A 72089-nucleotide genomic window follows, 5' to 3' on the forward strand; every position below is an offset into this window, starting at 1 on the left:
ATGTCATTATCATCACACCCGCAAACATAGCAATAGTGATGACATATCAATTATTATTATTGTTATCGATAAATTCGTACAATACGTCGACTAAAGTATCGACAGTGATTGTTAACTGACTTAACATGAATACAATTTGTAAGATAAAATAATGATTAAGCTTGCGAAACATTGCGTCACGAGCGGCCACGGAGCATGATTAAACTTGCAAAAGCAAAATACGAGTACAGCCGAGTAAAGGTTAGCTGGCAGTAGTGCGCGATTATTGTTTAGGTTTGTCGATGTTTTATAGAGTTATCGATAGAACGAGGACACTACAATGTTTTTTTTATAACGATGTTTTTGTAAAGTTGTTTTTTAAAGAAAGTACTTGAATATTTTTTTATCTTTTAATGGAGATCACTCGGTTTTGATAACTTTTTTTTATCAAATGACGTGTTGTTTTTTTTTTGTTAAAATTGTGCGTATTAAAACTTTTTATGTGAGGAAATGTATGACAACGGAAAAATATAATAGCTTACATATAAATTAAATAATACATACAACACAATCGTACTAATTATTTGCTATGTATTAAGATAATAAAATAAAACTTATGTTTTTAAAAATAGTGTATCGAAACTCGAAATAAATTTACTTTGCTTTCATAAATTTCATTAAAGACAAAAACAGATTAGGTTAAATCCTTCAGGCCTATAACATACTAATCTCAAAAACTTTAAGTATTTAGGCAAAACTAAGGAATTGTTTACAAAAATATGTGTTATTATTTAAATGTAGCTATTGCATTTTAATTCACAATTGAAATTTTAAAAATCTTAACAAACATTAATTGAGCTTGTGCCATATTATCGATTATTTTTGCCACATCCCATGCCTAACAGCGCTCGATCCTATCGCTGTCAATTGGTTCGTGACGAAAATGTACGTATCCGCTTATTATCTTAATAATTTTGTATACAATCTTGAGCGTCTGACTCATTTTTAGCACATCCAAGGTTCTCTGGCGAACGACATATTTACAAAACAAACAAAAAAAAGTGTTTTATTGATACTAATTTATTTCAAGTAACTTAATTAAGATTTGAATTTCTTGCCGATTTTCTAAAAAAAATTATAATTCGAATTACGACAATTACGGTTATCAACGCCTTTTAATGTAACTGTGTTTGCTAGCAAACGAAAAAAAAACGGATTCAATTACGTCGATTATTATACAACGTAACACAAAAAAAAATAGTTAAGTAAATAAGTATTATGAGAAATAACTCAAAAATTCGTAATCTCGTAAATCGTCTGATCTCAATCAAATTTTAATGAGAATACATGACAAGCACCAACTTTTGAATAAAAAAAGAATCATTGAAATCGAGCAATCCAGTAAATAATTCTCTCTCTCTTTCGTTACGCTCTTGTCAGAGCGGTCGTGGTCATCACTTCCCAATATACGCTTACGCACATACGCTTGACGATCTGTCTCCATTCTTCCCTGCCAGCGTCTTTTCAGGAACACTCATGCAATGGAACATCACTGATAGTTGACGAAAAAATTAGTAAATACGCATTACTAGAGATACTCAAAAAGTACTTGTCAGATCTCGATACAATTCAAATAGGATAATAACAAACACCACCAATCGATTTAAAAAAATTCCTAAATCGGTCCGCCCAGTTAAAAATTCTGAGGTACATGAAGAAAAAAAATATAATTGAATTGGGGATCTCCTCCATTTTTGGAAGTTGTTTGAAAAATCAAACCCTTTTGTTAACACATTGGCTCTATTCCTCATTTGAGTCAGTTTATTTCAACTACAACGACTCTGGTTTAGTGGTGCGTTGGCCATGTACACGCCTAACAGCCAGATGTTTGCGGTTTCGATTCCCGCTCGGGATGGATATTTGTATTTGTAACAGTAACAAATATTTCTTTCCGGTTTGGATGTCTGTTCTTATAAGTGTCCCCACCATGCCTCGGAGAGTACGTTAAGCTGTCATTCCCGGTTGGTATTATATACACCTAATAGCGATCGTTACTCATGGTAAATGGAAATATATGATGAATGGAATGTATTCACCAATCCGCAGTGGAGCAGCGTGGTGGATTAAGCTACAGTCCTTTTCCTACATGTGGAAAGAGGTCTGTGCCCACAATCGGAATGTTACAGGCTGAATTGTGTCGTGATTTCAAGTTATACACCTGCTTATCTCCTTGTTACACAAACGTCGTTCTATTTCCCTCACAACTCTCCTATCATATATGTATGTAGCATATTGCATATTGTATACCTTTTCAAATCAATTTCTTCGATATATTACTGGTCTTCCCTATATTCATTTTTTACAATACAATCACAATTAATGACGATGATCGATAATTCTTTATTGAACACTTGATTCAATCAATCATTACAGCCTATACAGTCCACTGCTGGACATAGGCCTCCACAAGTTTACGCCAAAAATAACGTGAACTCATGTGTTTTGCCCATAGTCACCACGCTGGGCAGGCGGGTTGGTGACCGCAGTACTGGCTTTGTCGCACCGAAGACGTGAACACTTGATTCTTAAAACTGAATTTTTGTAATCACGTGAACAATTTTTTTTTTAGATATTCAAAATTATTTACCTACCAAAACATTCGCTGAGTTACTTTGCCCCTACTTTTCTAACCCCGATGGAAAATAAATATGCTTTAATATTAAGGAACTATTATGAGAACGTTTTTATTTAGTAACCTATACTGTATAATATTTTATAACACATGGGTTCATTCCATTTTTGGCGTGAACTTGTGGAGGCCTATGTCCAGTAGTGGACTGCGATAGGCTGAAGTGATGATGATGATGACTGATATTATAAAGCTGAAGAGTTTGTTTGTTTAAGCGCGCTGATCTTAGGAACTACCGGTTCGAGTTAAGTCATATAGTCATTTGAGTCATATATTATTATTAATCATGATAGTGTAATTATTTCAATAATAAATATCTACAACACACACACGGTCGTCTGTTCCTAAAGTAAGCAACTTAATGCTTGTGTTATAGGTAACAGCCGACTGGTATAGCTACATCTTAATATATATAAATCTCGTGTCACAATGTTTGTCCTCAATGGACTCCTAAACTACTTAACCGATTTTAGTCAAATTTGCACACCGTGTGCAGTTTGATCCAACTTAAAAGATAGGCTATATTTTATTTTGATATATTATGTTATTATTATATTTCAGAAAAAAATAAGGTGATACGAAGTTCGCCAGGTCAGCTAGTATTATATATTTTTAAATAAAAATACTTATAAATAATACATATAATAAATATATAAATAAATTTTTACACCCAGACTCGGGGTGGTAATGGAACCCACAAACCTCGGAGCAGAAAGCAGGGTCACTACAAACTGCGCCAACGGGCTCATCAATATATTTTAATTTTCTTAATATTATTTTTCTTGTAAAGCGTATAAATCATTCGTCAGTTTTATTTAATTAACATTTTAATTAAAAAGTCCAGTCACTAATATATCATAACAAAATTTTCTTCAAAAATTGTAGATTTTTTTGTGACTATGGTCAAGCAATTAAAATGAATATTATCTTTTTTTGCTCATGTATATTTAAATTCATGTAAGGTACAGCGCGCATAAGATTATGACTAAACCAAACTTGCAAGGAGTCGGCGTTTGTATTTTGTTTGAATATAAAGCTACGCGTAGCCTGTAATATCCAACTGCTGGACACAGGCTTTATTCTCCGTGTAGGAGATGGACTGGAGCTTAATAATCTACCCTCCTCTACTGCGGGTATCTTTTTTTTTAATACAACGAGGTCTGCAAACAAGCGTATGGCTCACCTAATGGTAAGCGATTACCGTAGCTTATAAACAGACACCGTCCTGCAACACCAACAACAATCGCCTTTCCGACCTAACCCCAATCCCCCAGAAGCTCTGGTCACCCGACTTACCACAGGAACACAACACTGCTTGAAAGCAGTATTATTTAGCTGTGATCTTCAGTAAGGTCGAGGTACTTCCCCAGTCGGGCTGCTGCAGATTTTGAGCAGGATATGTTCTGCTGTGCCCTACCTCAGTTAAGGTACATCTAAATGTAATAATATATTAATAATTATTATTTAAAACAAGTTAATGAAAATCTAACAGCTTCGACGTACACCTACAAAATACACATTTTTCTATTTTAGTATAAATTTAAGTTTTACATCAACGTAATTATGTACGATAGTCCCTGTGTGGCTACGGTAGTAAAGAATATAGCCCTTCTCTTCCCATGGGTATCATAAGAGGCGACTAAGGGAGAACACAGTTCCACTACCACCTTGGAACTTATAAAGCCGACCGATGGCGGGATAACCGTTCAAATGCTGGCTTTGAAATACACAGGCCGAAGACAGGCAGCAGCGTCTTCGGTGCGATAAAGCCAGCCCTGCGGTCATTAATCCACCTGCCCAGCGTGGTGACTATGGGCAAAACACACGAGTTTGCGCTATTTTTGGCGTGAACTTGTGGAGGCATGTGTCCAGCAGTGGACTGTGATAGGCTAAAATGATGATGATGATGATGAATGATGAATTATTTGACACACAAACTGAAAGAAATTTTATGGCTATATTCTTTCTACTGTCACATACAATATTATATTATATAATATAAATATCCACATATTGTTTTATTATATATTCATTCATTTCAATATGTTCAATATTTGTTTTAAGCAGAAGCGGTGATTTTAAAAACTCCCCTAAATTTATTGACTCTAAATTCATTCCCTTCCCATATATCATTCCTATTTAGAATTCAGTAAAAACTTTATAATTATATAAAAATAAATATTAAGAATTATTTTTTTAACATAACAAATAAATAACGTAAAATAAGACCGCGTAAAAATTCAGGTTATATACATTTTCTTTTGATAAAGATCAAAATGAATATAAAAATACCTTAATTAGGGACCAACTACTGACAACTTAAAAAATTAATAATATAATTAATATTATAAACATTAAATAACCGTTAATTACATTAATATAATTAATTCGATAAAGAAAATCACACAACTATTACTCAGAAAGTAAACCACGCGTTTCTTGGATCGTACGATTGTTTTTTTTTTTTTGTACGCTTGACTTTAGCAAGTAAAGGATACGTTGAGAAAAACATATTCAACATTCATTGCTGATATTATGACACACACGATGGGACTTTTGCAAACAAAAATGGTAAAGTATGTAATGTAGTAGCGAAGGAACGATATAAATGATTTGACACGGTAAAAGTCAGTCTGATACCTGTCGCGACTTGCTAAAGCAAAGACCCTGACGCCGCGAATGATGACTAAGGCGACGCTTTAACTGCTGTTAAGCGTTATTTATTACACATTATATTTGAATTAATTTAACGATTAGATTTACAAAGATATGATAATTATTTTAGTTAACGTATCTTAAAAAATATTAAGAGAGCGGATAAAACGTAGAATAATAGTCTTAGTAAACACTTTGTCGTTACTCAAGATGACTCACGGTAATTACATAGGAAAATATGATTTTAGTTTAATTTTGGATTTACGAAATATTTCACAGGATCACGATATTTCGACCACCTGACCACAAAGTCACCCAAAAAGACAATCTTCAAACACAATACCACAAAACATCCTGAGTCAATGACCAAAACTGACTCACCGACGTCCGTTACCAATGAGTAAGAATTAATTAAACCCCGAGAAAACGATAAAATTAATCGATACAAACGCAATGAACGGTATGACGTTAATAAGAGAGTCGAAAATGATAAATCAGGTCTTACCGTTAAGGTTTGGGATGCTTCTGCGAAAAGCGACGTTTTAGGATTTGTTATAGTTGATAACTGTTATTTGAAATTATGGTGAGGACGGGTCCGTAAAGATGTTCGTGACACCACCCCGAGATTAAAGGTATGATATGTTATTTATAATGCATGTTCCGATATAATTGGACTCGGATATGCTTAAGTTTTCAATTTGTGCTGGAGATTTAATTTTCTTTTTGTTTGTATTTGTATTAGTAAAGTTATTTGGAATTTTAGTGGACTTTGAAAATTCTTGCATATATTCATTGATATATTATGACTAGCCTGTAAGCGTATTTTGCAGTGCCCCTGCTTTCTGCTCAGGTTCATAGGTATATTATTTAAGTTTATAAGAAAAAAATCTATATTAGCCAGCTGTTACCTACAGGTATTAGATTAAAATTTTTGGAACAGACGGCTGTGTTTATGTTAAGCGTATTAATTTATATGTATATAATATTAAATATTAGATATCTACACAATACGCAGACAGTCACTTGTTCCTAAAGTAAGCAACTTAATGCTTGTGTTATAGGTAACAGCCGACTATATATTTTTTTCAATATACATACTTATAAAAATTACATATATAAAAACAATATATATATATATATATATATATATATATATATATATATATATATATATATATATATATATATATATATATATATATATATATATATATATATATATATATATATTACACCCATACTCGAGGTGGGAATCGAAGCCACAACCCTCGGAGCAGAAAGCAGGGTCACTACAAACTGCGCCAACGGGCTCGTCATACATCATATGTATGTATGTGATATACATACATACATCCTGACACAAGTAAAACACTTACTTAAAGGATGTCCCAACAACGGTATCATGTTATGTAAACATTTTTCTTTCTAAATAAATAATTTTCATTTTTTATTTATTTATATATTATGAGAAATAATGAAAGAAGTCGGGAAATTATCTCGTCAATTTAATATACCATATCCAATAAGTGTTAGAGAAATTATAATACCGTGACTTTGCTTTTTGTTTGTCCATTCTTCTTGAAGTGCTGTAAGTTTTAGAAGCCCTATTTGTACTACAATTTGACGATGCGTCGGAGAAGCGATTATAGCCCTTGCTGTCACAGAACCACCTAGAATAGAATCCACTCACAGAAAATGTACTTGTGCCATTTTGATAATATCTTTTATAAGAGTGTAAAGTTTTTTTTTTGTGGACGAATTTTGGATCTGATTTGGTACCAAATTATTTGGATTTTCAATAATTTTGTATTTATTGAAACTATTTATGGTAATAAAATGCCTGTCATCGTGAGTATATTTAAAAAATGCAAATCATTTGTGCTTTCCTCAACTGTATTATAATAACATGATAGTAAGCAGTGAATTAATAAATTATAAACTATTTCAAATAGGAAAAAATTATAATGAAACTAGTATATCGTAGAAGAAGTTCTGGTTTAAGTCCATTCGCTTCACCCTGTAATATCCCACTACTGGGCATAAGCATTTTTCCCCACGTAGGAGAAAGATCAGAGCTTAATCCACCACGCTGCTCCAATGCGGGTTGGTGGATATTCCCTACTATGAGTAACGATCGTTATCAGGTGTACATGATAACAACAGGGACCGACAGCTTAACGTGCTCTCCGAGGCACGGTGGGAAGACCCACAAGGACTGCATAAACACCCAGACCACGGCAAATACCTGTATGGCCAATACAAATATTTGTCATGTGCGGGGATCGAACACGCAACCGCCAGCGCAACAGGTACAATCCATGGTTGTTACCGTTGCGCCAACGCGGCAAGTCCATTCGATAATCCACAATTCAAAGCAACAGTGGGTTTTAAATTAATCTCCAATACTTTTTTACGCAGTTTTGTGTTTCTGTGGGCGAGTAAGCGTTCCTGGGGGGAATCGGGGAAAGGGCCTTCAACGCGCTTGCGATGCTTCTTGTGTTGCAGACGTCTATAAGCTGCAGTAATCGCTTGACATCAGGTGAGCCGTATGCTTGTTTGCCGATCTTGTTATATAAAAAAACATGTTCTAATTTGGCTCCATCTATCAATCCGCGTTCCAATTCAATAACAGCATTGTACGTTAATCTCCAATATTCCTTTTAAACAAAAAAAAAAAAATCTTGCTCCATTTCACAGTACCCCAACACCATTTTCAATTTATTAGTTAATTCGTAAAATTCACTAACAGCTACCGTAGTAATTATATTAGATTTTAAAGAAACGTAACCACGCATGTCTGTTTTTAATACATCAGCAATAAACATAACCTTGTTGATAAGATAAATGCACTCGCGGAAATGATACACAATACCAACGCTGATAAAGAAATAAAAAAATACAGTCAATTGAATTACAGATATCTCGTGTTGTTTCATAATATTTAATCAATTAGCTAACGGGTAGGTTGTGTGTACAGAATATTTATGTCGACTGTGAAACAAGTTTATACATGTAGTTTTATGAAATTTATCGACTAATTAACAGGTTTGATATTAGTTTTGGTACAACACTAGAGATGGTGTTGGATTAGCTAAATCCTTCTCCTTTTAAAGATAACTTCTGCTCAGTTGTGTGATAACAATCTCGTACAAAAAACTAGGGTGAAAAGTCATATGATGTAAATTCGTCATTACTACCTGTACATTTGTCATACCAGTAGAGCTTTAGTTGTTGATGCAAAAATTTAACCAAATGTGAGCTAATGATGGAAACAGCGTAAAGGGGGTGCTACAAGCGACTTACTTGCCATACAAAACTTATTTAAATCTTGAATGAAAATTGGAAGTATCTATGATAATTGAAACTTTGGTAAATTTCATTTTATTTTACGACCCTGTAACTAATTAGTATGAAGACATAATATACTCTACTCTGCTCCACTGATGGTGAAGAGACACCCTCAATAAAACCCCTCAAATAACAAATGCCTCCTCGAGTATCTTTATTACCAATCAAATCAATAATTTATTTTAGAAATTACAAATTACTACTTAATACACAACAATCATAATACTACAATCACAGTACACTATTTGAGGTATACTTTCAAATCCTTTTTTTACGATATGTTAAGACGAGAAAACACACAAAAAGTAAGTTCACGTTAAAAAATGTCACGATAAATAAAGTGTAAAATTGATAAAGAACAGGAAAATTTCAAACTTAAATTTCACCTCTTTTTGTTGTAAAACCGCAAAACATATTTACTATGATTTCTAAGAAATTTTAAATAATTAGACTTCAATGTTATTTTTTTTATTCAATTAAAAATGTACTGTAACTGTTTTCTATCGTACTTAATTTATTAATACATTTTTTGTCTGTCAAAAATTCGAACTAACGATTCGAAATTTAAATTTTGCTGAACGTGTACAAATAATTAGTTTTACATTACATTATCTAATTGAATTTCGAACATTCATATTTCTCAAAGAATAATATTGATTACAAAACAATTTATTATTATGATAAAACATAAATAAATCCTACAATAAAAACTTGATGTCATAACATTGAGGGTAGTTACATAAAAAAAATCATAACGTCAACGGTTCCTTCAACTTATGTTATAAATAAATAAATAAAAATATCTTATAAAATACACACAAGATCGTCTGTTCCCACGGTAAGTAACTTAATGCTTGAGTTATAAGTAACATTCGACTGATATTGAAAAATACATAGAAATAATACACTTAAACTCGTCGAGAATCGAACCCACGACCCCCGGAGCAGAAAGAAAATAATTTTTGAAACACTAATTACACTTATCAAACGACGATTCAAGAGTACTTTAAAATTTATTTATTTGAGTCAGGTCTAAACACAGACTTATAAAGATTACAAAGAAACTTGTATCATAATTACATTCCGAAATGAAAATAAAATCGTTAGAATTTAATATGACTATACAATTTTACTTCATTTTCTTATCACCTAAAGCCAATTCACAACATCACTTTTGGCTGCGATGTTATCGATTTGACATTTCGATGGAACAAACCTGGGTACATGTTTATACATATGTAATTTCTTTGGTTCAAAATCGATGATTCGACCAAGTCCATTGACCACCGTTCCAGACGGGGCTAACGATTATTTGCTGTAAACACCTAGCGACGGTCTAAAAGTATATGTATATATTTCCATTTATATAATACTAGTATCCTGCTCCGACTTCGCACGGGTAATTAACAAAAAAATCAAAAAAAAATTTAAATAATTTATTTGAAATTATGATATATCACCCTATATCACCCGTGGACAGTGTAACTTCCCAACAGTGAAAGATTTTTCAAATCGGTTCAGTAGTTTCGGAGCCTATTCAATGCAGACAAACAATCAAATCTTTCCTCTTTATAATATTAGTATAGACTAGCAACGCGTCACGTTTTCCCCCGCGTAATTAGTAGCAAAATCGGTAACGAGTATATCTTAGTATTTATAATCACAAATGAACACAAAATGAGCTTAGTAGAAAAATCGTCGTTGATCACATATACGGCTTTGAATTTAAATAACCTATGAGCACATAAAGAGGTTTGTATTTGAATCGTCATTCTCACTCTCCATCATATGCTCATATCGGTAAGCAGTTTGATGCTTATATATGTTGATTTTCTCCTGTGTCGGGGGTCCGAAAACACATACAATACACAAGCACAACGCCCAGACCACGACTAACATCTATATGGGTATGGTGAGCGGGGATCGAACCCGCGACCGCCAGCGCAACAGCCAGTGCTATTATCGCTGCGCTAACGCGTCATGTAACAACCGGCTGATATAGCTATGTTTTTTTTGATAAATATACATACATATATAAATACATAACAGGGAGGAATTTTATTTGAGTCGTTTTCAAAATATAATATGGTATGGTATGTAGTGTTTATGGAAGTAGTATTGTCCAACTGATGGTATTATTAGAATAACACTTTATACAAAAAAAAAATGTAAAAAATAAAAACTTTATTATGTATTGCACTCAAAAAATACATGTAACAACAACATAATAATAAGGTTTATGGCAAAGGTGGACTTATCTCTAAAAGAGATTTCTTCCAATCAATCCATGGTCATATATATGTATATTAAATATTATATAGCTATAAATTTAATTTGTTTGTTGAGTAAGGTCTTTTTTTGCTCAAATTAATACGTGTGAAGCCGCGGGGCACAGCTAGTGGTATAAACTGCAAATAATATTGTTTAAAACGTAGCCGTATTTTATCTAGTATTTCGAAAGGACCGTTGCCATGTTATTAGCTGACATAAGACAGATCGCATCTGGCTCGCCCTTGGCATATAATTGTAGAATGTAAACTAGTGGAGGAAGAACTGTAAATTACATTAATTGGTATCTTTTATTACATTATTTATATAATTACATATAATACATTACTTATTAAAGGTGTTCAAAGCCTTTATTTTGTAACAATATAATCATGATGTCATACAAACTTTTTTTGATGTTAAAATTGAAAAAGCACAAATAAATATATGTATACTTCATCAGCTCAGCCTATTGAACCACTGCTGGACATAGGCCTCCCCAAGTTCGCGCTAGACATCCCGGTTTTCCGTAATCTTCATCCAGCCTACACCGGCAATCTTACGTAGATCGTCGGTCCAACGGGCCGGAGGACGTCCCACACTGCGTTTGCCAAGACGCGGTTTCCACTCGAGGACCCGTCTACTCCACGGCCACCTCAACTTGCTAATTCTGTCTATAACAAATATGTATACTTAGATGTATGAGAAGTTATTTCGCTTCAAATACTTTTTTTTTCCAAAAATATAACTTAATGTTTTGTATGTACATAGATAGGTATTTAAGTTACAGATAACAATTAGTTGTTTGTCACAGCACTGGATGTTGCGCTTATGGTCGCGGGCTCGATACCCGCTCATGACAAACATTTGTATATGTCATACAAATTGACACGTGTGTCACGATGATTTGTCGCGGTTTGGGAATTTGTGCTCGTGTATTGTGTGTGTTCCCGAACTACCGACACAGGAGAAAATACTAATGGGAGCCGTTAAGTGTGAAACATTTATTTTTTTAATATTTATTAGTTGTGGATTGCGCGTTTGAGATTTATGTTTCCAGACCCCTAACACAGGCTAAACTTACTAAGTACGAAGGATTTATTATTTATTTTTATATAATTTCTCTTAATCAGGCCATTTACTTTATAAATCTGCAGAACGCACACAATGTGTAAAACAGTATAATACACTTACCTCAACCGATTCCTAAGATCAAACAACAACAAAAAAAAAAACTTAAGCTATCGAATACAAAAGCAAACAAATTACCCCTAATTACGTATCAATATTTATCTTTAAGCATTATCGTAAACATAAGTTCAACGAGGCGTGGTCACATTATTATGATCGTCTAAGCAATAATATGGAACACAATAGCTATATAATTGCCTTGTAATTGTCTACAATAGATTGCTATGTGCATACAATACAGAGACCGTTAGATTTTATTGCAAACTAGTTGTTTTTACGATCGACGAATTATATAAATTATGTTTCATTTGGTTTTTCGATAAGTGTATTTTGTTCTCGATTATGTGAAGAAATAAGTATAATTGAATTCGAATGAATATACGATTTAGTTTATATTTTGATTTTATTCGTCAATTGTTTGCCGTACGGCTCACCAGATGGTAAGCGATTATCGTAGCTTATAGACATCTGCAACCACCTTCAAACTTCCCCAGGAAGTTTAGTCACCTTGGTCACCAGAGGAACACAACAATGCTTGGAAGCAGTATTATTTAGCTGTAATCTTTTGTAAGGTCGAAGGCCAGAATGGGTGTCCTCAGTTAAGCCTACAGATTTCTTTAATATCAAGAGCAACACAAGCGCTTTGCTGAAACTACAGCTTTTAAGGCAGTGCTTCTTGCGCTACGTCTTACTCACTAGAACCACACGACACTACTTAATGTATAATTTGGATGTATATTAATAGTATAATTTGGCTGTGATTTTTGGGTTGCTTTAGATTTTGACCAAGATATTGGCTGGCTGTATCCTACCTACATAGAAATAATTATATTTTTCAAGTAAGCCTTGATTAATTGTAAAAACCAAGCAAAGCGTTCTTAAGCATTACTTTAATTTAATTTAATTCATATAATGTAATTGTTACTAACCCTGTTTTTGTTTTGTTTTATTTTAAGTTTATTTGTTACTAACACATAATTTAGTTTAATTTTCATATTTTAATTTTATTTATTTTATTTTATTTATTTATTTTGAATATGGAATTATTTCTGAAATAAATGATTATTATTATTATTAAGCGAAAAATGAGTCTTTAAATTTTTTACTAACTTATTAAATTTTGATTGTATATCTATTTTATATTTCAAACAAAGAAATAATAAGTACATCGCAATAATTGCACTATTTTGCACTGAATTACACATATACATTGCACAATTCGAAGTCATTACAAAATTACCATCCTTATTGGATTCCTCATAATCGTGGAAAGATACGCGATAAAACTATTTCTTAAGAAATATTAGTCATAAATACGTCTGAGTACTTTAGAAAAGTCAACCAAAAATGTGTTTTTTTTTTTCAATAATAGAATTCCCTTTACATATAAAATTCTCTTCTCTATTCTAACTTCTATTTATTGAGTTTTTTAGTACCAAATTATTCTAGTAACTCATCTACGATTAATTCCTTCTAAGATCCTTTTGAGAAGATTAGGTGAAAAAATCAGCAGTTAGACATTTTCAAGAATCAATACAATAGTCATTACCATATCAGTTAAATTTATAATTAAGTTTCTTTATAAGTAAATATTGAACTAAAGCTCGTTAGTGCGTTTGTTTAACGCTAATCAGTAGTTGATTGTAAAAAACTCAAATTATCAATAACATGTTTAAGCAGCGTTATCTTAGTATGTGTATCGTGTATAATTTCTTCTAATTAATTTAAATTATTCAATATAAAATAACAAATAAATATTTAGTAAGCGGACTCCATCTCTAAAATCACCACAGCTAGGCAAATATACTTTGTACTTTTTAATATAGATATATCTCAACTGATTATGAGATTGACGAATATTTCATGACGAATTTTTTTTCCAAAGCACGCTTCGATCAAATTCGAATCAGCTGTGGCCACCCGGATTCGAACCTGTGACCTTCGGGTGTCAACTCACTTTACATATTCGCTGAGCTAATTCCTTACTAGTGCCAATCTGATAACAGAAATTCTTTTTTGACCGACTTCAAAAAAGGGGAGGTTCTCAATTCGACTATAAATATAGGCCTTATAACGTTGTGTTATAATTAGTATAAGATCACCAGTAAGTAATAAATACATTTAAAACTGTGTAAGTTTAAAATATATTAATAGAACATACGAAATCACTTGAAGTTCAGTTTCTATGTCAATCAGTTTTTCATAGTTTATTGACCGGTCATACACCGGGTGAAGGTTATATAGCCCACAAGGCCGTATGTAAGTACCTAAATATTGCGAAATTCGTGATTCAGGATTTTAGTAAATTTTCCGGTAAAATCATAAATAGTAGTCTTAAAATCCACTTTAGTTTCCTACATATTAAATTTATAAGAATAATTACTATTTTATTTGGTTCTCGTACAATATGAAAACAAGATATTCTAACATTTGAAACTAAATTTCACAATTATTTATAGAAACCATAACACACAAAACTTTTCATTAAATCAACTAAAAGCACCATTTTGTAAACAAATTGAAATAAACATGAATTAAATTGAAGGAAAAAAGAAATACAATTAATTTATTTTTTAATTAAAAACACCAATAGCCAAGTTTCATCTCATTCAGCTTAAATATGGCTATAATATAGCTAAGTCGTAATAAATATGTACTAAAAATATATTTAATTAATTTATACAAATAATATAGAAAAGAAAAAAATATATTTTAAAATAAAACATCAAATATTCTGTCATGATTTTCATTTATTAAGTTTTAATATGACTTTAACATAAATAGGCTATAATAAGTACATATCAAAAGAAACCTAAATTACATTCAGTTGATAAATATCTGCGTCGTCTATACATTTGAGCGGAGTTCGTCGTCCGGCCGTCGCCCGGCTGCAACCTTCACCCCGACACCTCCAAGGTTATAATACTTCCTGAAAAACAAAATCAAATCATTTTAATATTTGAAAGTAAAAAAAAAGCTAAGTGTAATGTTCATTGTAACGTTCTTTTTTTGAATTCGGAATGAATTATTTATAATGATATGACGTCACATGATACTTAAAATTTGTTGTTGTTGTCGGCTTCTGAAATTATTTTTTGATATTTGAATGTTCTTGTGTTTGTTTCTCTTAAAGTTTGGTATTACAAAATGTAACAATAAATTTTAGTACTTGGTAAATTTTAATTTCATTCATTCATGTCAAAATATGTATAGCGGATGCCAAAATACACAAGTATCTGTTGACTGCTTGGTCACGTTGAAACTTTTCATTTATGTATTACCTTAGTATAGAGTATCAATTTAATATAAAGAAGTTTCTTTTTATTATACAACAAAAATTTTATGGAAAGAAATAAGGGTTACAAGATTACACACTTTTACAATTTTAATGTTGTATATGTTGTGGATATATCGTAAAATTGGCATTAAAATCAAATTTTACGACATGGCCACGACGTATACAAAAATATTCGCCAATCCACAGTGTAACGGCGTGGTGTATTAAGCTCCGAACTTTCTCCTATGTAGCGAAAGAGGTCTATGTCCAGCAGTGGGATGATACAGGCTTAAATATTTTCTTAGTTCAAATTCAATAATTTATAAGTAAAATGCAGAAAATAGTTTTTGTTCATTTTAAATTCTAGGAAAATCCACAAAATTACAATAATCTTTAAATCACGTTAAAATTGTCGATATTTTACGCAAATACTTGCATTATGGTCGAGCACATGATTATCTTCAGCCTTTCATAATATTTCATATACAAGTCACGATTGTGATTCTTTCTTGACCAGCGCTTGTGACATTTTATATTTAAGATTTCCTTAACAGACGAAATGAAAGATTAAGTAAATAATCATTTAAACGAAACTTTTTATTTTAAAATACTTTATTTTTGCTAACAATTTATAAATATCTAAATATAATTTAAAAAACCCGCAGTAGAACGGTGTGGATTGAGCTCAGATCCTTTTCTTATATGAAGGAAGAGGCCTATGCCCAGCAATAGAGTATTACAGGCTGAATAGTAGCATATAGTAGTAGATAAATATCACAATATGATACTGTAGTAAGTAGCATTGTTGAATAATTATTTGTTTACGCACACACAAGAGGAACGACAAAATCAATGGTGAACAAAAAGTTAAAAAGAGTATTTTAAGCAAAAGTTGGAAATTCAAATTGAAGAAGAAGAAAAAAATTAATGGGAAATGTTTAGTAAAATAATTAATCGCATAGTGTTAAATAACGTTACCAATAAAAAAAATATGAAACTAAATATTATATGACTCCTACATGGAGAAAGAGACCTACGAGTATGTCCAGCAGTGGGATGTTACAATTTGACTCTATCAAATAATATATCAAATTGTAATAAAAGTATAGTAATATTCAAATTTGGAATATTCGGTTAAGATTTTGTTTGATATTCCAAATTTACAAAATAGAATTCAAAATAATTACATGTAACATTTAAAACATTAACATTAATAAAGAATTATTTACATATTAAATTGATTTATATCTTTATCTATCTATCTTACATCTATTGCGAATTTAATATTTATAATCTCATTTATCAGAACAAAAGCATGATGTAATCGTTTGAAATACTCAGATGTCATGACCTCTCACAACTGTCTAGAATTCTCCAGTCTACCGACTGACATTGCCAAGTTTTTCTTTTAAAAATACATTAAAATACGATTAGATAACGATCGATCTTTTTATTTCATTTGACGAATTGATTTTTTTTTTGTTTAATATTTTATTTTACCAATCATTCATAGATATTCATCTATATATATTTCCAGAGAAATGTTAATGTCACTTCAGAGTTTATTAAGTGCTTCGTATTAGTTTTTATTATTGTATAATTATATAGTAAAGTTTATGTGATTTTAACGCAAATTTATACATATATGTTATTGATATAGGCTATAAAACATACTAGATAGACGTTAAGACTTATAAATGTCACTCCATGTCATGTGAAATCGTATTCTATTTTCAATTAATTGTAACAATTTACGAATATCGAAATTCATATCTTTCATTCACGTTCGAAATTCAAAATAAAATTTTATAAATTCTGAAATTGCAAAATGAAATAAAACATTTTCAATAGAATCTTGCAACAAATAATATCATTCATTCCGTTGACATTTTGGCGTGGAGTAAATCGATTTTTTTTTTCACATTCTTAGTATCGCAAGTTTACGTCAGCTATTCTAATGGGTGCGTTGGCACTTTGACACGACCTTGGTTCCCGATAGGCAAAATCTCCTTCACCTTGGTTAGGTCAGTGACGTTTCGGAGCCATTAGGAAAAAGTGTTAAAATGGGTGTGAACATGCGTGAAGCATACGTAATAAATGTTTGGATATAAGGTCAGATATTTCTGTTAAGGTTAAACAATATATCCCTGTATTTTTATATTCTGAATATAGCAAACCAAAAACTCCCAAGCTACTCTAAAACGTATATATATCTTGTGTATAAAATTATTACACCTGGCGTTACGTGGCATTTAATTTGCTCCACTGATTTTGCACTCTTTAAACTCTGTCAATGACTTAATCAATGTTTTTGTTTACTTTCAAAGGAGTTTCTAATTTAACAGTTGACTATGGATGGATTGTAAGCTAGCGATGTTTGTAACTTCACAAATAAATAGGGACCCCTCAAACTTGATATGAAAGAAGAGAGGAACACGTTTATTCGGGACATCACACAAATCGTAAACAGTTTTTACGCAAAAATGAAAAATACAGTTAAATAGAAATTCACTTCAGCCTATCGCAGTCCACAGCTGGACCAGTTCGCGCCAAAAATGGCGTGAACTCATGTGTGTTGTCCATTGTCAACGCGCTGGTAGGCGAGTTTGTGACCGCAGGGCTGGCTTTGTTGCACCGAAGACGCTTAGAAATAGCAATAATAATAAATAATAAGTAAATACATATAGAAAAAAAAATGAAGAAAAAATATATTACAAGAACAGTAACATAGACTACAAAAAAAAATATCAAAAAAAGTCCTTATAATATATTAAATCTAAAATCAACATCAGTTTTATAAGTCAAGTTCTGTTGTAAATTTAATCCAAATTATTACTTTTATCTTCTATGTGAAAGTACAAGACGTCCATTGTGATTTTTCAATGTGACTTTCTAAAGTAAGATAATTGTCGAATGTATTCCTAAAAGAATTTATCGACAACAAACACAAATTGTTTCACATCATAATATTAAAGTGCAAAGACCAGACTTTAATTGAATTAGTATTACACGATAAAATTCAAATTTCCTCATTAAAATATGTGTTTTAATTATTCAATATGCTGTTTAGCTTTAAAAAACGCTATTTCCGTTGCTCCATAAATATGATTCTTGGAAGAATTATCGTCGTTTCAGCACAGATGCATTTTTGAGTGAAACTGTGAAGTGAAATGACAAATTATAGTTGATGTGCTCTGTAACGTTGTCTTTGATCTTACGATGTTTTCTTTAGCCCTCGTACCGTTGACAATTAATCGCAATATATAAAAATTCACACGCTATTAACGCTCTTATTTTTACCAAGTTAACGTTTATATTTGCTTGTATTGCTTTTGTTGAGTTTTAGTTGAACATGTTTTTGCCTATTTCACCTGCCATTTTTAGTTTTTGATCTTCGAAGAGGTTCAAGTTTGCGTTAACAATTATAGATTAAAGTCAGAATCGGTTCCATCGGTTCAATTACAGACATTTATTTTTCTAAGTGATCTTCTTAAGTGATCTTCATAATCTTTATTAAGTAACTGGCTGTGCCCGCGACTTCGTCCGCGTGGAATTTAACAAAATAAGTTGTAGTTTAGTTCTCAGAATTTTAAAAAAAGATCTAAAACAAAAGTAACCTAAGCTACTCCTCTTTACAGCAGCTATCTGCCAGTGAAAGTCCCGTCAAAATCGGTCCAGCTGTTTCAGAGAATAGCTAGAACAAACTGACAGACAGAATGAATTTAGTAAAGAGCGTTTATTTCATATTACAAACAGACACTCCAATTTTATTTATTTGTGTAGATTGAATGTTTTTATTAGAGTTATATTGTTTGATAGATAGAAATATATCACAGATTTCATTGATTTTAGTATATATTTTTTTGTTGATGTAAAAATAGGTGTAAAAATATGTATTTCAATTCATTCAATATAAAAGTTTCAGATTATCAAATTAGGAATACAGATCCATGTACCTTAATTAGAAAAACCTCTTCTCTATTAGATTACTACCCACCTACCTAATACTAAACGTTTGATTTCGAGAACACTAACTTCCTTTTCAGCTAGACTTCAGTACAATAATTTAAAATTTCAATTAACTGAACTTGCTGTACTCCGCGGTTTCGCATGCGTTAAGGAATAATATAGCCTATAGCCATCTTCGGTAAATTGACTATCTAACGCAAAAAGAGCTTTTCAATTTAAACTAGTAGCTCCGGAAATAAGCGCGTTTAAGCAAATAACCCTTTCAGCTGTATAATATTAGTATAGACTAGCTGTGCCTACGACTTCGTCCCCGTTTTAGGTATTTACCTGTTCAACGTGATTCTTTAAATTGGCATAACTTTTTTATTTATGAACCGATTGACATTACATAAACACTAAGTGTAAGTGAAGGTTATCACAATATTTTAATGAAAACCACATCAAAACTGGGTAAGGCGTTTCTGAGATTAGCGTACACAAACGCACAGACAAACAGACAAAAGTTCTAACAATCATTGTTTTCGATGCTATTTGCGTTAATAAAGGACCCAATAATATTTTTTCTCATATATCTTCCATGTACAGACAGCGATCCGTTACATTTTTATTACATGTATGATGAGTGGTAACGCACCTAAATAACAAATTACTTCGCAATATTATTGAATGTATAAATTAAATCATTTCAACATAATGTATGTAGTAGTACATACCTACATAATGTATAGTCATTAATGGGCTGAATTGCAAACCTAGTTACATCGATCCAGTACTGAGTAATCCTATTGGAAGGGACGATACGGTCTAATTGCTGACAGTAGAGCGGATTTATAATTAATGTTTTAGGTAATATGTGTTCGCTCGCAAACAAAAAAAAAATACAACGTAGAGACACGAAAAAATAGTCAAATAAATAGGCGTTATCAAAGATTACTAAAAAGTAGTAATCAGATATCAATAAAATTGAAACAAACCGCCTGAAAAGCTTATTAGCTTTCGATCAAAGTAAGAATCATCAAAATCGGTAAACTCAATGAAAAGTTATGCGGTATAATACAATGCGGTCGATGAATATACAGTTAAGTAAATACGCATTATTAGATATAACTCGAAAAGTACTTGCTAGTTCTCAATTAAATTTAAATGCGACCACATGGTACTCACCAACTTTTGATAAAAAAGTCATCAAAATCGGTCCACCTCCCTCATTTTGAAGTCGATTAAAAAAACTATAATGTAACACATAAAAATAATAAAATCGAAAACCTTCCCCCTGTAAATGAGGTACAGCAGGAAATCCGACTGGGGTAGTACCTTGACCTTACAGCTAAATAATACTGTTTTGAAGCAGTATTGTGTTCCTGTTGGTGAGTAAGATGACCAGAGCTCCTGGGGGGGATTGGGGATCGGGTCGGCAACGCGCTTGCGATTGCGGTCAACGGGCTTAAGATTCTGGTGTTGCAGGTGTCTATAAGCTACGGTAATCGTTTACCATCAGGTGAGCCGTACGCTTGTTTCCGACCTAGTTATATGAAAAAAAGAAAAATAATATTATGACTTAGTACGGAAATTATCGAAATATATTATTATTTAGAGAAGGTTATCAGTTTCTGGATTTTTTCAAGGGTGATAATCGAGAGTCAGAAGTTTATGTACATACAAACTTAGGACAAACAAATAGACGACAAACGATATCTGTATGAGATACACAAAATTTTGCCATAAAACACCAATACAATCGTTAGTTATACAAGGATTTGATCCACAATCGCTATGGCAACAGCAAGTTGTACAAATAAGAAAACTTCACGATTTAGCCAATAACATCCAATTTTTGGGCAAAGCCTTCTTTCCCCATGTAGGAGAAGGATTTAACCTTTATCCACCATGGTGCTCCACTGCGAGTTGGCGGACATAATCCCCACTATGAGTAACGATCACTATCAGGTATCTGCTTTAGTTACACATTTAAATGATATTAATAACTTAGGAAAGTTATTGCTGTTGATACATGCGGTGGATAGTACACACCTTTTTTTTAAGACAAAACTTGAGGACAATGCCCAGTATTGCAATATTACAGGCTGAATCAAAGCGGCATACGTCATCAAATATATAAATAAAAATTGTAATTGGAAACATGGATATCATTAGAAATATTTTAAATTACGTGTAAAGATAATGTTATTGTAGGAAACATTTATCTGTTAAACATATAATAATGAACACAATCGTTCTATTATCTATATAATATTATAAAGCCATTTGTTTGTTTGTTTAGTTTATTTTCAAATAAACGTTATTATTACTGATAAGAGCGTTAGACTCCAGACTAGTGTGAATATTTAAATTTAAAACAGAATATTTAATAAGCTTAAAATTATAATGATTAAATCAATTATATGAAAAAAAAAAATCGTATATGAATGAAATGAAGACAAAATACTCAAAAACGTAATTTCTAACAGACAGATGTGATTTTGATAGATAAAGATGCTTAAACTTGTTAAATTCACATTTTTATTATAAAAACAGTAAGAAGCCCTCAAGAAACTTACTTGACCAGGCCAAGGCCGAATCGCACCAACCGATGACATCTTTGATGATAACGATGAACAATAAACGTTATATCAGATTAATATAACTATGAAATGTAAAATAAATTATTTTTAACCGACTTCCAAAAAAGGAGGAGGTTCTCAATTCGACTGTATTTTTTTTTTTTTTTTTTTTTTTTTTTTATGTATGTTACATCAGAACTTTTGACCGGGTGGACCGATTTCGACAAATTTTGTTTTAATCGAAAGGTGGTGTGTGCCAATTGGTCCCATTTAAATTTATTTGAGATCTAACAACTACTTTTCGAGTTATATCTAATAATGCGTTTTTACTTGACGCTTTTTTCGTCGACCTACGTTGTATTATACCGCATAACTTTCTACTGGATGTACCGATTTTGATAATTCTTTTTTTGTTGGAAAGGGGATATCCCTAGTTTGGTACCGTGATAAGGAAACCAGGATCTGATGATGGGATCCTAGAGAAATCGAAGGAAACTCTCGAAAATCCGTAATAACTTTTTACTGGGTGTACCGATTTTGATAATTTTTAATTTAATCGAAAGCTGATGTTTATCATGTGGTCACATATAAATTTTATCGAGATCTGATAACTACTTTTTGAGTAATCTTTGATAACGGGTAGTTGCTTGACTATTTTTTCGTCGATCTACGTTGTATTACTTGTCGATGTAATTGAAGTCGGTTTTTTTTTTCGTTTGCGAGCAAACACAATTATTTTTTTACTATTTCTACTCTATAATAAATTAAAATCAAAAACAATTTAATTCAAATGGCTCCAATAACACCTTCGAATCGTCGTTTTACAAATTACAATTTTAAAGTGATTGTTATTTTTAAAAGTGACGCTACCGCCAATTCGGGATGTAGAATCTGCAAGAAATTCCGCAGTTCTTTTTTTGAAAATAAAATATATAAACTGTGTATTAGTGCAAAATAAGTAATATCTTGCATTTAATAATATTTCCATTAGTATTTTAAATATTGAGGTAAGGTACAGTATCCTGTCCAAAATCTGGAACATGCCGACTGGGGCAGGACTTCGGCCTTACAGAAGATAATAGCTTAATATTACTACTTTCAAGTAATGCTGTGTTCCTTTGACGAGGAAGGTAGCCAGAGGTCCTTAGAGAGTCAGCTTACAATGCTTCTTGTATTGCAGGCGTCTATTGGCTACGGTAACCGTTTACCATTATTTAGGCCATACTCTTAGACGTTATATGTAGATAGGACGAGGCGAGGCAAAAGGCAGTTAAATAAAATAAAACGAGGTGAAATTAAGTAAATAAACATATTTAGTAATAATAATAATAAATATTCTTTATTGTACACCAAATAAAAGTAGAATATATTAAGGTTAGTGTTAACTTTGTACAATAGGCGGCCTTATCGCTAAAAAGCGATCTTTACCAGGCAACCGTGTTGCGGAGGATGTGACCAGTGAACACAGACAGACATATGTGTACTTATAACATATAGAATAATATTGTTGTATGTCTATATAAATATATAAATAGATAATAAAAAATATTTAATTCTTAATATAGGGTTCATTTGTAAAATTACTACAACGATACAGAGGAAGTCGCGCTACAGTAGTATATTGAGTACAAGTCATTGATCATTGTCTTAGTCATTCCACAATCATTAAATATTTATGATTTAAATTGTTCGATTACGTCAAATCACGAATTTTAACTTAACAGAAATAATGTTTGCCATTAAAATGCATTTGCGATTACGCGTATCTAATTTCAATACGGACTCATAATTAAAAAAAAAATTTATATCTATTGTATTATCAAAGGAAAATAAGTATTTGTTAAGCGATGTGGATTGAGCCCCAATCCTTCTGCTACACGGGGAAAGTGGACTATGCCCACCAGTGGGATGTTACAAGCTGCGTTGTGATCGTGATCGAGCATTATGTGAATTGTTAGTAGAGGATAGTGACCCCCTGAAACACAACACTATTGATGTCCAATAAAAAGTAATCTTTGTAGAATGATTACATATTCGTATCTATTCACAATAAAATAAATTTGAATTAAAAAAAAAATATCTGGAGAATAAATAATTACAGTAATCCCTTATTATACTAACACTAAGTTTATAAAGCTGATGATTTATTTGTTTGCTTATTTGTTTAGGTGCTCATTTCAGGAACTAATTCTTCGAATTATTTTTCTTTTGGATCGCCCATTTACCGAAGAAAGCTATAACCAATTTTTTTCCTACAATTAACGCCTGTGAAACCGCGACGTACAGCTAGTTAATTAATATTTTTAATCGAAATTGTAAATTGATTATTGTCTAAAGTCTAGCTAAAAAAGAAGTTTAAGCTTTTTTCACTCAAATTAATGCGTGTAAAGCCGCGAGGACTAGTTAATAATATAACATAAAATAATAAATAAAAAATCGCTTTTCAATTATAACTTGCGTCATACGAATAAAATAATAATAAGCTATTTTGGAAGCCATTACAATGTTAAATTTATATTCGGAGAATAATTTAATGGTAACGTTTAAATTAATTTATTTTAAAATAACGTAACGAAGTTTTTTGTAAAATACTTTATAAGCTGATATTAAAATTACAATTTCTTTTAGTTATTTTTTGTCACGTTTCTTTACTAACCGTTATTACGAATAATTAATTACTTAAATTTATTTTAAACTAGCTGTGCCCGCGGCTTCGCTCGCGTTGAAATCAGTGTGTCACAGTTTTCTCGGCAAATTTCCAGTGAAACAATTTACGTTTCGTAAACCTTCCTCTTGAAGTTCTCTCTCCATTGATGAAACCGTATGAAAATCCATACAGTAGATTTTGAGGGAATCGGTCACATACGCTTTTGGGAACTTTGTTTTATAATACACTAACTGTTGCCCGCGACTACGTCCGCGTGGTTATGAAGATATGCATTACTATTAAGATGCTTAACGCAAATTATTTTTTTATTTCAGTCACTTGAAATGCTTATCACTCTGAGTAACTTTTTCAAAGGCACAATTTAGTATAATTTAATAGTTATTTTTATAAAACCTCTCCATACACCACATTTTTAGTTTTATTTTCAGGCTGCAGTATATAGCCTTTCAGGCGAACAGCGATCAACCCCAATTAAACCCCCTTAGCGGTGGAATATCGCAAAACCCGTTCTTAACGGACGTCTACTAACTATAATCTACCTCCCTGCCAAATTTCATCTTTGTCCATCCTGGATAGATGGACCATCCAGCGGTTTTTGAGATCTCGTGATGAGTGAGTCAGTGACCTTTCTCTTTTATATATATAGATTACGATGTATTTTTTGGACACTTCCTCACCATCTATAGAGCATACATTTTAAATTTCAAGTCTCTAACCTTTATGACATAGGACTTTCATACAAACTTCCAACCCCGTTTTATCCCCTTAAGGGTCGAGTTTCGTAAAATCCGTTCTCAGCGCATGTTTACGCCCTATAAGGAACCTACTTGACAAATTTCAAGTTTGTGCTTTATAGCTTCGGATATTTCGTGATGAGTGAGTCAACTTACCATACCCCGTTTTAACCCTAAAAGGGAGTTGATTTCTAAAGATACATTATTTGAACACCTTCTCACTATATATAGAGCATACATTTTAAATTTCAAGTCTCTTACTTCAAAAATATAGGACTTTTATACAAACTTCCAACCCCCGTTTTATTCTCTTAGGGGTCGAGTTTCGTAAAATCCGTTCTCAGTGGATGTTTACGCCCTATAAGAAACATATTTGCCAAATTTCAAGTTAATAGCTGTTATAGTTTCGGAAATTTCGTGATGAGTGAGTCAACCTACCATCCCCCCCCCGTTTTAACCCTAAAAGGGAGTTGATTTCTAAAGATACATTATTTGGACACCTTCTCATCAGCTATAGAGCATACATTTTAAATTTCAAACCTCTTACTTCAAAAACATAGGACTTTCATACAAACTTCCAACCCCCGTTTTATCCCCTTAGGGGTCGAGTATCGTAAAATCTGTTGTTAGCGGATGTCTACACCCTATAAGAAACCTATGTGCCAAATTTCAAGTTTATATCTGTTATAGTTTCGGAGATTTCGTGATTAGTGAGTCAACCTACCATCCCCCGTTTTAACCCCCAAAGAGAGTTGATTTCTAAAGATATATTATTTGAACACCTTCTCACTATCTATAGAACATATATTTTAAATTTCAAGTCTCTTACTTCAAAAATATAGCACTTTCATACAAACTTTCAACCCCCGTTTTACCCCCTTAGGGGTCGAATTTCGTAAAATCCGTTCGCAGCGGATGTTTAAGACCTATAAGAAGCCTACCTGCCAAATTTCAAGTTTTTAGGTGTTATAGTTTCGGAGATTTAATGATGAGTGAGTCAGCCTACCATCCCCCGTTTTAACCCCAAAAAGGAGTTAATTTCTAAAGATACATTATTTGGACACCTTTTCACCATCTATAGAGCTTACATTTTAAATTTCAAGTCTCTTACTTCAAAAACATAGGACTTTCATACAAACTTCCAACCCCCGTTTTACCCCCTTAGGGGTCGAGTTTCGTAAAATCCTTTCTTAGCGGATGCCTACGTCTTATAAGGAACCTACCTGCCAAATTTCAAGTTTGTAGGTGTTATAGTTTCGGAGATTTCGTGATGAGTGAGTGACCTTTCGCGTTTATATATATTATAGATTAAACAAAATTAAATATGTAATCATATAAATATATGTAAAAGATATTAATATATTTGAATAAAATAAGTTATAACTAACTAGCGACCTCTGTCCGTCGTCCATAATGTTTTACACGATAAGTCATCACCAACATATGATATACTAAAACATTCTCCTAAACACGTTGCATCTTATAGTATAAGTATTTTTTCGATCGGTTCAGTGGTTTTCCCAGTATAACTGAACAAAAAACCAGCTCTCCATCTATTAGTATAGAAGATTTTCAGAAACACAATCCAAATCACACATTCTTTTATTCAACGAGACTTCAAAACCACTTTTGAATTGCCATTTTACAAATAATTATGTTAATTATTTATTTAGCCAGTTGATGATTTGAAGCATCGCAAGCGCGTTGCCGATCTTCCAGACCTTTGGGGAATTGGGGATAGGGTCGGCAACGCACTTGCAATACTTCTGATGTTGCAGGCGTCTATAGGCTACGGTAATCGCCTACCATCAGGTGAGCCATAACCTTGTTTGCCGGCCTAGTTATAATAAAAAAAAAATTAAAAAATCCGTACATTTACTAAAAATTCGAATTGATAACCCCCTCCTCTTTTTGAAGTCAGTTAAAAACTTACTAAATATTATATAAGAGTAAAAATATCAAAATACTGAATTGTAAATCGTAATCCGTACAAAAATGTCGGGCCGTCAATTTGTTGCCGACCGATGAGGTCGGAGTTCATCGTACTTACGGCAACGGTATTACAAGTGAACAAACTGTGGATATAGTTCAATGTTCACTTTTTCTATTGATATAGATCTTTTATAATCTGTATAAATAAAAATCTATTCAATTAACTTAGAATATAAGTCTGAATATTAATTGAATCAATTTAAAACACTAGCTGTGTCGCGGTTTCATCCGCGTTAATTCTAGAAAAAAAAAACGTTCTAAAATTTTATATGGCCTATAGCCTAACTCGGTAAATGGACTATGCAATACAACATTTTTTTTTCGAACCATTAGTTCCTGAGATTACCGCGTAAAAACAAACAAACCCATCAGATTTATAATATTATTACCATTGAGTTTCAATTAAATGATTATCATTGCCTTAATATATCGATTAACTAGTATTGTTATATGAAATACCTATATGAAAGTACGTAATAAGAATCTTAATTATGAAACATTATCAAATATTAAGAACTGTCTGATCTGTGAAAGAATAATTTTATTTATAGTATCTTTTTCATTATAGGCCGTAACAAACAATGGTGTACCTATGTTTTCGTTTTGCTTGTCAGAATAAGAATAAATATATTATAATAATTATAAAAGATTATTTTAATGCTCCAACACGATGGGTGCCGTTACATTCTGTGAGCTTTTTTTTTTTTAATTTAAACAATTAAGATTCTTATTCACGTTTATAAATTATCAACATAACATTATTAAAAATTAAATTATACTGTCACATTTTTATGAATTTAACGAAATTACTATAAACTAGCTGTGCCTGCGACTTCGTCCGCGTTTTGGGTATTTACATTGTCAACGTGATCCTGTAAAATTGGCATAACTTTTTTATTTATGAACCAATTGACATAAAACAAACGCTAAATGTTAAGTGAAGCTTAACAAAATATATTAGTGAAAACTACATCTAAATTGGATAAGCCGTTTCTGAGATTAGTGTAAAAAAATGCACAGACAAACAGACTAAAAATTCTATCAACTCGATCGTTGTTTTGGGTGGTATTTGCATTTATAAAGGTCCTAATTTTTTTTTCTCATATATCTTCTATGTACAGACAGCGATCCGTTACATTTTTATTATATGTATTGATAGATAACTATGTTTCCTCGTGAATTAAATAAAAACTTACATCAATTTACATCGACTAGTAATACAACAAGGGTAGTCAAAAAAAATAGTCAAATAAATACGCTTTATTAGATATAACTCAAAAAATACACATCAGACTCGTCAGATCAAATTCAGGTGGAAAAACACGATATGCGCTTTTGATTAAATAAATAAAAATCATCAAAATCGATGTATCCAGAGAAAAGTTATTACGTTAACACACATAAAAAATACAATCTAAATGAAAATCGTTTTTTTTTTTTTAAGTTAGTTAAAAATCTCACAAACGGCATAGTGTATAAAAAAATATTATTATAATATTAATTTAAATTTTTAACGCATTTTTTTTATAATAGTGACAGTATGCAACTGAGCGGCGTGATAGATTAAACTTTGAAAACATCCAATATCGAAAAAAGGTTTTTTTACCTAGCGGTAGTCAGATTGCAGGTTGATTTAAATTCACAATAAAAATAATATAGAATCAGGTATGTCAAAATTGTGGCCCGCAAACGCAATGTATCACAGAAAGAAGAATCATGACTTCACCCGATTTATCTACGGAAATTTTAAAATGCGTACACTACATTTTTTTATTTGAATCTGGCCCGCCTACACGTTCTAAATTTAATATATGGCCCTCTGCAAAATTGAATTTGACACCCCTGATATAGATAGTTCGAGTTTTCGAGTGTGAATTTAGCAATATATAATTTTGGTATCTGTGTACGTTTATTGTAAACAATCTGTGTTTACCTTACCCAGTACTGTTTACATTACGCCTGCATGCAATTTCAAAATCACCTTGCATCGCTATCCGTGTTTTTGGTTTCATGTTCGCCTTTCAATATAAACGCTTTTGACGCGGCTGTGGATTTATTTGTTTAAGTTTTTTTTTTTTTTTATATTTAGATTTATTTGTGCTTTAAGTTATTAAGATATTTTTAGATGAAAATACGCTTTGATTTTAGAAATTGTTTTGATAAGTTTTTGGATTAAATATTTTTAGAAATTAAAGCGTGGATAAATTATTGTAGCGGTATTTACTAAATCAAAATTAGGTTATTTTTGTTGGAATTGAGAAAACTGACTTACTAGTTCAAAATTAGATTATTTATGAATTGAGAAAACTGATCAAAAGTTTAAAATAACAAATATGAAACGGATGTTTTTTTAAAATAATAGTTTCAAAACAAAATATTATCAGTCATCAAAAGTTCTCTCAACATTTTGAACACGTTTCGAACTTGAAAAATTATAAATATAGAAGCCGTGTTATATGAATTCATGTACAATGTAAATGTCAAAACAATTGAAACGCTTCAAATATAAGTAATATTTTAATAACCTGATACTCGGTATAACACGAATATAATATGTATATCCGGGAATCCCCACAGGGTCATGAAGCATACAGGTAAATCCATCAAAGCTAGTAATTACAAAGACACGAGAGAAATGAAGCGTCTCACACATCTCTTTTATATAATGTATGTATCCACGACTTTCAAAAGACGCACAGCAAAAGGAAAAAGTTTAATATAAAGACTTGCGTCAATGATGTGCGCGCCGCAAAACCGCAGACACATATTGTCAAACAGCGAGGTCTGTTGCATTTTTGTTGTCCTTTCTTTTATATATTTTGTTGTTTGTTGTTATAGAACCAGGGGTGTCAATAGAATCTATTATCATTGTATATTTTAGATGATATAAGGTAAATAAATTACAAATATGGCTATATTCACAAAATGACTTCACACAAGAGACATTACTATATATTGACATTTTTTTTTTTACATTTATTTATTACTTATTTATTTTATATTGTGAATGTTTCGCGTAAATTTTTCTTAAAAGAAGACTACATTTCGAATTGGTGGTTGCGTCATATTAACTGTAATTTTTTAATTAAGCTGTAAATATTCTTTTTGAAGTGAAACTTTTTGCATGGGGTAAAATTTTTACGGATGAAATGCAATAATAATTATATTAGCGTCACGAATATGTGCAACGTTTTTTGTTGAACAACAGAGCCACCTAGCTTGTAAGAAACTACAAAGGTTATTACATTAATATCGATAGTGTTACATTGCAAACTAACTAGATGGCGCTGGAACGGAAATCTAAAGCTTTAGATTTTTATAAATATAAACGAGAATTGAAAATTAGTTTACCAAAGAAGTTTCACTTCTGATATGTACCTACACTTTGTACGCACGCACTTTTTTTGTATACGGAAGTTTAAGGGCTAAGAAGAGAAGCTTTAAGAACAGATAGGGCTCTTGAAGTCTTAATTAGCCAATAATTTACGATTAATTAATCTTAATATAGTTAAATTTAAATTTTGTTTTTGTTAAATTGACATTGTTTCTCGGAGATAAGGACTAAAAAGTACTCGGGAGATACCAAATAACAATTCTACCTTCCGAAGTAATAATTCAATCCTTATATGCATAACAATATCTTTTCGTAATTGATGAATACATTCGTTCTTTCATTCTCTGTAATGTTATGTATGTAAGTGATGTAATCAATTACCTCATTTACACTTTGTAATCAATAAACCGAAGACAAGATATCCCATCACATATTACGCTAACAAAAAATTGCGAATTCAAATTTGCATGATGTGTTCATTTTTGCAAATTTGATAATGGATCTCAAAATGTGAAATGATAAGATGCTTGGAATTCTGACCATGTGCAATCGTTAATCTAAAATCAAGAAGCTTTGTGGTTTAAGAAAGCTCATCGATGGGACAAATAACTTTTTGATTTAACTAATGATCTGAAGTGTTTTGTAAAACTCACGCAGATAAGCATTAAAAATTATTAAATGTATAAAAAATTATACTGGCAACCATGAGCACTTGGCTCTTGCACTATAACGAACAAATATATCGATAAAAAAACGAATATGCTTTTGACCACGCGATTGAAGTAAAACTTACGAAACATAACTCTCTCTCTTTCTGTCTTCATTAACTTATATCTCCCTCTCAACTTCCGTTCGCCTCGCCCCATCAAACTTTTCGTAAGGCTCTTGTCACGCATTCACCAGCTTACTATTTTTTTTTTATATCACTAGGTCGGCAAACAAGCGTACGGCTCACCTGATGGTAAGAGATTACCGTAGCTTATAGACGCCTACAATACCAGAAGCATCGAAAGCGCGTTGCCGACCCAATCCCCAATCCCCCCCAGCAGCTGGTCACCTTAGTCACCAACAAGAACACAATACTGCTTGAAAACGGTATTATTTAGCTGTGGTCCGATATTACAATACAGTATATTACAACACTCGCTAAGCTATAAGCTCTTAATAACTATCCATATTAAACATTAATAGACGAAACACGCTATAAAAATCCTTTCATACCTCGACGTTTCAAGTCCGTCCGACATAAAACAGTACCCATCATAACACGTATAGATAATCTAGAACATTAACTGTCCATATATATTATAACCATAACTCGGTATCCATGCTCCGAGGTGCATCACTGAACCGCGGGCAAAGTGCACTGCACTTAAAACCTATCACAATCGGACGAAATTGAACCTTAAATATCGTATAATAGAGTTCATAATTCTTCGAAATAGTTTTGATAGTTATGGTGTTTTGTTTTTAAGCGATAATGTAGTGATCATATTCTGGAATGTACCTTAATGCGTCTAGATAAATCACATTTTTCGACGTTGATGCGATATTCTTCTCAATTTTATGGCTTCGAATTGCTCGATCTAATCTAAACTTTATCCATCTAAATATAAGGTTTAAATTGAAACAAATTTGCGAGGTGATTTAGGATATTTTGGAAATAGGAAGTAGAAAATTGACCTCAGCTGTGGCGTCCCCGTAAATATTTGCGTCGGACGCGGTTCGCGCCAACCAGTAAAGGATTAGAGATAAAATGACTGGATTTTGAAGATGTCTGATTTTTTAATAATGCTCGACTAAAATATGGCGCTATAGATATAGAACGTTAAGAATCATATCGAGTATGAAAAATCTGAAAGGTTTTCAATTTATCGATTAATGCTGGTCTCTATATTCGTAAAACTATTCGTTTTTCTAATGAAACATTAAATTTCAAACGTTATGTTATCGTTCGTAGCAGAGCTTAAAATCAGTGTAATATTCGTATTTTTTAACCGACTTCAAAAAAGGAAGAGGTTACTCGATTCGACCGTGTATATATATATATATATATATTGTAATGTATGTTCTGGAATAACTTCATCGTTTATGAACCGATTTTGATAATTCTTTTTTTTTTATTGGAAAAAAGATATCCCAAGTGCAGTACCATGATAAGGAAACCAGGATCTGATGATGGAATCCCAGAGAAATCGAGGGAAACTCTCGAAAACCGTAGTGATGACTAGTTCGTTTGTTAATTTTTTCATCTTACGTTGTATTATTTGTCGATGTAATTGAAGTCGGTTTTTTTCGTTTGAGAGCAAATACAATTATATCGAAGTTTCTATTAAGGCTCTACTAACACGAAAGTTCTATTAAGTTTTTTACGAAGCTTAATAGTTACAACGTTATTGTAGCTGAAAATACACTTACACAGGAGCAGAAAAAGTAATAATTGCTTAACCAGATGCTAGTTACGTCTGTCAGTCTGATAAATTATAAAACACACACTTTTTATATGAAAGAATAAGAGGTGATGCCTAAAAACTGAAACTGTAACTGTAAAACTGAAGTAATTTTTTGTCATAACCAAAATAGAAATTATTACAAATAACTTTATAGGCTTCAAAAGCACCTTCGAATTGTCATTTTAAAAATTAAAACTTTTAAGCGATTGTTATTGTTAAAAGCGAAGCTACCACCGATTCGGAATGTTAATTCTGCAGAGAGGAACCGGCAAGAAACTCTGCAGTTACTATTTTGAAAATAATAATAAACTATGTTTTAGTGCAAAGTTATAATAATAATAAATAAATAAATAAATATCTACACAATACACATACGCTCGTCTGTTCCTAAAGTAAGCAACTTAATGCTTGTGTTATAGGTATCAGCAGACTGGTATAGCTACATGTATTTTTTTTCGATAAACATACTTATAAATAATACATATATGAATATATAAATAAATATTTATATGACACCTAGACTCGAGGTGGGAATCGAACCCACAACCCTCGGAGCAGAAAGCAGGGTCACTACAAACTGCGCCAACGGGCTAGTCGTAGTTAGTAATATCCTGCATGAAATCAAGCGTTACTAACAATAACTACACATAAATAACGAAATCAATAAATAACATCAAATTACTAGTCAGAGAGAGAGAGAGTTAGCAGAAGATCTCAAGTCTGCAATTTCATCACTTAACTAGATTCATCTTTTGGTTTTACTCGTGTTGATTTTTGTTACTTGTCAGACTGGTTGACAAGTATCTGTGTAAAATGGTGTAACCGCAATATTTTCTTGCTTAACGTTTTTATGAAATCTATTTGTATACGTTTGTATATATGACATATATAAATTATTAATTCTATTGGTAATTCTATAGGCTATTGGGCTTTTTTATATAAAAAAAGCAGTTAACAAATGAAATGTCATATACACACACACACACACACACACAAATATACACACACACATGCATACACGCTCACATACACACACACACACACACACACAAAATCACAAATTTACACTTCATCATTCCAGCCTATTGCAGTCCACTGCTGGACATAGCCCTCCACAAGTTCGCGCCAAAAATGCGAGGAGGAAAGTAGAAGTCTAGAATACGGTTAACATAAGAACAGTTAAATTTTCCACCTCATTGTTTTAGCCGGCTAATCAATAAACGTTAGCTGATGTAGTCGAAGATAACTGAAATCGAAACCGTGTGTACGTTTCATTAATTTGTGGTTGAATCAATCGCTCGGATGATGGCTGGTCAAGCAAGCGGTACAGACCATCTAGACGCACTCAAGTTACAGTCGACATTAATATCTATAATTATCATATTAGACTTTTACTTTTTTCTATTTTCTCGATTACTTCAAACTTTATATTTACAGAATAGATGGAAATGAAAGGCATCAAACTGAACCATATTTACTGATGTAGGACACACCAGTCTCCTGCTCAAAATTTGGAGGAGTGCGAATGGAGAAAGACCAAGTCAACCTTACAGAAGCATCAAAATCAAGATCATAGTTAAATATTACTGATTTCAAGGAGTGTTGTGTTCCTGTGGCCAGCAAGGCAGATAGAGCTCCAGGAGAGAGTAAGGGGTTAGGGTTGGCAAATCGCTTGCAAACACTTGGTATTGCAAGCGTTTATAACTAGGATAGACGCCACGTTGGCGCAACGGTCACAGCACTGGTTTGTGGCTGTTGCGCTGGCGGCTGCAGGTTCGATCCCCGTATATGACGAACATTGATGTTTACCTACATGGGGAAAGAAGCCTATAGCCTATAGCCCAACAGTGGGATATTACAGGCTGAAGCGTATAGTCTAGGATGGTGGCTGCTTACCATCAGGTGGACTTTTTTGTCATCATTATAAAATGAAAAAAAATGTGTCTAGTATTGGTTTAGATTTTCAATCCACTGATCTATCTTAGCTCAATGTAGAGTCATACTACTCATTTTTTATCGTTATCGCACATAAGTTTCTTAATAAAAACATGTTATGTCAAGTCATAACAAGTCTTAAAATTATTTTTTAATCATTCTTAGCCGACTTAACCTTATATAGATGTATAGCTTTATAAATAAAGAATAAAAAAAAAATATTCTTAGAGCTCTATAGATTAAGATTTCCTACAAAAATAGTCTTTCTGTTAATACGCCTAAAATTGCCGAATGAAAGGAATTTTTGGAAAGTAACAGTGATTGTTCACGATGTCTGCGTCTCTGGCACAGGACTTATCACGGGAATATTTCAAGGAACCAATTGTTATATGTAACAATATTTAAATCCTTGGTAAGTTTACATAGGTATTTGAAATGTAAGAAATAAAGCTAAATTTATAGTTTTTTTTTTTTCATTGAGGAAATTGTCGTCATGAAAAATTTCGTAAACGCCGAACCGATGTCTTCGTAATTAGTAATTATAATTTTTATCTAATAATATTTTAGAAGAATATATAATGGTACGAAACAGAAGGCAATACAATAGTTTGCCTGATATTGAACTAGACATACTAGTATGCCGACTAGCCGACCGATGGCGGGATAACCATCCAACTACTGGCAATGAAATACACAGGCCGTAGACGGGCAGCAGCGTCTTCGGTGCGACAAAGCCAGCCCTGCGGTCACCAATCCGCCTGCCTAGCGTGGTGACTATGGGCAACACACATGAGATCACACCATTTTTGGCGTGAATTTGTGGAGGCCTATGTCCAACAGTGGACTGTGATAGGCTGAAATGATGATGATGATACTAGTATGTAGTGTATGTATAGTAATACTACTCTTAAGCTGTGTTGTATTCCTATGGTAAGTAGGTTATACAGTCTCCTGGCGCTGCGATATGATTACAGCGGGGATTGAGTCGTCAAGGTGCTGGTGATACTCCTGGTGTTCATAAGGTAAGCGCTTACTAACATGTGGCATATACGCTTGTTTGCAATTCCAGTGGCATAAAAATGTATATAGGTAGTATACATTGATACAATGAATACAATTTATTAGAACAAAATGATGAAAAGGAAAAAATGCAGAGTGCGTTAATTACGACATTCAAATGTAACGGAAAATTTTTAACAACTATTACGTCATTCGCAACATTACAGCTGTGCTGTTGGCAAAATTACTGATGTTAAAAAAAAACGCGAACATTTCGAAGAAAAGTCGGTTATTAATTACAGAAAGTGGACATTATGTGAAATCTGCGTCATAAAGAAAAAAGTCTACTAAGATTGACGTTTAGTCAGAACTAATAATTATAAGAGGCAGCTCACATCAACTGCGGTAATTAAGCGTCTGCACATCTTGATGTAAATAATAAAATGAGCAAGATTTTGTATTTCACAAAAAATAATACAAATATTTTGTCATGAAAACAAAATCAAAATTAATATATATTATATATATATATAGAATATTAGGTCAAGCCTTGTCTTACACAAAGGTAAGGAAAAAATTTGTTTGTTTAAAGGCGTTAATCTTAGAGTTGCCGTCCCTCGGTATATTTTTTTATGCTTCAGTGATTCCTTCTACTGCTGTAAGCGAAAGATACGGATAAGGAGACTTAAACGTTAATTAATCACAGGTTTAAAATTTGAACACCACTCTGGTGTAGTAGTGTGTGCGCCGTATTGACACCTAAACATCAGCGGTTGTGGGTTCGAAGTGGATATTTGTATTAGAACAAATATTTATTTTCGGTCTGGGCGTCTGTTCTTGTGTGTCTTCCCACAGTATCTCAAAGAGCACGTAAAGCCGTTGGTCGCTGTTGGCACTGAAATATCTGATTGGGGTCGTTAATCAAAGCAGAGAATATATCCTACAGCGCAATTATTAAACTCCGACCCTACTCCCACATGGTGTAAGAGAACTTTTGTTTCGTAATCTTTCGTGATTCAATAAAAAAAATCGAATGACGGTAGTTGCCATCATATTAGGTGCCAAAATTTGCTTTTTTAATGTGTTCCACAAAACTATTCTGGCCTTTTTATACCACGTTCGGTCTGAAAGTTCAGCTTACAAGTTAGAAACGGATATTCTTGAGTGCACATAATTTCACGAACTGACATATTTTACCCTTGAAATACCCTCGAATCGAATAATTCGGATTTACTAAATGACGTCTATCTATATATGTTTATACTCTGCAGTTAAAATAGTCTTGGAGTGTATATGCATTTTTTATAACTAAACATTCTTGATGGTGTTTGAAACAATTAAATGTCACCGCTTAAGAATTCGACAATGAGTGTATGCTATAAAATCATATCTATACTAATATTACAAAGCTGAAAAGTTTGTTTGTTCAAACGCGCTGAAGGCCGTTGAGTATGAAGCGTTTATCATTATTCTTTATCTCTTCATCTTATCAGCCTATTGCAGTCAACTGATGGACATAGGCCTCCACAAGTCCGCGCCAAAATAGCGTGAACTCATGTGTGTTGCCCATAGTCACCACGCCGGGCAGGCGGGTTGGTGACCGCAAAGCTGGCTTTGTCGCACCGAAGACGCTGCTGCCCGTCTTCGGCCTGTGTATTTCAAAGCCAGCAGTTGGATGGTTATTCCGCCATCGGTCGGCTTTATAAGTTCCAAGGTGGTAGTGGAACTGTGTTATCCCTTAGTCGCCTCTTACGACACCCACGGGAAGAGAGGTATATTATATATATTCTGTGATGCCTTAGCCACACAGCAGTTTATCATTATTATTATTAAAAAATCATCATGTAGACTGCATAACTCGGAATCTATATTTCCCGCCTGTCATAATTTTTTATCAGTACCAGAAGAAGATACATTTTCCGGTAACTTTATCTGAATATTAGAATCATTTCCACGAAGCATAATTCTGAGAAAATAAAAATGGATGCATTTATCTTTTCTGATGTAACCTGACGTTTGGCCGTCACTGACTCATTATGACGTGTAAATTAAATTTCATATTAATATTACGATATACTATGTTAGAACGTGTGTTATGTCAGTTATACTATGTTATATATGTATATATAATAAAAATGTAACGGATCGCTGTCTTTAAATTTAAGATATATGAGAAAAAATATGATGGGAATCTTTATCAACGCAAACAGCACCCAAAACAATGAATGAATTTGTGTCTGTTTGCCTGTGCATTTGTGCACGCTAATCTCAGAGATGGCTTATCTGATTTAAATGTGGTTTTTACTAATATATTGTGGTAAGTTTACCTTAACATTTAATGATTGTTTTATGTCAATGAGTTGATAAATAAAAAAGTTATGTCAATTTAAAGTTGAACATGTAAAGTCACTATTCCACGCGGACGATGTCGCAATTAAGTACAGCTAGTACGCAATATAAATGATGATTTATAAAAAATGAAATCTGAAATCAAACAGTCGGTATATCTGTGTGTTTTTTAATGTTGACAAGTTTAGAACACTTTTTGGCATCTATGTTACGATCATGTCAGAATTTATCACCAATTTATAATATTTTAACCTTAAGATTTTTTCTTGTTGTAAAACTGGAAAATTTAATAATAACAAAATGGAACTCATTCTATATTTAAATAATAATATATGCGAGAATTATGTTGGCGTAACTAAGTAGCTTAAAATAAATTAAAATATAGAATTCTATGATATTTTACATAATATGTATATCTGATCAATAATTAGAAACAATACGTGATGAAATCGAAAACTACAAAATCAAAATCAAAGTAACTTTATTTAAAATATATATCTTCCAAATTAAAATTTTAATTATTGTTAAAAGCGAAGCTACCACGGATTCGGAACGACATATATATATATATATATACAGGATGTCCCAAAAAGTAGTGATAAGCGGAATTCCAGAGATAGGGCACCCCTTGGGGTATCCGAATCACCCCTATGTATGTTCAGCGATTTTGCATAGTTTTCGAGTTATGAATTTTTTTATATGTTTTTGAGAATTTTCCACCTTAACAACTTTAAAAATTTCTAAAAAAAAAAATTGAACATTTTTTTAGAATTTTTGTTTTTGTATCTAAATAGTCATGAGTTGTAGCTTCCCGCTTAAAAGATTCAGCTTCTTAACTTTGATGGAAATTGTGAAAATCTAAGTGTAAAGTGAAAATTTTACGTTTTGAGAACTATGACTTCAATTTTCAACTTAAAATTAAAAATCTAAACAGGCGATTTTATGGTTTCTAATTAGGCTTAAAAACTTTTCCAGAGTCTCAGCTTTCATAATCATAAATAAAAAATTGTACTTAATGGGGCTACTTTTGCTAAAATTTGCCTTCAAAGACATCAAGGTGGAAAATTCTTAAAATTACCAATTTGAATAAAAAAATTTTTTTTGCTCAATTTATTATTCCTTTAAGGTTAAATAGTTTTGTCGGCGCTCTAGCTGGGTCACACGTATAGGATTCGTGCGGAGGAAAATGATAAATCCGTAGACTGAGTGATATGGTTCCAAAACGATGGTGCTCCATGCCACTTTGCAAGAATAGTCAGACAACATTTAACAGAAAGATTTAGAGACAGATGGATCGGCCGTGGAGGGCCCATTGCATGGTCGCCGCGGTCCCCAAACTTGAATCCAATCGATTTCTTTCTCTGAGGATATTATAAAGAAATGGTTTACGCTAAAAACATAGCGGATAGCAACGTAGCGGAGTTAAGACGAAAATTGAGGCAGGCAGAAGAAACAATTAAAAACAACAGAATAGCATTCGTAAGACACAAAGAAAACTTTTTAAGACGATGTTAGAACATGTATCGAGCACGAAGGTCGACATATTGAAAACTTTTTATAATAAATAATTTTAAGACGATTACTTTTCGTTTTATTAATTAAACCTAAATAACCTCCAAATGTTTATTAAATCTTCGATCTTAGTTTTCTTACAATCTTTTGGTTGGTTAACAGACTAATTAACTCTTACGAATGCTATTCTGTTGTTTTTAATTGTTTCTTCTGCCTGCCTCAATTTTCGTCTTAACTCCGCTACGTTGCTATCCGCTATGTTTTTAGCGTAAACTATTTCTTTATAATATCCCCAGAGAAAGAAATCGATTGGATTCAAGTCTGGGGACCGCGGCGGCCATGCAATGGGCCCTCCACGGCCGATCCATCTGTCTCTAAATCTTTCTGTTAAATTTTGTCTGACTATTCTTGCAAAGTGGCATGGAGCACCATCGTTTTGGAACCATATCACTCAGTCTACGGATTTATCATTTTCCTCCGCACGAATCCTATACGTGTGACCCAGCTAAAGCGCCGACAAAACTATTTAACCTTAAAGGAATAATAAATTGAGCAAAAAAAATTTTTTTATTCAAATTGGTAATTTTAAGAATTTTCCACCTTGATGTCTTTGAAGGCAAATTTTAGCAAAAGTAGCCCCATTAAGTACAATTTTTTATTTATGATTATGAAAGCTGAGACTCTGGAAAAGTTTTTAAGCCTAATTAGAAACCATAAAATTGCCTGTTTAGATTTTTAATTCTAAGTTGAAAATTGAAGTCATAGTTCTCAAAACGTAAAATTTTCACTTTACACTTAGATTTTCACAATTTCCATCAAAGTTAAGAAGCTGAATCTTTTAAGCGGGAAGCTACAACTCATGACTATTTAGATACAAAAACAAAAATTCTAAAAAATGTTCAATTTTTTTTTTTAGAAATTTTTAAAGTTGTTAAGGTGGAAAATTCTCAAAAACATATAAAAAAATTCATAACTCGAAAACTATGCAAAATCGCTGAACATACATAGGGGTGATTCGGATACCCCAAGGGGTGCCCTATCTCTGGAATTCCGCTTATCACTACTTTTTGGGACACCCTGTATATATATATATATATATATATATATATATATATATCTATAATATATATAAAAGCGAAAGGTCACTCACTCATCACGAAATCTCCGAAACTATAACACCTACAAACTTGAAATTTGGCAGGTAGGCTCCTTATAGAGCGTAGACATCCGTTAAGAACGGATTTTATGAAACTCGACCCCTAAGGGGGTAAAACGGGGGTTGGAAGTTTGTATGAAAGTCCTATGTTTTTGAAGTAAGAGACCTGAAATTTAAAATGTATGCTCTATAAATGATGAAAAGGCGTCCAAATAATGTATCTTTAGAAATCAACCCCTTTTTGGGGTTAAAACGGGGGTAGGTAGGTTGACTCACTGATCACGAAATCTCCGAAACTATAACACCTACAAACTTGAAATTGGGCAGGAAGGCTCCTTATAGGGCGTAGAGATTCGCTAAGAACGGATTTTGCGAAACTCGACCCCTAAGGGGGTAAAACGGGGGGTTGGAAGTTTGTATGAAAGTCCTATGTTTTAGAAGTAAAAGACTTGAAATTTAAAATATATGCTCTATAGATGATGAGAAGGCGTTCAAATAATGTATCTTTAGAAATCAACCCCTTTTTGGGGTTAAAACGGGGGATGGTAGGTTGACTCACTGATCACGAAACCTCCGAAACTATAACATCTACAAACTTGAAATTTGGCAGGAAAGCTCCTTATAGGGCGTGAACATCCGCTAAGAACGGATTTTACGAAACTCGACCCCTAAGGGGGTAAAACGGGGGTTGGAAGTTTGTATGAAAGTCCTATGTTTTAGAAGTAAGAGACCTGAAATTTAAAATGTATGCTCTATAGATGATGAAAAGGCGTCCAAATAATGTATCTTTAGAAATCAACCCCTTTTTGGGGTTAAAACGGGGGTAGGTAGGTTGACTCACTGATCACGAAATCTCCGAAACCATAACACCTACAAACTTGAAATTTGGCAGGAAGGCTCCTTATAGAGCGTAGAGATCCGATAAGAATGGATTTTGCGAAACTCGACCCCTAAGGGGGTAAAACGGGGGTTGGAAGTTTGTATGAAAGTCCAATGTTTTAGAAGTAAAAGACTTGAAATTTAAAATGTATGCTCTATAGATAGCGAGAAGGTGTCCAAATAATGCACCGTAATCTATATATATAAAAGAGAAAGGTCACTGACTCACTCATCACGAGAACTTAATAACAAAAAAACACAAAAGCGGATATCGATATTTTTTCAGACAATCTTTTTAAATTTAAGTACAATTTGTTAAATTTTTGCAATTTTAATGATTCTTGATTATGATGTTTGTATTGTGGTTCCTTTATGCTATATGATTAAGTATGATGATGATTTTTATTGTTATTATCTATTATGTGTGTGAATGAATGTTGATTTAATTAATAGTAATATTGTGATTAATAATTAATGTCCTTGGAATTCCTTATAAATTTTTCAATATTTTGTGATAAATTTTAATGTTAAATTTAATTGTTTTATATTTTTTATGATTTTTATAGTCGATTTTTTTTTCTGTGATTTAATTTAATATGAATTTGTTACATATAACTTTATTAGTATATTGTGCGTCTGTTTTCTTTTTGCGAATTGTGTGTAACACCTATAATTAAGGCAACACTTATACTTAATATTGTAAAAATTTATTCTTTTTTGTTCTTGTTAGTGTATGTCTTGTTGGTGTTAATGTTAAATAAATAAATAAATAAATAAATAAATAAATAAATAACCGCTGGATGGTCCATCCATCCAGGATGGACATAGATGAGGCAGGGAGGTAGATTATAGTTAGTTGACGTCCGCTAAGAACGGATTTTGCGATATTCCACCGCTAAGAGGGTTTAATTAGGGTTGATAGTTTGTATGAAACATATACAGCCTGAAAATAAAACTAAAAATGTGGTGTATAGAGAGGTTTTATAAAAATAACTATTAAATTATACTAAATTGTGCCTTTTAAAAAGTTACTCAGTTTGATAAGCATTTCAAGTGACTGAAATAAAAAAAATATTTGCGTTAAACATCTTAATAGTAATGCATATCTTCATAACCACGCAGACGTAGTCGCAGGCGACAGTTAGTGTATTATAAAAAAAAGTCCCCAAAAGTATATGTGATGGATTCCTTCAAAATCTACTGAACGGATTTTCATGCGATTTCACCAATGGAGACAGTGCTTGGAGAGAAAGGTTTACGGAACGGCTAAGCCGATTTCGATAATAGTTTCACTGGAAGTTTGCCGGGAAAACTTTGTGACGCACTGATTTCTACGCGGGCGAAGCCGCGGGCACAGCTAGTATATATATATAAGTAAATATAAAAAAGTTTTAATTTCTAATATCTTAATTTAAATAATGAAAATTATATATACATTTGTTTGCAGTTTTTCCCTACAAACAAAATTACCTGAATTTCAGTTTATGCAGTATTTCTTGGTGCTTTGAAACTACAAAAGTAATCAACATAATAATTAGTTTTTTGAAGTATCAAAAAACACCTTCGTTTTATTATATTAATACTAACGATGTTTAGAAAAACGTTCAATCACAGAGGTGGCATCATCTTTATTTTGTACCAACATGACATTTCAAAACACTACTATCTGGCAATACGGCAGCGAGACTCATTAATTCCGTTTTAAGTCACGCCGCACATTAAATGTGTTGTAAAATAATCTAAGTTCTAGTTCACGAAGTACTGCTATTTTTCTCACACATTTTAAAATAAAATAAATAAGTATTTTTTACAACGTCTGTTTTTAATGTAGATAATTATTAATCTAACTGAGGTAGGGCACAGCAGGAATTTCCTGCTCAAAATATGGAGCAGCCCGACTGGGGTAGTACCTTGACCTTACAGAAGATCACAGATAAACAATACTGCTTTCAAGCAGTATTGTGTTCCTGTTGATGAGTAAATTCCTGTGGACATTTCCTGTGGTTCCCTACTATGCAGCACTACTGCAGCTGGTCTAAAATAAACACCATACAATGTGCGGCTACGTTAATTTACAATGACGCCGTTACTATTAAAACGGCTATCTCCAACCGGAAGTCCGTCATTAGAGACATATTCCTTAGTTTCTGGTCGCTCGCCAAGTTCACGGTTATCTTTTACGATGATAGAAATATTAAACGTGTGTAGAATTTAGCTATGGAAATAGTTACATTAATCGCTTGCTTGTGTCAGGAGTTGGCATTGTGACCAGGCGGCCTCTAGAGCCAAATGTCCATTGGTTTTATGATTATATTCTATATTCGATTTTTATAATAAAGATTGAGTCCGTTTTTTTTACCGTTAATCCGTTAAAATTGTATTGATTATTTTTAATAAATAATTTTTTTTATAAATCGAACAGTAGAAGAACATACAGTTTTATTGCAATACGTCAGAATATCACCACAAACAGGCCATAATAACATTTAATTAGCATATTAACAAAAATATCTAAATAAATTAATAAATGATTATAGTTTTTTTTGTATGGCTATATACGAAGAAGGGCAGGAGAGTCTTCCCCGCCTGCCCAGCGTGGTGACTATGGGCAAAACACACGAGTTCACACCGTTTTCAGCGTGAACTTGGGAAGGCCTTAAGGTTCAGGAAGGTTCAGCAGTGGACTGAGATAGCCTGAAGTGATATGACTATACATACAAAACAATACAAACAAGTGTACAACTCACCTGATGGTAACCGATTACCATACCTTATAGACGTCTGCAACACCAAAAGCATCGCAAGCACGTTGCCGATCCCATCCCTAATTCCAACCAGGAGCTCTGGTCACCTTACTGACCAACAGGAACATAACACTACTTGAAAACATTGTTATTTAACTGGGATCCTCTGTAAAGTCGAGGTACTACCCCAGTCAGGCTACTCCATATTTTAAGCAGGAAATTTTCTGATGTACCCTATCTCAGTTAATGTTATTTATTATTATTATATAGAAACTCTTAATTTAGTCAAAACTCCGTTGTAACGAGTAAATATCAAAACAAACATAGCTCATGTGTTTGTATATGGAGTTATGTTACATAGGTTTATACTGTTTACAACATTTATTTACAACTTTCGGTAAGTTTTATAGCCTATATTGTAATCTTACAGCCTTAATAAGCAGGCTATTATACGTAAAAGTTATTTTTGTATCATAATATTATAGCTTCTGATATTATCATCTTTTATCAAATGATCTAATAATATTTGTCAATGTAGAAGCTACAATGAATAATTTGTTCGAATATCACACGGAAATTATATATATTATTTAATAACACTGTCAATAAACAATGTATAATTTTGCAAGCGAAATTCTCATTTCATATTTTAGTAATACTGTCGGTTCTGTGCTTATGAATATTATTTATAATATTGTGAATACGGAAATAACATTGTATGAATGTTTAATATAGAAAAATAATTTATTCATTTTCTTTTGTATTCATCATGAGATACTAAATTTTTCTTTTCAATAGACCATTTCAAGATTATTTTTTAAATGTAGGTACGTTCTTTGGGCGTCTAGGGTTGTGGAAAGTTTTAATTAAGTCCATATAAACATGTATCCCGCATTGGAGCAGCGTGGTGGATTAAGCTCTGATACTTCTCCCACGTGGAGAAAGAGGCCTACGCCCAGTAGTGGGATATTACAGGCTGAAGCAATGAAACGATGAAACATGTATCCGTGACAAGCTTACAAGCCTTTGCATTTATATTAATATTCTTAAATTTAATTAAGATAAGCTAAGGTTCCACTTAGACAATTTTTTTAACAATTTTATCAAAGAAACCAACGCATAAGCTAATACAATCTTAAACATATTTACGGTCTAAATAATCTGTCTCTTTCTATGGTTGTATTTACTATAAATATGTTTTAAAATAAATTATACATAAATGACGAAAAATCTATTTTTAAACAGCAGAAAAGTAATAAAAATCAATAACCTTGTAATTGTGAATTCAGTTTTAAGGGTTTTAAATTTAAACCATACACTAACCTCCAGAAAACGACAATTATTTGTATGGCCGACAGAAACCCACTTTTTTGTGTTACCACTGTTTTACCCACCAACTTGTCCATTTCGCTAAACCGTCATAATAGTCGCTACCAGAGATAAAAAGGTTATTGACACTGACCGTTTCAAGATTTTCAACTATCACAATAAGTAATATCATGTATCAACATCGATCTTGATATGACATTATCTGTTCGTTAAAATAAAACATTGAAAAAAAACGAACTCGTCACCGATAATCAGAGATGCATAGGTTATTGACACTGACCGTTTCAAAATTTTCAACTATCACAATAAGTAATATCATGTCATATATCAATATCGATCTTGATATGACATTATCTGTTCGTTGAAATAAAACATTGAAAGAAAACGAACTCGTCACCGATAATCAGAGATGCATAGGTCATTGACACTGATCTTTGAAAAATTTATAATCACGATGAATAACATCATGTCATATCATATTATGACCGACCTTGACATGACATTATTTATTAGCTGGAATAAAATACCAATAAAACACATTTATAAATGAAATAATAAATTTCGAATTTTCTTCGAGTGCATCGTAAAATCTTGAAATACAAAGCGCGTGTTTTAGAGCGAGTTTATGCGAAATTATTTTCTGTTTATACATCTGCGTGGTTGGTAAACATATCTGTGTTGTGTTCGAACTTTACGCTGTATGTATATTTGCACGTACTTACGACATCCCACCAAAATTAGGCAAATCTATACTTGATTGTTGTGCTGTCTGTTTAGGATTCACTTTTACTTCCGTTACTGGTATTTTTTTCAGTGCTACAATCAAAAATTTATTCTATTTCAATAAAATTTGAAGGCCAGTAGAGTATAAATCATTTAGTAGTAATCATTTTACAGATAATAATAGACATACCATCAGATTTAACATTTTTTTAGCATTATAAGAAGTTCAATAGCTACTTAAAATATTTAACATAATAAAATAATTATAAATTTAGTAGAAATACTACATCTGTAATTAATAAATCATTTGTGTACCCTTTAAATAAGAGAAATATCTTCTAGGATATCAAAGAGGGTTGTCTAAAATAAGCTTGTGTGATAAACAGCAACATACCGCGTTGCGGCATAAAATATATTTTTATTTTGTCTTTTTAAATACTATAAAAATGTAATAAACTAATCTGTGATATTTGTTTTAGTTTATTTATCAAATAAATAATAATGTACTTATTATAAATAGCATTGAAAAACAAAGTCGCGTTGGCGCAATGGTCACAGCCACGGATTGTACCTGTTGCGCTGGCGGTTGCGGGTTCGATCACCGCACGTGACAAACATTTGTATTGGCCATACAGGTGTTTGCCGTGGTCTGGGTGTTTGTGCAATCCTTGTGGATCTCCCCACCGTGCCTCAGAGAGCACGTTAAGCCGTCGGTCCCGGTTGTTATCATGTACACCTGATAGCGATCGTTACTCATAGTAGGGAATATATCCGCCAACCCGCATTGGAGCAGCGTGGTGGATTAAGCTCTGATCCTTCTCCTACATGGGGAAAGATGCCTATGCCCAGTAGTGAGATATTACAAGCTGAAGCGTTAAAAAACCACGCAGGTTTATGACAAAGCTATTTAGTAATAACCAATAAAAACATTACCTACCCTCCTTTTAGAAGTAAGCTGGGACTGAAAACTCAAATAAAAAAATGCACACAACCAAATATATTAAGTCATAATATTATCAAGAAAGTGGTTTTTAAGTTTATTTTTAAATTAATTGGTGTAATACTTTCAATCAATTTTGATGGTAAGACATTTATTAGTCTAGGCACTGAATAAGCTGTAGTTCGCTCACCATATGTGTTGTGTATGCGCCATAACCGGTTTTTGCGATAGCACGGAGGGTGTTTAACATACATTTAAACACATTTCTCAAAGAATTGATGTAATTTTAGTAAACTGTCTAATTTATCAAATTTTCTGATACTGCGAACAAGTCAAATGGGATAAATAACGGTAATTCCCCGAAAAACCCCTGATTAGAATTTCACAAATCCCCAGAACTTTTTACACAATACATATATTTTATTACTTATTATTTACATGTCTTGGGGGGAATTGGGGGTAGGGTAGGCAACGCGCTTCCAATGCTTCAGTCTGGTGATGCTGGCGTCTATAAGCTACGGTAATCGCTTAGCATCAGGTGAGCCGTACCGTGTCGATCTATTAGTATAAAAAAATGTATATACTTACAAAATATATAAATATAGTTCATAGAATTATTTACCTCAAAACTATTACAATAAATAGTTAACAAGATTATGTATTGTATTCAGATACTCACGTGTCTGCAAAAATAAAACCACATTATATTCATAAAACACTGTCAAACCGTCACTCTAAAATGTGACAAACGATTTATTAATTAAGAGCTACTTTTGCACGCATCAATACAAATAATCTATATAATTGTCCATATAAATAAAAATGAACTATAACTTACGAACGACAGCATCAAATTGGATAATTCTTTTTTTTTCGTGTAGTTTATTGTTGGAAAAAGGTTTTTTTTTAAATAAATGAAACAAATGACATACAAAAAATTCAATTAAATCACCTTTTGTATGGCTTTTAACTGTTAACAGTTTTAACAGTTAAACAGAAAAGAAATTGCTACTGTCATATGGGATAAAGAAGACACGCTGAAAAAAATCGGTTTTTTTTTAGGTGAGTAAATTTTTAAAGATATTATGCTATGTTAATTTTATTAATAATCTCTAAACTACACAACACAGACAAAATAATATTAATATATTTATAAAATACTCACGAAAGTATAACGTTTCGAAGTTTGCCGGGTCCGGTAGATTATCTATCAGTTATTTACCTGATTAGCGCCATCTATCGTAACATTAGCGAACTAAAATCCTTGACCGAGTGCAGAGTGCATCGACCCATAGTTCGAAATGATGGTCCTCACAGCTCAGTATTGTTAAATCTCAATTGTGAACGCTTTTTGTTTTATTATTCGCAAAGCGAAATGGGAAGTGATTAATTATGGTACTTTATTCTAGTTATCGAGGGAATAGTATTGAATATTTTTTTTTCAAATTATAGTTTTTTTTTTTGTTACAAAATTGGAAAATAAACTTGTGTTTATTTTATTAAAATTGTCTTATAGAAGACCTAATGTTGTTGTGTGTAACTTTAAGGATTTAATTATATTTGTCATATTATTTAATTTCAAAATTTAAATATAATATTAAAATATATTATAATTAAATTATTTATTTTTATTTTTATATTGCTACACCCTTCATTTTTTTATTATTAGACAATGTTCATTGCACATTATAAGCTAGATATTATGTCTTCTACCTACCTCATAAAAGATATCACATCAATTTTAAACAGAAATAAATATAAAACCATGCCGAGCAAAATTTAAGCCCACATAAAAAATATAAAAGTCAAAATACGTAGATATTTCCAACACAGGAGTATGCCCTAGAGTCGTTGTGGCGTTTTTTTTTTTTAATTGGTAATAAAATGGTGCAACATAATAATTATTTTACCGATTTACCGATTTTTTTCGTTGAGCAGATATTAATTACAGAAACAATAATCATCAATTTAAATTTAAAACATGTCAACGATTTTTTACGATTTTTTTTTTGTTTTTCGAACGATAACTGACCTACTACAATACTATATACAAGCTTAACAGTACTGGAAGAGTATTGACGAATTAATTTATCATATGTTACGTCACGCGTGGGCGATGCTACACCGGTCAGTGACCTCGGCCTAAATTTCAGAAATATTGTATTACAAACGATTATATTCAAATCATATTGTGACGAATTATACGAGTATACAGCTTTATAAAAGTTCAATAACATCGTCTTATTTTGTGAACTTACTTTATACGTCCTGTCGTCTTTTACATTGGCTATATTAACTACGAGTAACTCGAATTTAGCTGTTTATTTGTCCTTCTTTACACACGATTGACTTGGAGAGTAAGCTGGTAAATGAGTGACGAGAGCGTTACGAAAAGTGTGATCGGAAAAGGCGAACGGAAGTTGAGACGGATATATGTTAGTGAAGATAGAAAGAGAAAGAGTTATGTTTCGTATATTACTGTAGGGGCAACTAAGGTAGTTTTACTTCTGTCGTGTGGTCTAAGCATCATTATACCTATTCAATACTAGCTGTGCCCGCGACTTCGTCCACGTGGAATTTAATAAAAAAGTTATTTTTCGGTTCGCAGAGTATATAAATTAAATAAATTTCTAAAATAAGTAGCCCAAGTAACTCCTTATTACACCGCTATCTGCCAGTGAGAGTCCCATCAAAATCGGTCTAGCCATTTCAGAGATTAACTGTAACAAAACAGACAGACAGATAAAAATTGTAAAAAGTGTTATTTTGGTATATGTACCATGTAGTTGCATTTAGTACAAAGCGGTTATTTTAATATTACAAACAGACAATCCAATTTTATTTATGAGTATAGATAATAATGGTTATAATAAAAATAATCATTGTCGTATAAGTATGAAACATCAAGTACAATTTATATAAAGCCCTACCGTAATTACTTGATGACTCTTGCGCAACACACATACAGACGACAGCGGATTTCTCAACCGTTACAATAATATAACAACATATAAATGTTGTGGAATATTTTTAAATTGATATTTTGAAATCGATCTTTTTATAATAATTAATAAATTTCTTTGCATTATTTAGTTGATATATGTATTGTTTAAAAAAGGTTATGTAACAACATATTGACGTGCAATTACTCTGTCTGCATGATATGTTTATTTATGTACTAGTTTTTATACGTGAAACCCTTTCACTAGGTAAATGTTTTTTAGTTCAATTTGATAAGTGTTGTTATTTGTGCTGATGGTTTTCCGAATGTTAAATAAATAAATAAATAAAAATAAATATACTTTTTAACCTACTCAAAAGAGGAGGTTTTCAATTCGACTGTTTTTCTTTGTGTATCTGATTTACCTCATAACTTTTTACTGGGTGGACCGATTTTGATTATTCTTTTTTTAATCAAAAGGCAATTCTTGTCATGTGGTTCTTTTAAAATTTAATTGACTTCTGACGAGTACTTTTTGACTCTACTCTAATGATGTGTATTTACTTAACTATTGTTTCGTCTACCTACGTCGTATTACTGGTCGATGTAATTGAAGTCAGTTTTTGTCGTTTAAGACCAAACACAATTATTTATTAACTGTTTGTGACAAACTCCTCGTATTTATGGGCCCCTGGTAAGATTAAATACTCTGTCTAGGGTTTTCACATATATAACAAACGCAAACGCACAGATTATGATAAATATTTATATGATTCATACAAACAATTATTTGTCGTGTGTGGAAATCGAACCCACGACTGCTTGTCGATTATTATTTCTGAAGGAGCTTGTGAAAAGTTATTCAATAAAACGTAATTTTGGACGCCCTCCAGCCAGATGGACCGACTACTTTAAGTGGGTACTTGGTAATGACTGGGACATCGAAAACGGGAGATCGGGGCTTGATGCGAACCCTGTGGGAGGCTTATATCCAGCAGTGGACTGTGACAGGCTCATGGTGTATGATGAATTAACTAAATAAAACTACAATTAAATTAAATAAAACTAATATGATTTTATATCTCTCAATAATAATGATTTTATTTTATTTTGTTTATTTTTAGGAATACGCTTCAGCCTGTAATATCCTACGGCTGGACATAGGCCTATTTCACCTGCTATAGCAGTGGGATGGTACAGACTGAATTAATCAATCGCTTTTTATAACTTTTGTACTCAACAAAAAATCCAAAATGTACGCTGTAGAGACCATACACATTGCCTTTTCAAATTAAAGATAATGACGGCCATCAGTTCCTCTGTGATTGATTTGAGACACGTACAGTAATGGTCTATGTTCTTAAATTACTTTTTTGGTAGCTGATGATATTCAAAGGTCAGGGTCATAAATATAGATGGTGTAGAAGATAAGCTATTATCTTATTTAGAGGTCATTGGGACGATTGGGGTCAATTCGAAGTGCTCAATCTGAGAAATGAAGAATTATTAAGATGTATTAGTTGAGTAATATAATCAGTAAAAACATATCTTAGAAGAGCTTTTGAGATTAATTATTTGATCTTTGGAATTAATTACTATAATTTTTAATCAGTATTTAATTGGTCGATTTCTGAACCTATTTTTTTTCCTGTTTTAGAAGGAAAATTTGGTTCCTGTTTCCTTCTCCCTTTAGCACTAAGTGAAAAGCAAAGGTATAAATTTAATTAATTAATTATAATAAATTTAATTAATTATAATTATAAAGGTATTAAAAGTTATTCTGAAATATGCAGGTCTTCTCATTATGAACAGGAAAGTTGAAGTAAAATACAGCAATCCCAAACAAAACGAAACACCAATTTTTAAACAAAGTTGCAACCAGTTTTTTTACAAAAGCTTGTAAGCTAAACCGGCTGAACGGATCTGGATGACATTTAGCATAATCGTAAACTATATTCTGGAATAACACTATTATTTTCATACTGGAAAAAATATCGATTACTGGATGATAAACGCAATTCTAATTTTCATTTTTGTAATTGCAGGGTTCGTCTGGAATAACATACGTACATTTGGACTATCATCAAAATTTCTACACAAACGAAGTAGCGAGTAGCTATTTGACAATAATAGATATTACTCATAAAACCGCAATATAAAAAGTCATATATAACAGTGACCGTACCTCCAACACGCTGTCCATTCGCCAGCTAACTGCTGTATAAACTAAATTACCTGCATATAAAAATCACGTACTGTTTGAATGGTCATCGAATCACAAACACGTGCTGTGACTTATAAATAAAACATGAGACGATATTTAAAGTTTGAACTAAAATATATTGAATACTGCATGTTTTCTTTGACTACGTTTCAGTTTTCAGTAGTGAAATATTTTATTAAAACACACATTTGATCACAGCTGTCGTAAACGTATTTTGTCGTCAATTTAGTCACTGCTAGAGTGCTAGTGTTGAGTGAAGTCATTATCAAACTGCCAATAATTATAAGTAACATTGAATTTGTATTAGTTATTCAGTCTTAATTGCTCGCAATATTTATTGCTGATAGCAAATTGTTGTAAAGCTTATAATCTTTCTCAATAAACGAAATGTGTAACTCAAACGTAAAATTATAGAAATCGTCCGTGTTTAGCTGGCATTATAATTATGTTTTTATTTTGTAGAGATTGCAGGTCCGGTGTATGTCATTATTTTAAGGTAATGACTATATGTAAAGATACAATATACTTTGATTAAAAATAATTACAAACTAGAATATATTTAAAACTTATAAGTTCTAAAACTTGTCTAAAAGTATAACAGTATGACTTAATAATGCTATTCATGTAACATGATGCATTTTCTATTTTTTTTTCAAATATAAAAATACACCATTTTACAAAATGTAATTTTTAATTTCAAGGTTAAATGAGTAATTTATTTATAAAACTCTATTAAAATAACTTAACAAATCAACTAATTAATGTATGTATTAATGAAAATGAACGATATAAGAAAATGATAATGAAAAGACATTTGAATATTACATCTTCATTATATACCCCACAATGTCCATAACAATTGGTCTCGTCTGATGCATCTGGACTGGAGCGACGTATCCACCTAGTGTCAAATCGTGTAGTATCGCATCGCATTTATACGCTAACATTTTTCTATATTATTAAAATTATCATAAGAGGATGGATACAAACGGGAGATAATAAATGAACTACTTATACTAAACGTCGTTTTAAAGCTATCTTTAAAGAAAATAATCAGGTAAATAGAAGCTGTACATACATAAGGTAGGTATTTAGTTTTGCGTGAATAAAACACCTGTCAGACACCGAATGCAATACCGAATTTATTTCATTTTTATCTCTTATTTCTTACGCTACGACAGATATCTTCTATCTTTCGTATAACGTTCAGATAAAATATTAAATTAAAGGTCGCTTCGGTCACGACTTAGATGCCCAATTCGTCGCCTTAATTTATTACCATAATCTATAAAATAACCTTCATTTTAGATGGTTTTTAGAACATTTTTCCTTAGTCATTTATTTAATGCATATAAAGATCTGTGTAACTTATTATGTATCAAAGCTAAGAGTACGTAAAAGATATATTAATCGTGTTAAATCTTCAATCAGTGACATTTATTGTACGCTATCAGAAAAAAAATCATTATGGCATTATTATAACTATTGCAAAACGCGTCAAAAAGATTTTTATATCTTCTCGTTTTATATCTTCTTTTTATTTCTTCTAAGCATCCCATTGTTACGCAAAAGACTTAATTTTAATGCACTAAATAATCATCAAAAGTTCTTCAAAAAAAAATCGGTTTCCTCATCAACTTTAACATATATACAAAAAAAGGCAAACACTTGAAATATCGTTATTACAATACGCCATGTGTCTCAATATAATATCGTTTATTCTTAAAATCGATATGTTTTCCGGATCAAAGTCAATCCCCGCGTCATGTCCAAAGCGATTGATGTCCCAGTCAGAATCGTGTAATAATATTATTAATTCATCGATCAATCTTCTTCGTCTTCTCAATCCTACGTGACATCAGCGAAACTGTCTCACTTGCGAGGCAATAGCCATTACGTAAAGTATTGGGTAGATGTTTTTTTTGTATGGCCTTGTATCATTCTATATAAATATGTAGGTTGATAAGATATAACAATTGGCTACGCTCAATATGCTAAGTAATAAAGCCTAAAGTAAAAAAGTTAATACTAATGTAAGTAAAAAAGCCTTAGTGGCGCTGTATTTTATACAAAATGTTACTAATTTTGTACTAAAAGACAGCTCATATATTATTTTCAAAAGAGTATTTGCGGAGTTTCTTGCCGATTCTTCTCTGCAGAATCTACATTCCGAATCGGTGGTAGCTTTACTTCTACAAATATAATGATTGATTTTTAAAGTTTTAATTTGTAAAATGACAATTCAAAAGTGCTCTTGGGGTCTATATGAATAAAGCTGTTTTTGATTTTGATTTTAAAGTTTTAAAGTATTTAAAATAATTTGTCGTGGAATCATTACAGTGGACGAAACAAGCGACTATCGTACTAACGGGGGCAGATTCGACCCCAATATCTGTAGACGTTACTTTATAGTGAATTGGGTTTTTACAGACCCGTGTTTCTGGCATCGGAAAGTAAGAGACGAATTTGTTTTTGAAACAGGAAACTAGCACGTGATTAGGAGGACAGATTTGTGTGACTTATATTCTTAATTTATAAGCACGTTTTAACTTAAAGATAACGACATTAAAATACTTTATACGTAGACTATATCAACTTCTTTACTGAAATTCAACTTTACTAAATCGAAGTAAAAGTCTTACTGCTGGTCATAAGGTATCCTTCCTCTATGGACGTAGGTTTAGAGCCGAACCCCAATTCCTAGTTGATGAAGAACAGAAATAAACTGGCAAAAGTAAGAATAGAAGACGAGTCCTGAAATGCTGATGTCCTGAATACCTTAACTCTGGATGATAAATGTATTAATCACAACATACTCTGTCTTAAAATCGTAGAAATTATTCCTATCGCATATCTACGATATCAATCAAAGATCACTTCATAAATATTTATCACGAACACATAGACGGGTCGTTTAAACGTATCTGAATTTATGTGTATATTTATTTTTTACGTGATCTTAAGTCAGACAGAATTTTATTATATGTAGAAATTAAGTAATAAAAGTTAGTTATCATCGTCGGACGCCGAGTGCATTATTCAGAAGCGTGCGTTGTAAAACGAGAGACGAAATAAGGGAAAAGTAAATATTTGCCAAAGAAACAATATTATTTTCGTTCGGTATCGACGGCAGTGCGCAATTTGTAGTCGATATGGGTTCGTTTGTCATAGACTAAAAGTTTAGATGGGACTGGACTGCGTCTGATGTATTTAACGATGTCTTTGGGTGAAGGGTGTTCTACAGAAGGACATTTGAACACCTCAGACATTACAACAAGATTTTGTGGCTTGAAATAAGTCGCAATAACTTTATATAGGACTTACCAAGACTGTCATTTTAAAAGTTTGGCAAAGTCACCGCATCTGCAAAGTCCCATATATTGACTTTGCACATGCGGTGGCTTTGCCAAGTGTTGATCGTGGTCTTGAAATTTTAAAAATTTTAAATATATGAAAAGTACTACTTAATGAAAAAACAAGTGTCTCAATAGATTTGAAAATAAGACAAAGTTATATATATCTATTATATAAAATTCTCATGTCCCGGTGTTTGTAGTTAAACTCCTCCGAAATGGCTTGACCGATTCTCATGAAATTTTGTGTGCATATTGGGTAGGTCTGAGAATCGAACAACATCTATTTTTCATCCCCCTAAGTTATTCGGGGGAGGGGGGGGGTTAGGGGGTTTATAATATGTATGGCAAAACAACGTTTCTGGGGTCAGCTAGTTATTATGAAAGAATCTTTATTATACCGTTCTCTTTATCTATACAAATAAATAAAGTTGTAGTGTCTGCTTGTAATCTTAAAATAACCGCTTTTTACTAAATAAAGTTTTTTTACAATTTTTGTCTCTATGTCTGTTTGTTCCGGCTAATCTCTGAAACGGCTGGACCGATTTTGACGGGACTTTCACTGGCAGATAGCTGATGTAATAAGGAGTAAATAAGGCTACTTTTATTTTAGAAATTTATTTATTTTGTAACTCTGCGAACTAAACATTTTTTTTTTAATTCCACGTTGACGAAGTCGTGGGCACAGCTAGTGTGTTATAAGTTCTAAGGTATCACCGACCGCTATTCGGACACATTCCCTTGAATAGTTTAGGAACATTTGGCTTTATCATCAAATTGTTTAAGCAAGTGCTTTAACAAATACAAGTTTGTGGAAGGTAGTTAAAAGCATTTGTTATTTTCATTTATATAGCATAATATCCAAAATTAAAACCAAAACAAAAATTTTAGTTGCCACCCATTGCTGTGTCTAAATAATCTCCTATATCGTTGACTTAATCCACCATTGTATTTTTTCCAGGTGGGTTAATAATGTCATCATCATCATCATCATTTCAGCCTACCACAGTCCATCGCTGGACATGTGTGTGTGTGTTTTGCCCATAGTCACCACGCTGGGCAGGCGGGTTGGTGACCGCAGGGATGGCTTTGTCGCACCGAAGACGCTGCTGCCCGTCTTTGGCCTGTGTATTTCAAAGCCAGCAGTTGGATGGTTATCCCTCCATCGGTCGGCTTTTTTAAGTTCCAAGGTAGTAGTGGAACTGTGTTATCCCTTAGTCGCCTCTTACGACACCCACGCTATATTCTTTAATGCCGTAACCCCACAGCATAAGGTTAATAATGTGTTCCTATCATATTCCTATCACATTACCAGATTGATCGTCACTTGAAAAAAGACCGTAAATAAATAAAGTATAAAATTTGTGCCTTTTTTAGCTTTTACTCAATCAACCAATAAAATACATTTAAACAATACAAAAAAATAATCAATTTCAAGATTTAAATCTTTCTTAAATTTTTTATTAATTAACAGTTACATATTTTTACCACTAAAGAAGTTCGTTTGGATATGTTTGTCAAATTAAATTTTAACTTTCGTTGTATTATATTTTTTATTGATAAACATCAGTAAAATATTATCTTTTTCTTTAAACTTAATTGAAGATAGTAGTCAAAGTAATGGGTTCGTAAAAAGAACTTTTGTTTTATTCTAGTTTTGCTAATGTCACAAGCTTGACAGTGCAATTAAAGGCACAATTAATGCCTCACTGAATCCCTTGGTGATTTGCTCGTTTGCTATTTTAATAAAAATAAATTATCCTGTTTACGACTATAGCTTAAGTTAAAAGGGTTTATCGGTGGCCTGTCTAGCCATTTACTTTACAAACGAATCATTAAAAGTCCTTCATCCATCCATCTGCCTTTAAAAGTGCTGTAAAAGTGCCACTTCTGGACATATGCCTCCCCTAATATTTGCCACTCCGTTCGTCCTGCATCCTCTGAATCCAGCGACATCCCGCTATCTTCTTCAGGTCGTCAGTCCGCCTGGTTGGAGGGTGACCTGGGCTCCTTTTGCAGAGACGTAAATTTGTTCATTAAAACCCTATTTATATTAAAATTTCGAAAAGTTAAGAGGTCACACACAGCACTGGTTCATGGGTGTCGCTCTGGCGGTCGCGGGTTGAAATCCACATAAGATAGCATTTTACCGATGCTCCCTGCACACTTTTGTGACTGTCTATTAAAAACAGGAGCAAATGTTACTGTACGCCATGGAGTGTGAGGCGTCTATTTATTTAACATATTCTAAACCTCTCGTAAGAATAATAGAACAAAAATAAACGGCTGTAGAACCAAATTAACTTATAGGTAACTTTTTACTTTGAAATCCTCCTTAAATTATATTAAAGTGGGTAAAACCATGGGACTCAACTAGTTTTATATAAAAAGATAAGAATCAGAAATCTCGACAGTTTCAATAGATTTAGTAATCTTGGTTAATGGGTTGACATAGATTTATGTTTACCACTCGCTAGGTACATGTTTCTATTTTATAGTAAACCTTATCTAGAAACAATAAACAGTCGTCTCGTCTTGTGTAAACCATTTGACTTTTCTAGAAACAATTTATACGAAATTTTTGTCCAAATCTTTTCCATCTCAATCCTAATTTTAGTCGAATTAATAATACTACCCACCGTGCCTCGGAGAGCACGTTAAGCAGTCGGTCCCGGTTGTTATCATGTACACCTGATAGCAATCGTTACTTATTGTAGAGAATATATCCGCCAACCCTCATTGGAGCAGCGTGGTGGATTAAGCTCTAATCCTTCATGACATAGAAAAGAAACCTATGTCCAAAAGTGGGATATTACAAAGCGTAATAATACTGAAATATAAATTTTAGTGACGTTGTTTGTATCGAAGTGTTTTTGCAGTTTTCCTCCCTAATAAAATGGAAATCAAATTTGTCGATGTTTTCATCTTCGAATTGATAGGATCGATAATTCGAAATCGAAAACTTGATGTTACTTTCGATGTTTCTGTCAAATCGCATTATCTACACTTATCTGGCGTTAATCTTTGATTGTCTGTCAGTCAGTCTGATCACGTAGGCCCACCGACCGACCACCGTAAGCTCGGTTAGAGCGATGCATAAAAACTTAGTTTTGCCCTGAGCTTTGAAATTCAAATACGTATATCGATAGAGGCCAATATGTCTGCGCTATGTCGGGAATATATCGACACATATGATAATATTATTTCTATGAATCTTGAAGGATATGTTTCTGAATTCAGTTCTAGGATTTCCGGGTGTTAGAGCTTTTCAACTTTATATCCTTTATACCATACAAAGATAAACATCAAACTTGCTGTGCTTTGCGTGTTCTAAATTCTTGGAGAGTTGCAAGAATGAGTTAATTTGTTTCTTCAAATATTGTATTTATTGAAATGCAATTCTTTTAGATGAAAAGCGGCTCAAATTTCATTTGCTTCTAATGGTCAAAGGATTATAGTTATTATATTTTTTTTTCAATAAATCATCTATAAATTTAAGAGTAGTTCTGATAGTCACCACATAAACACAACACTGCTTGAAAACAGTATTATTTAGCTGTGATCTTCTGTAAGGTCGAGGTACTTCCCCAGTCGGGCTGCTCCAGATATTGAGCAGGAATTTTCCTGCTGTTACTTTTTAAACTAATTAACCGATTGTAATGAAACGTAGTAAGTAGATAGTTTACAATCCAGAAAAACATATTGAATAGTTTTTATCCCGACATTCCGACGGGGTCGAAAATCACGTGAGTGAAACCGGGAGGAACAGCTAATATGATATTTCATTGCCTCAGTAGTAACAACGTGAAAATATAAAGAACATCGATCCCGCGCTTTCAGAACGGCATTGTCTTAAAGAAGTATAAATAAAAAGAATAATAAAAGTTTTTTTCACGAGGTCGTAAATACTCGTTACTTTACGAAACAACAAGAAAAGTATTAAAGTCCCCGCGAATGTATCATTACGCGTAATTGTGATAAAAATGTGAGTTATTATGAATCTCACTTAATTTAACTTCCATCAAGATTTTGTATACGCTACGATATTTAGTTAAAATCGAGAACTTCGATGAAAATATTAATACCATTTATATTAAAATTACATCAGATTAAAATAGCATATTTTCAATTAATTCATTTCAATTAATATTTTCATTTCATTGTAGATAGATTAAGTTTGGGAATATGTTTTGTAGATATTCTTATTATTAACCAGCCTATTATTAAATATGCTCGTGCGAATAATTCGCACTAAATAAGTATTTATTATACGTGAGTTGATTTTAAATTGAACAAAAAAAATAACAGCCGTCAATAATGTTGACGCTGTTTCAAAATTAAAGCCATTATATAGTTTTTATATATTTAATTAATTAATTTATAAAAACAAAAGCAATAATTTTTTTTTAGTTCTTTACGCTGGTAGAGCAAGCAATTATTTTTAAAATGACATATAATTTATGTAGAGTAATTGTGAGGTATTTTCTAAAAGGGAGGCAAACATCTTAAACCTTAGCGTTTTAATATATATGATGAATAAATAAATTAAACTGTATTTTTTTGAGTGTGTGTGACGAAAAAAATAATCAAGTAAATACGCGTTATCAAAGATTACTCAAATTTAAAAGGAACCAAATGACACGCACCATCATTCTATAAAAAAATTGATCGAAATTGGTTCACCCAGTAGAAGTTCTGAGGTAACATACAAAATAAAAAAACCGGATTGAGAAAAACTTCCTCTTTTGGAAGTCATTTAAAAACAATCGCTCTGGTGTCTAACACATATACAATGGATAAATATTTATTTCCGGTCTAGTTGTCTGTCCTTGTTGGCCTCCCACCGTGCCTGGGAGAGTACGTTAAGCTGTCGGTCCCTGTTATTATTATATATACCTAACAGCCGTTACTCATAGTAGGGAATATATATACGCCAACCACAGTCAAGCTGCGCTGAAGTTTGAGCTTCGATTTTTCTGGTACATGGAGAAAAAGAGCTATGCCGAGCAGCGTGATGTTACAAGCTGAATTATGTATTGTTGTTATTACTTCATTCACGCTATGATTCTCATATATATAACTCACTTTTTGATCAAATTGGTTAATATTTTTTATCTGAAAGAATATTGAAAAATCAATGTCAAATAATGACGATCTCTAAGTTTTCTGTAGCCACACAGCTCTGTTTGAGAGCAATATTATTCAGCTGTGATCTCCTGCAAGGTTGAGGTACTTCCCCAGTCGGGCTGTTCCAGATTTTGAGCATCGTATTTCCTGGTCTTCCTCAGTTATGTAGTGTAAGTAATATAGTAACAATATTACTATCTTGTTCCTCAATTACGAAGAACTATTTGGTAGAAAGTATAATTTTTTGTGTATTAAAAATATGATACAAATATTACATGTCATTTCGTTTATAAATGACCTTTTTTATTTAAGTGGCACACATTATAGTTAAATCTGTACAAAGTAAAGTGTAAATTATCGGAAACGAAGCAAAAGACACAGCTAAAACGGAGGGCCGTTTAAAAATTTAGACACAAATTCGTGCCTGCCATCAAAAACCAACTCCGTAAATACATATCTTCAACTGCATTCGCTACGAGCTACGGGAAAAAGCACACTTGCAGCATTTCCAGTGCAATTATCCGTGAAAATAGGCAGTTATTTATAATTAACACTTGAAGCAAACGAAAATGAAACGTATGTTCTTTGAAATAAGAGTCGTATTGAGTGAAAATATAGTTTTGTACACGTACGGTAAAGAAACGTGTGCTCCACGGTTGAACGTTCAGTTGCAAATTACGTTAAATATTAAAAATGGATGGATTAACTATTTCATTAGTTCGTATAAGTAGTTCTGTTATAGTTTTATTGGTGTTATTAATTATTCTATTGTATTTACTCTTTTTATTGATATTATTAATCTATAATTTTATTGATTAGTCACTTTCGTTCTCGGGCGCCCTCGAAAATTAAAAAAAAATGCTTTTTAAAATTACTTTTTTCTTGGAGAAGACAGAATTAGCAAGTTGAAGTGGCAGTGGGCTGGTCATCTGTGTCGCAGGACCGATGGCCGTTGGAGTAGACGGTTCCTGGAGTGGAGACCGCGTCTTGCCAAACGCAGTGTGGGACGTCCTCCGGCCCGTTGGACCGACGATCTACGTAAGATTGCCGGTGAAGGCTGGATAAGGATTGCGGAAAACCAAGATGTCTGGCGCGAACTTGGGGAGGCCTATATCCAGCAGTGGACTGCCATAGGCTGAAGTGATGGAGAAGACAAAAGTGTTCTAAAAATTAAATCTGCTTTTGAATATTAATGTTTTAGCAAATAAGTTTCAATACTTGTCTGTTCTATATTCTTTTATTTATTATTTAAATCTTGAAAACCTACAAAATATATAGTACATATTACGTATTGTAGGGTCTAATACATTCTGATGTATAAACGCTATGAAAAGAAATTTGCAAATCATTACGTACAAAGCATAAAGAAACAATTAATAAATATATAGAATGTTTAAAATCTATAAAAATAAAAATGAATGTTGCTAAGCGCATGACTCGAGAATAACTCGACCAATTCGGCTAATTTATTTTATTTGTATGTTCCTTAAGGCCCACGGAAGGTTTTAATACTTTAAAAATAAAATAAAAATAATCTATATAAATAAAAATATTAACTTTCGGACGAAATCTGTCCGGACAGCTAGTTATACATAACAATGAAGAACCATGTATATAAACGTAAATTAATTACTTATGTAATACAAAACTATAGTAGAATAAAAAAATTTTTGTTGAATACATTTTTCGCCCGCGGAATTTGAATTCTGATTCAAGAGAAAAATGCTGCTGGCATTCTAACATCGCACGCGATTCCTACTCTGATTGCTAAACTCGGATCAGGTTAATTTATTTGCTTAAGCATTTATAATATTTAATAAATAAAGTGTAGTTTTATTTGGTATTTGTTATACTTTTATGCTATGTGGTTACGGCATTAAAGAATATAGCCACCCCCTCTACCCGTGAGTATCGTAAGAGGCGACTAAGGGATAACACAGTTTCACGACCACCATGGAACTTAAAATGCCGACCGATGGCGAGATAACCATCCAACTGCTGGCTTTGAAATACACAGGCCGAAGACGGGTAGCAGCGTCTTCGGTGCGGCAAAGCCAGCCCTGCAGTCGCCAACCCGCCTGCCCAGCGTGGTGACTATGGGCAAAACTCATGAGTTCACGCCATTTTTGGCGCGAACTTGTGGACGCCTGTGTCCAGCAGTGGACTGCGATAGGCTGAACTGATAATGATGACTGATGACTGATACTTTGTAACAAAATGATATTACTGACTGAGATTGACTCGTGGGCGCTATTTAAAATGACCCTGTTTTAGATCTATATTTATGGGTTTAATATGTTTTAGAGATATGCTATGATTTATTTACTGAAGATGTATGTAATGAATATGTATCAGTCGTTCATACGGGAAACTATATGGCTAATTAAGAACAAATGACTGTGAGTATATATCTATATAGTCTTCATTTGTATATGACAATATTTCTTTAATTGTTCATAAATTTTTATTTCGTTCCACTTATGCGTGTCCGTCTGCCAGGTGGCGAAGACCTTCTTCGATCTTCACCATTCTGGCCTGTCTATGGCCACTCTATCCCATGTTATTCCCACAACTTGTCTAATGTCGTCGTCCCACCTCCTTTTTAGTCTACCTCTCTTCCTCTTTCTATCTCTTGTATCTCTCTTTCATTCTCTTTCCTTTTCCATGTCTGCCTATTACCAGACATTTGTCATATATATGAAGTAGCCCTACGGACTGTATAGCATCATGCTGCAAACAATAGGAGCGCAGCGTAAATTAATAACTATGGTAGCGATATTGACAGACAACACTACAGACATATTGTTTCTTCTAGTTTTGCAAAGCTGGTTACGTATATAAAATGAGTAAATTATATTTAAAATATCTTACAAAAATCAATTTACTGATTTCTCTTTTTTTATAAACTCGTAATAAACGTGAACCAAATAAAAGTTAAGGTCAAATAAATTACTCATCTTAATTTCAATTTAAACTAAAACAACTTCACAGTATTATTTAAAAATTCTTATTAATAATTAATAATAAAATGAACGTTAGTCTAGTTAAGTAAGTAGCGAGGTTAAGCGACTGGAATAATTATTATTCCAGCAGATATGTACATATTTAATGCATGTAGACATGCAAGGCTGTATTTTTTTTAATTCTAAACGGAGAGACCCATCGATGAATATTTAAACAAACGAACCCATTATTATTGCTTAGTAGTTTTAATTTTAAATATATTTAAAAATTGGTTGGTGTAAAATTTGTCACTATCGTAATTGGTTTTGTAACCAGAAATTAAATCATTTACGACTGTAACATAATGATACACTACTGCTACCGTCTATGTTATATGTATTGATATAATTTCCTATATTCATCTTCTTTTACGTTTTTACGGGACTTACGTCGTTTTTAAATTATATTTCGGCGATATTGTAGACATCGGTCTCAAACGACGCTTGTTGTTAATTGTTATATTTAATAACAAACGTTCTAAATTTAAAATATTTTATATTTTTAATTAAGGTAACAGCTGTTTACTGATGTAGGGTATAGCACGATATCATCATCATCACCATCATTTCAGCCTATCGCAGTTCACAGCTGTGCCTACACAAGTTCGCGCCAAAAATGGCGTGAACTCATGTGTTTTGCCCATAGTCACCACATAAAGCAAGATATATCCTGCTCAAAATCTGGAGCAGCCCGACTGGGGAAGTATCTTGACCTTACAGAAGATTACAGCTAAATAATACTGCTTATAAGCAATGTTGTGTTCCTGTGGTGATTAAGGATACTAAAGTTCCTGAGGGAGGATTTGGAGTAGGGTCGGCAATGCGCTTGCGATCAGGTAAACGTATAAAAAAATATATACAAGTATACTTAATATAAACGATTCCGAATTATAAAATTAGTATATATTAAAAATGTACTGAGTGAAAAATTAAATTGTCGCAATTTTTTCATGGATGGTATTTAAAACAGACCACTTTTTGTTACCCGTATTATAATATTTCTACATTGTCACAGTAATCATTTTTAATGTTACCGATATACTACCTTGTGACCTAAATTATCGTGCCCCGTATACATGTTATTAGACCGGCAAACTCATCGTTCCCTTTCAATACTAACCAACTATTAAATACAAAGTATTGTCGTTTGACAGCAGAATAAAACAGACATAAGTTATCAATTTGTGAATAAACCGCTGATAAGGATATGAATAATTGATTTGAATAAAAGAACATTATAACTTAGGCTGCGTGTGGACAACGACGTTATGGAGAATTTGTTTGGTCAAAGTAAATAAATATATAAATAAATATCTACACAATACACAATAATGTTTGTATATTAGATAACAGCTGACTATTTTATATATAAATTAAACATATATAAATACACATTACACACAGAACAAGGCGGAAATCGAAAACAACCCCCGTAGGACAAAGCATGGTCACTACAAACTGCACCAATGGGCTAGTTAGTCCTATGTTGCCAAAGGACCATGTAAGATTCATGTAAAATGTTATGGCATTGAAGCTTAAAAGAAAAACCCTTGACCCAAATTTAGTATTCTTTTTAAACACGCATCCTGTCCAGATCCGTTTCTGGTGTTCTAAATTCTCGTGCTTTGACTGTAGCGCCATCTATTAGTAATTCCACTTTTTGTGATTAGGTATAGCATTAAAAATAATTATTAATTTAAGTGCGAATACAAGACTTTTGTTTTTTTTTTTCTTACAAAATAATACTAAGAATTTGTACCTGTATTTATCACCGACAAATTAACAAAGGAAAAAAAATAATAAAAATTATTTTAAATTTGGATTCGATTTTTTTTTACGTTTTAAACCAACTTTGTAAGAACGGTAAAATATAATATTACGTGTTTTTAAACCGTCGTCCTCCCGTTTAGGGACATATAGAGATACATGGAGGCGTACCATGGCCGAAATTATAACCGTAACTATTTAATTTGAAAAAAAAAAGTGTTGAGAAGACATGCTGCAGCTATAAATAAGGGACATAACTGGTGACTCGATTACTGACAAGACACTAACGTACACACGACGGCAATTTTATGAATAATAATTAATTTTATTGAAGCATTAGGATAACTAATTTGCATATTTAGGTTTTAATATCGATTCTGATATCGCAGTTAAATTGAAGGACGTCAGTTTATGATTACGTTGTATAAGTAAGGCATTAAATAAACTATAGAATAAAAACTATAAGAGAACTGCAAGAATAGTTAAAGGTTAGGTATTACTGAATGAGTCGAAATATAGACAATATTTGAAATATTACATACTACTAAACAATGTTATACCAATGCAATTACAATATGAATGTTTTTTTTATTTTTTTTTTTTTTTTTTTATTTATTTATTTATACATAATAAACTTAAAACCAACATTACACTGAACCCAATGCGTTAGTTAAGTTGATCACCAATTCTACCTCTATCTACAGATTTTTTTATACAAATAACATTAAATTTAACAAATAATTTAAACAATTCAATAAATTCAATTTAAAAAATTTTAAGTCTAATTAAATAATCTCACAAAAAAAATCATAAAATTCATAAAAACAATTCGAGTCTAACTAATTAAATAATCTCACAAAAAAAAAATCATAAAAATAACTCAAAAATTATTCGAAAAAGTTACAAATTAAAATCTAAAAACCCAACAAGGATATGACTATCGCGTTATGCTCGTGACTTGCACGAAGCCATGGCTAATGGGAGCCGTTTCCTTCAGCTATGCGGCCTGCATTTATTTACTCATTGATTGTCTTCAACGATTATATGCCGACTGTTTCAAGGTAATTGATGGATGACGACCCGTAATCACATACTTAATGTTTAAATACTAAAGAAAGAGATAATAAAATACTATTTCTCTGTAAATGCGCCGGTGCTTTTGATATTTGAATGATTGGAATTTTAAGTTAATTGGATGTTGACTTTTTATATTTTTATTGGTAAATTAGAATTAAATGTGTACGTGTCGTTTCAAAGGAGACAAATAATGAAGAAGAAAAAAACGCGTATGCTTTAGTCCAAACGATTGAAGTACACCTTCTTTACTTGCGCCTATAGTAATATACGAACGTAACTCTCTCTGTTACTATATTCAACTTTTTTAAGCTCTCTCTTTCTATCTTCACTAACTTATATCTTCCTCTCAACTTCCGTTCGCCTCACCCGATCACTATTTTCGTAACGCTCTCATCAAGAATTCACCAGCTTACTCCCAGAGTCAAGTCACATACACTGTTTTGTATCAGAACTAGCTGTGTATGGTGAAATAGTTTTCCTAGTTCTCATTTTTAACCGACTTCCAAAATAGGAGGAGGTTTTCAATTCGACTGTATTTTTTTTATGTATGTTACATCAGAACTTTTGACCGGGTGGACCGATTTCGACATTTTTTTTTAATCGAAAGGTGGTGTGTGCCAATTTGTCCCATTTAAATTTATTTGAGATCTAACAACTAGTTTTCGAGTTATATCTAATAATGCGTTTTTACTTGACGCTTTTTTCGTCGACCTACGTTGTATTATACCGCATAACTTTCTACTGGATGTATCGATTTTGATATTTCTTTTTTTGTTAGAAAGAAGATATCCCTAGTTTGGTACCATGATAAGGAAACTAGGATCTGTTGATGGGATCCCAGAGAAATCGAGGGAAACTCTCGAAAATCCGCAATAACTTTTTACTGGGTGTACCGATTTTGATAATTTTTAATTTTACCGAAAGCGGGTGTTTATCATGTGGTCACATACAATACATACATACAATTTTATCGAGATCTGATAACTACTTTATGAGTAATCTTTGATAACACGTAGTTACTTGACTATTTTTCCGTCGATCTACGTTGTATTACTCGTCGATATAATTGAAGTCGGTTTTTTTTTCGTTTGCGAGCAAACAAAATTATTTAGTTAATGAGAACTTCGGCCTAAAAATTACGCTAGTAGACGTTTCCTGATGCTGTTTCACTTATATGTGTTATAGTGTAATGTTTCAAAGCCTAAACTATGATCAGGTATTGGTATCCTATATTAGTATATTATAAATGTAAAAGATTGTGACGATGTATGTATGTATGTATGTTTGTTACTCTTTTACGCAAAAACTACTAGACCAGATTTAATGAAACTTGGTAGTTACTGGAGATCTAGAATAACACATAGGCTACTTTTACGGAAATTCCCGTGTGATCGTATATTATGTGGATAAAACCGCGTGACGCAGCTAGCAAGCTAGCAAGATTACATAAGACTTCTCATTTTTTTTTGTACGTTTCGTAATTATTACTATAGACAAAATATGGTCATACAAAAGAAGCACAAATTCGGAAACTTCATTACTTCATATCTTGGAAATTAGTGGTACCTTTGGAATCACCTATCCATCAGACTGTAACAGTCCACTACTGGTCATAGGCCTTCCCTAATGTTCGCCACTCCGTGTGGTTCTACACCCTCTGAACCCAGCGACTTCCCGCTGTCTCCTTTAGATCGTCATTTCACCTCGAGAACCGTTCTTCCCCATCGGAAACTTTTGAATAAAGAGTGGAAATTAAAATTTGCTTTCGTGAACGAATTCGCGGACACAGCTTATTTACGTTATTATAAAGTTCTGTGTTGTGAAATATCGCCATCCTTTTTCATATTACAATAATATATTTACTTTATAAATCTTGTCAAAATTTTATTCGAATGAAATAAATTTTATTGTGACTATAAAAAATATATAAATTTTGCACAATAAAAGGTATTCTCACATTGCGATGTTCATTAATCTAGACTATCCTTAAAATAAAAGGGGCACAAGGATTTTTATCTCGTGTCAAGGTTCGATCCCAATGCATCGCGACCTTAATTCTTCAATGAAATAAATATAATAATGCATATCGCACAAAACGCATCAATTATTCTCATTGTAGAGACGTTAAAATATTTTATACGTAATAGTGGCGATCGATGCCAAGAAAATTTTAGTAATTTTGTGTTTATAGTCACAACAAATTTTATAAGTACAAAACTTTTTTTGGTATCGCAAAGGAACCCATTTATGGGTGATATCCAGGATGCCCGGGGAGGCATTCCTAGACCGTATGTCGGCTTCAGCACTTGGGGGTGCAATACCGATCAAAAATCACCAATCCTGCGGGAGCCTTCAGCCGCTTTATTGGAGGAAGAACTGCAGGCAACAGGATCCCTCCAGCGACCGGCTGGCCTCGGCGAAAAGACCAGACTTCTCCTCCATGGGGACTGTCCGGCTCACTTCTGAACAATCCCGACGTACAAAACCTTGTGTGTTTACGAATTACAAAACTTTGTGTTTTCATGATTGATAGTAAAGTAACGGCGAATAACCATACTTATTCTATCAATCCTACTAATTTTAAAAACCTACTAATATTAAAAATTAGTAAAGTTACTGAACATAACTTACTAACTCACTTATTAATACACCATAATACATCAAAAGGTGTATCAACCACATAAATAATAGGCGAAATAATTTTTTTTTTAGTATGTTTTCGACCTTCATGTAAGTAAGATAACTCATCTTATTTTAAAGCTACTAGTCTTATTATTTCTATAATTCTACAAATATTACATACTACGAAACTGAATATGCATGGATGAATGTTTCTTATTCGTTAAGTTTGTATAATAAATATTCAAGTTGTATAAACCCACCAGATTTTTTCCATAAGAACAGAAAATACTTAAAAGTAATTTACTGTAGAACTAGTTGTAGGTGGAAATATGTTAATATTTCAATATGTAGCCATAACAATGAAATTGTCTGAGAATAAATTTAAAGTTTGTCTAAAATAGAAATTAACACCTAAAAAAGCTTATTATTCGGTGCAGGATGTGATATGATAAAGATATGTTGACTTAGTAATGCTGTATTTCATGCAAGATATTACCAATGTCATATTAAAACACAGGATTCTTCTCTGCAGAATGTACATTCCGAATCTATGGTAGCATAACTTTTAAATGTAACTGAAATTTTAATCAGTAAGATGACGATTCGAAAATCCTTTGGAAGCCCATTTGAATAAAGTATATTTTTATTTGTATAAAATAGTTTCTAAAATACTACAAGCAAGGAATTCAATGTCAACGTATAACATGTAGGACATGTGATCATAACTGTACACTGTTTGAACAATCACGCCCAAATAGGGACCGGAATGTCCAAATAGGGGTTATTTGTTGGAAAATTGCGATAAAACATCGCCAGTTTGTATTGGTGTGTCGGAGATAGACAGCTCCGCGAGCTAATATTTATTGACAGTTACGTTTTGTGATGGATGTGGAAAACTAGGTTCTAGTTTTAGATACATTTATGTGCAAAACGCTAGAAAAATAACGAAATGCAAATAGTATTATGATTAAATAATATAATAAGTCTAGAAGTAATTTTTATTCAACACTAGATGAACTTTTATTGAACCCGGTGAATTTTTATTTGCAAATAATATCGACAAAGAACTTTCTGAACGCACCTATAAATACTTGACAACCAAGTGACAATTTTTTGACAAAAGACATCTAATGTTTCACGTCTAGGAACATTTTGTATTAGTAAATTAAATTGTCGTTTTTAGTATTTTCCGTAAATTATTGTTTGTGTTTCTCACTGTTTAAACCTTTCCTGAAAATCCACGAATATTTCATGGTGAAAGTGAGCCAAATCGGTCCAGCCATTCTCAAGTTTTAGCGAGACAAACAGCAGTATAAAATATAATATATTTATTTATTATATTGTCTTTTTTATATGTAGATCCCCGGTAGATGTTAAGTTTTATTAAAATTTTATTTAAACATACTTTTGTTACCGATTGACATTTTATAGCTAAATCGCTGTCTCTACAAATACGATATATTTTTGAAGCTTATTAGAATTTTGAGGATAAAACAGATAATCTTTTCAATCTTTTTATATTCCTAAAAATGGTAAGTCATATTTTGAGCTTAGATGGGTTTATCTATAGACTAGCCCTAAAAAGAAATAGAAAATTAACCTTTTTTTTAAAGTATAACATTGCATTTTATTCTGACAAAAACTCAAACCTGCCTTTATTTACTTCTTAAACCAAAAAAAAAAAATCGAAGTTTCGGCTTTACAATTACATAAATATCAGTTTTGACCCTCAGAGTAATATTCTATTTGTCCAATCAGCATGGTCATTGTGTGGTGGTTGTTAATGGTCGTACTGGTCTTTCAGGTTCAACTTTCGTTATTTAGTCTGGATTTTATAAACATAGATACTCGTATGACTTCATTTCCGTCTACGTTATAATTTAATACGTAATATTTCTCTAAGATACAAGAGCGTATAGGGGTAGTGAAATAACTAAAATTCAACCAACAAATATCTAAATCACAAAGCGAATCCAAGGAAATCCGCGTCAGTATGTTAATGTCATTAAAATTGTTCCTAGGACAGTACTCTCGTGATATAATTTCTAGAATTATCTAAAATGTCCCTGGTGTTATTACCTTATTCGCCTTTAATATATTTATGTAAATATCATTTGTAGTTGCAAAGTAAATTTTATTATTTATTTATTTGAATATAATCTATTTTTGAAATGTGTTCGACAATATTTCAAAATAAGTGATAAAATTTAGACAAAACGTATGTCATTACAGATAAATAAAAAAGGGATGTCAATAAGAATAGAAAAGGGAGAGGTAGTAGAAAACAGAAGA

General features: G+C 32.4%; 1 long non-coding RNA gene across 1 annotated transcript; it reads right to left on the reverse strand.

The window, feature by feature from the left end:
- Nucleotides 1-14860: 14860 nt before the first annotated feature.
- Nucleotides 14861-52853, reverse strand: LOC123661620. The gene is made up of 2 exons (XR_006744368.1): nucleotides 52811-52853; nucleotides 14861-15059 (listed from the first exon to the last, which is right to left on the reverse strand). It is a non-coding gene; the product is annotated as an uncharacterized LOC123661620 (long non-coding RNA).
- Between the last annotated feature and the right edge of the window lie 19236 nt (nucleotides 52854-72089).

Source organism: Melitaea cinxia, chromosome 17 (genome assembly GCF_905220565.1).
Source record: "Melitaea cinxia chromosome 17, ilMelCinx1.1, whole genome shotgun sequence".
NCBI lineage: Eukaryota > Metazoa > Arthropoda > Insecta > Lepidoptera > Nymphalidae > Melitaea > Melitaea cinxia.